The sequence below is a fragment of the Triticum urartu genome, chromosome 7A (assembly GCF_056163025.1).
Source record: "Triticum urartu cultivar PI428250 chromosome 7A, HENAU_Tu73, whole genome shotgun sequence".
NCBI lineage: Eukaryota > Viridiplantae > Streptophyta > Magnoliopsida > Poales > Poaceae > Triticum > Triticum urartu.
Genome location: NC_141879.1, coordinates 708,791,941 through 708,852,888, shown reverse-complemented (window position 1 = coordinate 708,852,888; position 60,948 = coordinate 708,791,941). Strand labels below are relative to the sequence as shown.

At 45.7% G+C, this 60,948-nt stretch overlaps 3 protein-coding genes and 4 pseudogenes across 4 annotated transcripts; 1 reads left to right on the top strand and 6 right to left on the bottom strand.

The window, feature by feature from the left end:
• Positions 1-1,182: 1,182 nt before the first annotated feature.
• Positions 1,183-7,229, bottom strand: LOC147961891 (uncharacterized; annotated as a pseudogene). The gene is made up of 2 exons (XR_015610792.1): positions 5,903-7,229; positions 1,183-1,287 (listed from the first exon to the last, which is right to left on the bottom strand). The product of XR_015610792.1 is annotated as an uncharacterized LOC147961891 (transcript).
• Positions 7,230-12,134: 4,905 nt separating this feature from the next.
• On the bottom strand, positions 12,135-13,619 carry LOC125519963 (uncharacterized). The gene has a single exon (XM_048684745.2). It carries the CDS (start codon positions 13,408-13,410, stop codon positions 12,205-12,207), a length of 1,206 nt encoding a protein of 401 aa, XP_048540702.1. The 5' UTR covers positions 13,411-13,619; the 3' UTR covers positions 12,135-12,204.
• A 3,997-nt stretch (positions 13,620-17,616) lies between these two features.
• LOC125523285 (uncharacterized) lies at positions 17,617-28,404 on the top strand (annotated as a pseudogene).
• LOC147961890 (uncharacterized) lies at positions 21,248-26,783 on the bottom strand. The gene has a single exon (XM_087537043.1). The coding sequence runs from the start codon at positions 24,572-24,574 to the stop codon at positions 22,784-22,786; it is 1,791 nt and encodes a 596-aa protein (XP_087393169.1). The 5' UTR covers positions 24,575-26,783; the 3' UTR covers positions 21,248-22,783.
• On the bottom strand, positions 27,908-28,395 carry LOC147961889 (AAA-ATPase At3g28540 pseudogene; annotated as a pseudogene).
• A 190-nt stretch (positions 28,405-28,594) lies between the features above and the next one.
• Positions 28,595-29,696, bottom strand: LOC125528008 (AAA-ATPase At3g28540 pseudogene; annotated as a pseudogene).
• A 7,659-nt stretch (positions 29,697-37,355) lies between these two features.
• On the bottom strand, positions 37,356-38,863 carry LOC147961888 (uncharacterized). Its single transcript, XM_087537044.1, has one exon. The coding sequence runs from the start codon at positions 38,856-38,858 to the stop codon at positions 37,365-37,367; it is 1,494 nt and encodes a 497-aa protein (XP_087393170.1). The 5' UTR covers positions 38,859-38,863; the 3' UTR covers positions 37,356-37,364.
• Between the last annotated feature and the right edge of the window lie 22,085 nt (positions 38,864-60,948).

Sequence of the window (60,948 nt, the reverse complement as noted above, 5' to 3'; positions counted from 1 at the left end):
CACACAATTTAGCTAAGTTAACGTATGAATCAAAAGTAGCAATGTACTGGGACGATGATCCCCCTACTATTTTACTTCCAGACTTTGTTAATGATGTGACCGTCATGTGATGAAATGAAGTGCGCCAAATGGCATTCCCTCAAAAAAAAACTAATCTGTTATCTTAGATAAAAAATAATCTGTTATACCGTCTCTAAAATAAAAAACTAATCTGTTATACCTTCTCAAAAAATAAATAAATGTTATAAATCTTTGTTCTGGCCGGTCAGAACATGAACTAAGACTGACCTAGCATTTGGCACATTGCATTAAGAGGTGGTCAAATGATTTCAGAACCTCATCGCAAAGTAGGTAGATGATCGGCCTTTGATGCCATGACTCGTCGGGCGATCCCTTGTCTAGCAGCTGTTGCGCATCATCAACATCTGAAGAACTTCTCTTGTAAAGGCTCATGAGACTCCCACCACAACCTAGCGTGGTCTGCTTCTTTCAAGCCATAGAAGAAAGCTGAAGGCACAAGCAGCGGAATATATACCATTGTTTGTTAACCATTACCAGAAAGAATCCGGTGAGTTCAATATTAGGGACGCAGATCCATCTGCCATCTCCAAATCTTACTCGATTGCCAGTGCTGACCACACATGGCACCCAAGAGAGATCCTCGAGAACTGCAACCCTAACTTCTAAGACGTTGAGGCATTTATAAAGATATTTTTCTAAAAGAATGTGGATGTTCTTATATATCAGCAGAGGGGCAACTGTCAAGCACAAATATTCCAGGCAGCATTTGTGTATATGTTCTAAGATAAAAGAAAATGATCAATTGCTTGATCTTATGGTCAGGCTACCGCTGAAACAGAAAAATCAATGATATATATAGAAAAAATATCACTGACAAAAAAGATAGAAAAATAAATAATATAGATACAAAAACAAACAATGTGTATATCAGCAAGCTTTACTAGTCCCTTTTTCTGATATCAAGACGACCATTCATTTCAATGTCACTTTCCTAAGCATGATACAAGAACAGCATAGACACCACTGCAAACTGAAGTACTGTAAATTCCGATGTCACTCTCAGGCAGGGAACAACAACCACAACGATGCTACAGTAAAATTAACCCAAACATAGACATGACCAACAGTCCAACACCAGGCGAAGCAATCTCAGTCACTTTGTGTCACATTGTGTCATCCCTGTAGGCAAGGTGATCCGACTCCCCGCTATTGAAATCTCAGTCACTTTGAATTAAGAATGTTGATCTGATTATGCCTCCATCGAATCTGAACAAAAACAAGACAGGAGGTTAGGCACCCTAGAAGAATTTTGGTTTGAATCTGTACACATATTTCAGAGTTTATACAAGCTAAAAGGAACAAGTTATAGCTCTTATATTTGTAAAGATGAATATCACAAGCACAAACAGAATAGCAATTATCCCATCGGTAAGATTGATCTCAGCTGGATCCGAAATATGTGACCAGAAAGACTGACATGCTTTCGTGTGTTTAGCACTGTAATTTGCAATGCAACTCGGTACGCATAGCCAGACAGAGGCATCTTAAGTATAAAAAACAAATAGAAAAGAGAGCCCTGGAAATATTATGTCATGCTAAATTGGCAGTTTCCTGTTGATTGCTTCATATATTTCCTTTCTTATTCGAGGAACAGCTCTGCCTTTTTCATTGAGAAGGAGAATCAACCACTTAATAAGGAAAACTGGCTAAAACTTTTTTAAGAAGGAGAATCAACCAGTTAATAAGGAAAACTAGCCAAAACTGAAACAACAGCAATGCACATACAGACCCGAGGCCACGCAACAAGCGAGCCGTCGACTCCGTCACCTGAGCAACCCAAGCCGACACCCTACAACCCTATTTGAAGCCGCCGCTCCGGCATCCACGCCGGCCCCGAGGCCACGTGTCATGTAAGTCGCCTACTCTGACACTCGAGCAAACAGAGCTAACACCCTACAACTATCTCCGGAGCCGCCGCTCCGACTTACAAATGCAAGCAAAACACATGCCGACTGCGAGGCCACTCACCAGGCGAGTCGCCGACACTGTCATCCAAGCAATCGGAGCCGACACCCTACAACCCTATCTGAAGCCGCCGCTCCGGCATCCACACCGGACCCCAGGCCACACGCCATGTAAGTCACCTGCTCCGTCACCCGAGCAACCGGAGCTAACACCCTACAACCATCTTCGGAGCCGCTGCACCGACTTACAAATGCAAGCACAACACACGCCGACCGCGAGGCCACGCACCAGGTGAGCCGCTGCTGCGTCACCCGAGCAACCAAAGCCAACATCCTACAACCATCTCCGGAGCCGCCGCTTCGACATCCACGCCGACCCCAAGGCCACACACCAGGCTAGCCAACGATACTGTCAACCAAATGAACAGTGTCGACACCCTTCCATGACGACTAGAACCAGAGCCGCCGCTCCAACTTCCATACCAGCCCCGAGGCCGCACACAACACAAGTCGATGGCTCGACCACGCCGTTCGTTACGCATGGCAGCATCACATGGCAGAGGCACACCTGACTAGGGCATGGCCTCCAAAGGTGACACCTCCAAGGAGAAAGTGACGAGGATGCCATCGTCGCCCGCACCGGTAACCGGAAACTCGACCTTCAGCCGGAGGGACCAAAAATGGAGGAGGTAGGAGATGAGCCTGAGCACCCAAGACGACGCCTCGACAAGAGGGGCACCACACCCACGTGTGCCGTTGCCATTGGCACCAACCAAGGCGGAGCGAGGCTTTCACCCGAGGCTCCGGCACTCCCACAACCGCCACCACCGCCCACCTCCGCACGTAGCACCTACCGTGGCACCGCCACACCAACAATCACAAACCTGAGTCCGCCGCCCAGCATCCACGCGCCACCGGCAGCTGCACTACACGCAGAGCCGATTAACACCACAACAACCTCGACCTGAGCACATCCCCGCGCCCTCCAGCGGCCACAGGCTAGCTCTGCCCAAAACCCTGCAGCAATGCGCTGCCGGAGGCGGCAGGACATGAACATGCCAGATCAGGAGTCCCGACGCATATCTACGCGCCCCAGCCAAGGGTGACCCGAAGCAGGCCACTCCCCCCCCCCCCCCTCCGGTCGCCAGGAGCCCACATGCTGCCCGCTGCCGCACCTCAAATGACCGAAGACCGCCAAGCAGCAACTTCCAATCACCTCCAGATCCGCCGAGCAACTGCACACCGGCCCCACAGCCCTCGTTGCATGGCCACCAACCACCCACCGGAGAGGGGATCTACCACCATGGCATGAGGATGCCGCACCATCCTTCGTGTGTCGACGAGTAGGCCGCTGCCGCCCCAGCCGCGACATCAACACTCGGACGCTGCCAGAATCTCCCACGTCACTTTTGGTAGCTGTCCCGCCGCCGCCACGGCTAGGTGTCGCCCCGGGGTGTGATACCGGGGGGTTCTCATTTTTCATATATTCCCTTTTTCTAGTAATAGACTACTATATTAGGTCGGTTTCATTAAAAAAATCTAACTTAGGTCACGGAAGGAAGATACCACTGAGGTGTCTTGGTTAGTCACAATCCACAGATGATAGATGTGAAGTCTACAACTAATCTTATGAGGCTGATTCAATGAAACAGCTTGTGAGCACATGTTGTTCTTGCTATTCAGAGCAGCCGCTCAAACTGTTATTTGCGATCTAGGTTTGGCGTCATTGTAGATGAGCAAAAGCAAAAATAAATAAAAAGTCCAATGAGATTCTGCAATAGTGTTTGTCAAGTGTTGGATTGGTTGCTAGTTCTGTCACAGAAGTCTTGCCATTTATAAGATCTACTTCCTCTGTCCTAAAATAAGTGTTATGGCTTAAGTTCAAATTTGAACTAAAACCACACTTATTTAGGGACAGATGGAGTATTAATTATTAAACAGGATATAAGAAATCCATGGCGTTATTCCACAAAAGAAAAGTTATCTAATGTGTTGCAGTATATTTTTGTGGCCAAGATTCAAAAAATTAATGTACCTAATGTATGCAAACACCTAATATCAGCATATATGTTTGAAACAAAAACGGAAAGCCGATACATGCATGCCTTGACATCTATACATGCTAATGGAAGATGCAAGCAATTAAGATGGACTAACTCGCTAAACTACTGCACCACAGTTCACTGTATGAGTGTGCTCCAACTTCAGATATATTTCTCTTTCGGTCTGGCAGACCAAGGCGTGCACTGCACACTGCTATATGACAGATTGAAAAACACAACATCCATACCTGGAGTTTATTTTCTATCTTATATGTGAAGTTAGGAAAAAATAAATATAGCAATTTGGTTTCCATAGGAACTCCATATGAAGTCCAACTAGAGTGAGTGTGATGGAATGTTTACAGTTAGTACGGATTGATATAGAAAAATGACACCAGAAATTAGAGTAGGATTAAAACATATATAGAAATGACATTCAAGTAAGTGAAAAAAAAATCAACCAATTCAGATTCAGATACAAGTGATAATTGTGTAGGTTTAGCTCTTGGTGAAACAATTAAAAATTTGTTGATTGAAAGGTAGACACCAACGTATGGTGGAGTGGATGGGAGCAAAACATAGATTATTTGGATTGAAGCCTAATCACATTAGTTAACTTTATGCTCAAATTAAATACGGGTCACGTCAAAACCATGCATTGATGTATACTCCTACGTATGCAAGACAAAACAGAGATAAGGCCGGCGGCTAACCAGGTCCTAGTGAACACTGTATACATGCTAAACATAGATGACAAGGCTCACACTGTCATAGAGAAACATCTTCTTAAATTGTAGCCATATGTTGGCACCATAGTCTCACAAATGATGATCACAACTATTAAACTTCAGTCTCACGTACTTAATTAGGCAAGGAGTAGCCACGTGATTAGTTGAAAGGAAGCACAACGAAGACATGAGTCATGAGCACTTTTATGTGCAACATCAAAACTTCACTTTTATGTGTTTAGCAGTGTAATTTGCAATGCAAAGCTGGAATACATAGCCTGACAGAGGCATGTAAACATAAGTAAATGAGTCCGGTAAAACTTAGATCATGCAAAAAAGGTAGATTTGTGTTGCAGCCTTGAAGGGCTCTGTATACTACATAGTAGTCTAACAAACTTTTAACCTAGGTCAATTTCAAAAAAACATTTAAAACTTATGCCTCTGAAAGGAAAAAAAATCAAGAGTTCTTGCCACAACCGACAAATTTTGCATGCTTATATTTGCCGTTCACTAGGAGACTCGGAAAGAGGCACGGGAAATAGTTCAAACTATCTTAAAATGGAAACAAAAAGAAAAACTGGGTGCCCCCGCCCTTATGAGGCTGATTCAGATCAAACAGCTTGTGCAGCACAAGCTATTCCTGCTATACAGAGTAGTGAGTCTCTTATTTGTGACCACAATAGTTATTCAATTGAAGATATTATATATGTGAAGATGCCTCAAAATATAAAAAATCATTTTGCCTCCTTATGGTTATATATAAAAGAAGCAGACAAGATGAGTCGTGCTTGAATGGAATGAATTTGCGTGAGTTGAGTGGAACAATAAAATAAAAATTGGATCTACACCAATATTCCTTCTGTCATTTTTGTGATTTCATGAGGCCTAAATAACAGTGAATGCATAAGCTATGTGAAAAATCTTCTCTTTTCCAATTTTCTCCGGAAAGTGATTAGAACAAATAAAACAACAAATCACAATTAAATTATTGTGATTGATTAGTTTTCCCACAAGCACAAGTTAAATAATCACAACTGAAGCGTATAAACCAGAATGATCAATCACAATAATGAACTATTAAGCATTAGGCAAGCTGTGTGCTAACTATGAAGGGGAGGATATAACTAGGATGCAATAGTAAATTTACCACTTCATATTGTCGGTGCAGACAACAAGGATGGAGGGAAGTTGGTGTATATGCGCGCGCTGGCCAAGCTATACCCGAAAGATACACCACAAACCCTCTGAAGCTGCAATGTCTTGACGTCCATTGAGACATATTCCACCTCCAGAGATGAGCTTATGGACTGCAGGGGTCCAAGCTTTCTTAGGAGCAAGTACCTCTTAGTTGAAGCTTGGATATAGTACTGATAATCATAAGGTAGTGATATTGTCTTCTCGATCTTCCACTGGCCAGAATTCTCACCTCTGTTTCCTCTAATGTAATAACAGAGATCACATTTGCCACCTAAAGTTTCATCATGGATATCCAACATCCCGAGCCTGCCTTCTCCTGCCTCCACAATGGCTAGACCGAACATGTTCGATGTTTCGCATGGGACGTCGAGGATGGAGAACTCCATCCTCCGGGTGTCAAACACAAGCAACTTGTTATTCATTGTGGACTCCAAATAAAAGCAGCCATAAGCGTAATGGCACCCGATCAACTTTCTGTGCATTGATGAGATCATGGTTGACTCTCCCTGGTTGGGGAACAAATCATCCCAACCATTGGATGCAGCGGCTCGCCATTGTCGGGTGCTCGATGAGAAGACAAAGGCAGCCGGACCAGTTTTGAATGTGCTATCATGACCACTATGAATGCCCTTGCCGCCTCTTCCATGGCTGCAGCTGCCTCATTCTCGCCTGCTCCGGGGGAAGCTATTAAAAGCTGGCACCGGTGTACCATATGGACTGGAAACTCCAGCGAAGCAGCTAGGTCATGAGGCACTTGGGGAAGCAGGATGTGCCGCTGGTGCAAGGGGTCGCACACCACGAGCTCCGTGAACACTTGGGGATCAGGGTTGGCGGCGAGGAGGACGCGGCCGTCGCGAACGTCCTGCACGGTCCAGCGGCGGTGGGAGGGGAGGAAGGAGAGGGAGAAGTCGGCGGCGTGTGCGAGCGCGCGGGCGGCTGGCGCGGAGGGGTGAGGCGGGAGGGCGGGATGAAAGCCGTCGCGATCGAGGATGCCGAGGAGGGGCGGGGCATGGAGGAGGCGGAAGCGGCGGCGGAAGGATCCGTCGGCTACGACTCTGCGGAATGTGACGCAGGTGGCAGCTGTGCGGGCGAGATCTTCTGGTTCAGGCAGCCGGACGAAGATCTCCGCCTTGAGGTGGTCGGGGATCGACATCAGCGACGAGGCCATGTCCTTGCCCTTGCCGGCGGCGAGTGAGGCGGAGGAGGGAGGGTGATTGGTGGTAGGGGAATTTGAGGCCGGAGTGGGTGGAAGAGGCGATGGTCGATCGGTGGGTGGAGCCGTGGAGGAGGCGGCCGCCGGAGATGTGCGGGGAACCCTGGTTTTTTTTTTTTTTTTTGAACTGGAGTCAGGAACCCTCGCCGCTGAATTAGGAGTCAGGAACCCTGGTTTTTTCTAGAATGTTCCCTGGTATTTTGGATGGTTTTTATAGAATGGATTTTTTTTTCTGTTTTCCTTTTTCTCCTTCTCCTAATTCGTGAACTTTTCTCAAATATGACTTCTCTGAAATTCATAAACTTTTTTTCAAAGCCTTAAACTTCTTCTTAATCAGCAACTCTTTTTCATCCATGATTTTTTTTAAATCAATGAACCTGTTTTCAAACCTGCGAACTTTTTTTCAAACCCATGAACTTTTCTAAATGCATGAACCTGTTTGCAAACTCACATTTTTTTCATATTCACAAACTTTTTTCAAATTTGTGAACGTTTATAAAACTCATGAACTTTTCCCAAAAAAAATCAACTTTTTCAAATCCGTGAACTTTTTTTCAAGCACACAATTTTTTTCAAATTCATGATTTTTTTTTGAAAATTCAGCAGTCAAGCAAACGATCAAAGGTCGGCATCAACGGTCAATTGATTACAGAATACCCATTGAGCGAGTCAACTAGTTAGCGAAAGAAGCCGTCCTAGCGGGCGAGCTGGTTCGCCTTTGTTGGGTAGTCCTAGGCATGCAAGGCACGTGAGTGTTGGTTCCCTCCTCTCACTAGTTTTGGAAGGTTTTTTTTATAACTGGAAGGTTCTAACACCTTCCCTCATCCTTTTTTGTTCTTTCTTTTGAATTATTCTGTTCTTTTATTTATTTATTAGTTTCTTTTTTCTTCTTTTTCCCATTTAAAAAATCATGAAAGTTTTTCAATTCCCCCTTTTTTCTAAATCATGATCATTTTCAAAATCTGCTTATATTTTCTGAATTCATGATTTTTTTAAAAATCTTTAAACTATTGAATTTCAATTATATTTGTAAAATCCTCTAAACTTTTTGAATTTTTAAAAACAGTCCCGCCGCAGCAGTCTACCACATGGGCTTAGCCCAACGACTTCCTGTCTTGGTGCCTAGGGGCTCACCTAAGGCACCCCTTAAGAGCAATGTGGGTGTGCTTTCCTATTTCAAGTCTCGCTTCATCTATTTTTTTATTTATTGTCTCAAAAAAATCTATTATTTTATTTTTCATGAGAGCCTACATAGGAAAGTAGCATCAATGTTTCCCGCATTAAGTTTGTTTCCCCATTTAACTCTTTACTACCAGTTGCAGCACTTACTAATACGCGTGAGCCTGAGATATTTATCAGCTTTTGTCGTCGAAAAGTGAGTGTGTGGAGAGAGAAGGATGGTTGCACATACTCACGAATTTTCACTCCCATTAGAAAAGGTATCGTTTTATTTAATTGGGATAGTTTATATGATTGATAACTATTCAACTGAAAATACATTTCTTAAATTTGTATATATTTGAATACCTGGTGATAAGACCTTTAGAACAAGACCAAGCTTTCTATACATTTGACTAGTTTTAATTATTTTTATTTCAATCATATTTCTATTCCAGTAAATTCACTAGTGTAATTTCTAGTTCCTAACTTACTTCAAAGCAGTTTCAACTATTTCCTTTTATTTAAGTCAACTTCTAAAATAAGCACTGAAATTGAGTGAAGTAATTGAAACATGTATGAAATTATTTCACTCATATTTTCAATAATTTCACAAAATAGGAATTCAAATGTACGTAAAATACTTAATATTTATTTGAAATGTCTATAAAATTGAAATAATTTGTTAGCTTTCAACAAATTCGATGTTTTTCAGTAGAATTCATAATAAACACTAGAATGAGTGAAATAACATAAACATGTATTTATTTCACTCATATTTCGATTAAACTCATAAATAAGCATTGGAATGTGAGTAAAATACTTGAAAAATATTGTCTATAAAATTGAAAGCATTTTTTAGCTTTCAATAACTTCAGCTTATTCTAGTCAAAGTCATAATAAGCATTGCAAATGAGTGAAATGACATAAATGTAAATGCGATTGTAGGATTGGGGAAATAAAGCTTGGATGTTTACGAAGTATTACTAATCACGTTCCTAAAATGTGCAGTTTGTTTTGAATTTTTCCTAAAATTGGTAACATCTAGCTAAGTTAGTTGATATTTGTGATAGATGCATGTGGAATGTTTTTGTGTAATTGATTAAAATACTTAAATGATTTAAGATATGCGTGAATTTTATGAATAATATTTGAAACTTTAAACTGACTAAAATAATATACGGAAGCACATAAATAGAGTTAATATTTGAAAGGAGAGAAATTGTGTGAAATAATTGATTGAAATATGAATGAAATGTATGTGAAAATACACATGTGGAATGTTTTCTATAGTTGATTGAAATATAACTAAAATAATAACAATACGTGTGAATATATGTGAATGATATTTTAAAACTTGAAATACAGTGAAATAATATTTCAAAGCAAATAAATGGAGTTAATATTCAAAAGCACTAAAATTGTGTGAAATAATTGATTGAAATATCTGTGGATGTATGTGAAATATGCACATGGAATGTTTTTCGTGATTGAATGAGATACAACTTAAATCATTAAGATATGTGTGAATATTTATGAATAATATTTTAAAAAATAAATTGAGTGAAATAATATTTATGGACTTAATATTCGAAAGGGCTGAGATTGTGCGAAATAGTTGTCTGGAATATGTGTGAAATCTAAGTGAAATATTTATGAATTATAGTTTGATTTCTTTTTAAAATGGTAAAAAATGACTAATGTATTTGAATGTGTTAGTGAATTATTGTTTGGTGTTTTGTTTTGACATGTTGAAAAGGAAAGTGAAATTTCACATAAATTTAAATGTTGTTGTTTACAATTAAATCATTTTCATAAATTAGTTAACTCATATTTCACTCGATTCAGAAAATATTTAACATATTTTTCAGTTGATTGAAATAATGAAATTTAAAGTAGCTTAAAATGTATCCAAGATCGGTCTTGTGCTATGTCGTGTTGCAAGAAATTAAAATATATGAAAAAACAAAATAAAACTTCAGTTCAAAAGATATCAACCATCTAAATTATCAAAGGGAAATGAAACGTATGGCTTTTGTTTGGCGAGAGAGAGGAGAAAGAATCGAATGAAATGCAAGCAGTTGCCACTTCAATACCGAACACACTAACTCAGGCTACCAAACACACCAGATTAGTTTGGGGTTGGACCATTAGAGGTTGCTTCTAAGTCTTCTAAGCCATAGGCAACAATAGAGGCAACTTTCTAAAGATAGTGGAGCTTTTAGAAGTTCAGGACTCAGGAGGCAATGGTTATGTATGAGCGGTACGATGCCATGGCCACCATGACAAGCCCAGTTGCTGCTATGCACACGATGGGTTTCAGACGATTTCTGCACGGCAGTGCATATGACAACTACGGTGACAAACTAGAGGGTGCATTGGCCGTCAAAGGAGCAGCGGACTTGGACAAGCAGCAGCCACTCGCTGCCATGTCTGTTCATCCGCATTGGCAGCAGCTGCGTCATAACACAGTCACTATAAATAATAAAAGTGGATTTACTACAGTTCTTGATTGATCAGGACCGTTAATTTAAAATGCAAAATTCTTAGGTATCAAAGGAAGAACACAAGATAGACATGAGCACTGCCACACTCAGACCAAGAAAATCTCCATATTGATGCTATTGTAATTAACCAAAGCATAGACATGACCAGGCAAAGCAATGTGGATAGCGTCATCCTGTAGGCAAAGCTGATGACGTCCACCCAACCATCGTGCTACTGAAATCCCAGTCATCTTGAATTGAGAATGCTGATCTGATTACGGCTCCCTTGAATCTGAACAAACAAGATGAAAGTTTAGACAAACAGACAAGAATTCTGGGTCCAGTTTGTACACATATTCAAGAGCTTACAAGCTAAAACGAACACATTATAGGTACACATGTTGGGCAACTTATAGTACGTAGTACCACAAGCAGCAGAATAGCATTCGTTCAATCAGTAATGCTCAGTGGCTTATGTAGGTTTTTTGTACAGGGGTGCCAAGCTTAATACTCGCGCATTTAAACTCCTGTAGCGCATACAGATTAGTATACAGTAAACTTGCCATGGCACCCACCGTATTTGAAATATACGATGTTTTTGTATGTTTGGCACTGTAATTTGCAATGCAGTTCGGAGCACATTGGCATGTACAGAAAAAGAAATCGAGCACTTGAAATCTTAGGCCATTATAGTGTTGCAGGACTTCGAATATTTAGTACCTAGCTAAGTCACTTAAGGAAATATATCACGGGTTCTAGCCACAATAAAAAAATGAAAGATGTGAAGCCTATAACTGATTTATGAGACTGATCCAAATCACATAGTGGGCGCGCACACTGTTCTTTCGTTATTATACAGAGCAGACACTCAGGCAGTTAATTGTGAACACAGTAATTACAGAGATTTTTCAAAACAACATCATCACAAGAAAAGGAAAAATGAATGTGAAGATGACCAAAAGAAAAACTTCCCTACATCCTTACATTTACAAGAAGAAAGTGGACAAGATGAGTCCTTCTTAACTGTAACTAATTTCTAGAGGTGAAAGTAAACACTCCAAAGGTATACTGGATCTATATTTGGATTACTCTGCATTCGGCCATAAAACTATTCTGCGAACAGATATATTTTGATTTCACGACTCCTAAAATGATAGTGGAAGCTTGAGCTATGTGAAAGATATTTTCTTTTGTACGATTCTCTTAAAACAGCAATTGCAACAAACAGGGCAACAGATCACAAATATGTTCATTTTCCCATGACTGAGCACAAAAACATAACGACTACTAAATCATGTAAACAAGAATGGCCAATTGCAACACTGAACAATCCATGTGAAAACTATGAAGGGAAATGCATAACATAACTGGAAATGCAGTAGAAAGTATACCACTTCATATCGTCGGCGAAGACAGCGATGGCGGGAAGTGGGCATATATGCGCGTCCTGGACAAGGACTTCCCGAAAGGCTTGACACAGACCCTCTCAAGCTGCAACTTCTTGACGTCCACCGAGATATACTCCAACAAGTCTGGCATCTCCATAGACAAGCCGACGAGCCGTGGGGCTTCAGAACATATCAGGAGCACACACCTCTCTGTTGCCGCTTTGAGATAATGCAGGCCCTCAGGACCTAGTGAGAAGGTCTTCACCATCTGCCACTGACCGGAATTCTTGCCTTTGTTGTGCCTAACGCTATAGCAGAGGTCATGTTTGCTGCCACCTGCAGTTCCATCACGGATCCCAAACAGCCCAAGCCTGCCTTGCCCTGCCTCCACAATGGCCACGCCTAGCGTGCCCCAACCAGAGGATGGGAGCTCGGCGATGGAGAACTCCATCCTCTGGATGTTAAGCACGAGCAACTCTTTCCTCTTGATATTGGTGGAGTCCCAGTAGAAGCAGCCATATGCGTGGTGCCGCCTGAGATAAGCAGGATCCATCGGCGACACTGGCATGGCCGACCAAAGCATGGGTGCCGCCGCTCGCCACTGCCCGGTGCTCGAAGAGAATACAAAGGGGGCCAGCTTAGTCTCGCAATGCACCATTGAGATCACCGTGAATGCCGTTGCCGTCCCTTCACCGTTCTCGCCAAGGGGAAGGAGGAGAGGCTCGTCCGAGGGCCTGCGTAGAACGGGGGGTGGGCGCTCCGCCGAGGCGACGAGGGCGTCGGGCACCGGAGGGAGCAGGACGTAGCGGCGGTGCAGGGGATCGCACACTGCGAGCTCCCTGCAGATCGGGGGCCGCGCGTCCTTCCCGTGGTCCCGGCCGAGGAGGACGCGGCCGTCGCGGATGTCCATCGGGATCCAGCGGCAGTGGGAGGGGAGGAAGGAGAAGGAGAAGTCAGCGGCGCTGGCAAGCGCGCGGGCGGCGGGCGCGGCGGGGTGGGGCGGGAGCGCGGGCTGGAAGCCGTCGAGGTCGATGAAGGCGAGAAACCGCGGGGCGTGGAGGCGGCGGAAGCGGCGCAGGAAGGAGGCGTCGGTGGCGAGGCGGCGGAAGGCGGGGCAGGCGGCCGAGGCGCGGGCGAGGTCCTCCGGCTCGGGCAGCCGGAGGAGGATTTCAGTGAGGAGGCTGCCCGGGAGCTCCATCAGCGTCGGGGCCATCTCCTTGCCGGCCACCGGCGGTGTCGAGGAGGGGAAGTGGTCGCCGACGACGGGAGCGGAAGGCCGGTAAAATCGGACGAGATGGTGGGGTGGAAGGGGAAGAGGCGGCGGCGGCTGTGTGTGGGTGGGGTGCTGCTGCAGTCTTGGCCGAGTACTTGTATTCCCTGGCCTGAAGAGGGTTACAAAATGAAATTCTAAAATCAAACTACTGTAAAGTAGATACAATTTGTAGACTCCTTGGCTTCTCCCAGCCATTGTAACTTCACCGGCTGCTACATTGCTCATGAGAATAATTACTATGCGCACACACACGCGCTCACCTAAGTATTGACAAGGGGTTCTTTTCTTGAGGGTTTTTTTAAGGGAGAAACCCTAACTGCCACTATTGTCTGCATCCTCCTCTCCCCACCCCGATCGCTGTCGTCGGGCTTATGGGCTTATGGCCCGACGACATGACACGTAGTGCATCTCATTCGTGACAACGGTCTCATGTGGCTTCTCGGCAAAACCCTCACCTACTCTCGTGGTAAGGGATGTCACGATGACGGATATGGTCGTCGGGTCATATAGGTTGTACTGTTGATGCAACTATATATCCGAAATAAGGAACTAGTCTTTTGTAGATTATATTATAAGTACTTAGTATGTAATTGTCGTGATACTACTACAGACAAGGTGAGGTTTATCTTTACCAATTTATTGATTTTGGTATGCGATTCTCAGAGCCGGTGTGTGTGTTTTCAAGATGTTTTCAAATTGATTTGTTGTCAATCAACTAGACAGGCTTTTCAGTCCCTTTTTCCAAACTATTAAGGACAGTATAACCGCACTTAATCCCTACCCTCACAGCGATTTGGGTTTTCGGCCGTCCGTTTTATTGATCCGCGAGTTCCTGGACATCAGATTTTGTGTCAAGGCAACATGTTCCGCGATCTATTTAAACTGGCCCAGCTGTCTGTGGGCTGCTGTTCCACGGGCCGAAACGGACGCCTCTGGTGCACTGGGCCGTCGGCCAGCCCATTCTGCTGCGTGGGCTTCGAGGAATCCATCGAAGGATCGACCGACTCGGCGGTCTTCCTCCATCCAGTGGCTCCAGCCTAGGCGAGCCTCGCGAGGGATTCCGACGCGGCTGGGGATCAATCCGAGGCGAGGCTTGCCAGTGATCCGGCGACGGAGGGATCGATCCGAGGTGAGGCATCCGGCCTCCATCCAAGGCAATGTGCGCGAGGATCCGACGATCGACAGGATCCCGCCACGTAGCAGATGGGCGACGTTTCCTCTTTGCCGTCACCGTTGCTCCTTGCCGCAGCCACTCGTGCCCATGGCGGCCAGGGTTCACCTCCAACCTCGGCGCGTCCCGTCCTCCCGCTCGCCTCGCCCCCCCCCCCCCCCCCCCCCCCCCCCAGCAACGAGGAGGAGGAGCCGGTGCCCCCGCCCCCGAGTTCACCGACGACGCCGTCCTCTGGCCCAAGCTTGTTGCTACTGCTCCTCCTCTCCTCTGTCCATGGCTTCCCCAAGCAGTAAGGTAATATCACCTCTCATCTCCTGTCCTCTGTGATCTGCATTCCTGATTCCTCTGATGATTTGATGGTATCTCACCAGTATGTGATTTTGATGATCCAACACATTAAGATTTGAGTAAAGAAATAAGGAATACTTTAATGTTGGATTGTTATTAAAGTTTGAAATTTGTTTCAATCAATCAACGGTTCTTTGCTTACTGTAAATTAAAACTGCTAGCTGGTCATATCATGTAGCTTCTGCATCCTGAATACAATCTCACGAAGTATATTATTTGATACCTTTTGTTTTTTCACTAGATTTCAGTAAGAGCAGAGACCTAGTCCAACAGGCCTCTTGATGAACGGAGAGGGGCTGCAGGGGAAGAGCCAGGCAATTTCAAATCTTGGGAGCTAAGGTTTGTTCAATTGCACAAGTTAATGTTCTTTGTGCAATCTGCTCACAAGTTAATGTTCTTTTATTATGGTCAATCAACTATACCTTTTATTATGCAGATTGCACAAGTTAATGTTCTTTGTGATTGGACGCGTACATACATACGGTTATTTAGTTTCAGAGATAAATTGCATCTTGCTCAGATTCTTTGATTGCATATACACACCAAAATAAGTTTGCCATTTTAAAGGATGGAGTTCGAGCAATTTTTTTACCTATCTGGGCATTTTTTTTCTTCAGAATTTTACTACAAACATTGCTTTATTTGTAGAAGTGGCGAGCACACTGACATCGATTGGTACGTTTGGGGAGGGTCTTAGAGGTCACAAACCTTAATGTGATATTGTCTTTTGAAATTGTTATCTTGCCTAATTTGTCTTTTGTCATCCATTAGTTGCCGTACTATACTATATCTTCCTACCACTTTGTTCTATAGAAGTATAGAACCCAACTTTTCAAGCCTTTGACTTGTTTTCACTCTGCAATCCATCGATTATGTTCACTCTGTAGTTTAGAGTGTATTCTAGACAAAATGTTGACATTTTCTATTCGGCTCTCTATTCAACCATCCTTATATTGTGATGCCGTGCTATATAGAGTTACCTGATATTAAGCTTTTCATTGTGTATACCCATGCTAGAAACAAGTATGTACTTTTAAGGGTTGATAGGCTATCAATTATTATGATTTACATTCTACATTTCTTTAGTATACGTATTCATCCATGTGATTCTTTATGCGAATTTTGAGGCTGCCAGGCTAGATATCGAGAAAATAGTGGTTTGAGAGTGACAAGATGCACTGTTGAGTAGTTGGACTTCGCCCATGATATTGTCTTCTCGATTGCTAACAAAGGAGAACAATACAAGTTAATGGAGAGGAATACTATTTTATTATGATGTTTTTTAAAGTGCACAACTGATAATGTATTGAAGTGGTACACATGGAAGATAAATCTCAATATGCGGCAATGTTCGTATATATTAAAAATGAAATTTTGCTAGCCGGAGGAAATTCTTCTCATTGAATATGATATATACATAGTTTAGTTGCTATAATTTTGTGCTGGTTGTTACATCTTGGAAGGCAATTGTCCAATTGCAGGCTGATTAAGTTGTAGCTTGACTAAGGGTGCATTGGCTCTCCATGTTGTTTGGCACAAATTATTGTGGAACATCACCTTGGTCATGCAAAGCTGAACTGGTGATATGAGGAGAGAAATTCAATGTAGCTGAACTACAACTTTTTCTATTGCCTATTAGCCTCGTCTCCTACAGGAAAAGCTGAATTGCCTGTGCCTACACTCATGTATTACATTAACAGTCTCCTACGTACGCCTACTTTGTGTTTTTGTATAACTACCAAATCATAAAGAACACTATTGCTATTACTATAGTATATATACAGCCCCTCTATAGGCCTGAATTATCCAAAGTTATGGCAATGCATTGCCCGCTGTTATCTTGTGTATGTGTTGCGCTTTCAATGATGCAACTTCTTACACTATTAGGGGAAATCATCTATGATGCTGCCTTGATAATGATCAATTACAAAAAGGAATATCCAGCAATGTTCAAACTCCCGATCCAATCCCCTCACATGAGAGACATAAAGTTGAACCAAATTCAAGTTAAGACCCAAGTTTAACAAACTCAGTCCTTTCATACCACTGCACTACTTGAATCTTTTATAGTCGTTCAATATATAGGCACTTCATACAAATATAACTTGAATGTTTTTCTGCCACTATGTTTTATGACAATATATTTATAGAAATTTTATCATTCCATTGGAAAAATAGACGGGCACGGCAACGCGTGCCATCGATGATCTAGTTCTCTCTATTACTCTTTTAAAACTCTTCTTTTTAACTCGGTATGGGGCATATATTTCCAATGTTAGGGGATCAACCACCCCTTGGTAGACAGTGTGCCGCGACACTAGTAGTCCGCCGTCAATCCATGCTTTATTATTAGGGAAAGATATATATAAAAAATAGGAAAACCGTCGTCGGGTTCACCGTCGTTTTTTTACATCTGGCCCACGTGGTTGTGTGTGTGCGTATTTGAATAAAAAATAGGAAAATAAAGTTGGGATGGGAAAACTAGGGTTCAAACCCTGGTTTGCTATGAAGATGCCAACGTAGCACACCAGTCAAGCTAGACTCGTGGACGTGCCAATGTCGGTGTCCGGCTCCTTAATATAAAGAATAGAAAGCAAGTGTACTCGGCCAAGGGAGTTGGGCGCTTGATGGGCACGGTATGCTGGGCTGAGACGGGCGTTGCGGCCCACGGGACGGACAAGGTGCAGGTTGGAGGCTTCTTCATATTTGTTTACTTTATTAAATAGTCCCATCTTGTTATTTTACATTAATTTTTTGCAATTTATATACGTTCTTAGGTTGTCAGGCATCGAGCTGCTTCGGAAATTAACAAAGAATAAGGCGTGAATATTGCATGAGAGATAAAAGAAGGAAGGCCAAAGGGAAGGGAGAGAAAGGAAATAGAGGGTAATTATGTGGTAATTAACCGGCTGGCAAATGAGATTCATGACATGCTTGATATAAGGAAAGAAGGAGAAAAGAAATACACACTAATTGTATGAGATTCATGCTTTAATGAAGGGTATGGCACTGGCTATTGAGCATTCGGATATGTCTATCATTGTCCAGTCAGATTCTACAAATGCTTTGGCCGACACTTAGCTGCGAAGATTAAAGCTCTTATGATTGATAGAGAGTTCGTCTCACTGAAAGTTAGTAGAGATCAAAATAGAGTAGCACATCAGCTGACTCTTTATAGTTGTACCAATGCTTGTACTGCAGTATGGCTGAATTCAAGCCCACCTATCTGTGAGGACTTGTTATCTTGTGATTGTAACCCGATCATTATGGAATAAAACTCTTTTTAACCTTGTAAAAAAAGAAGAAAAGAGAAAGGAAAGAGAGAGGAAGGAAATATACGATAACTACAGGAGGATCGAGGGAGGACCCTACCAAATGGATAGGACATGCGGGATTTGTGGGCGCCATATTTGGTTGGCAGGCATACTGGCCTCATCCATATCTTATATGAATAAAAAAATGACGTGGCATTTTTTCCTACATACAATCCTCACTAAATTCACATTGTTTTTTCTTCAGTTGCAGTGGACCCACTTATGATCCTTACTAAATTTTCGCCAACTTTATAACACGTTGAATGTTATGTTTGTGCATACAATCCTCACTAAATTTATATCACTTTTTTACCCGTTGTAACCCACGGGCATATACGTTATTTTTTATATAAATGGAGGTATAATATTATTTGGCCTCTCATTTGGTATGTCCATAGCGTTCCTCCATACTTAGCTAGGCTATTCTACAGATCGTCTGTGCTGGGCCGCCGGGCCTATGCCCCGTTCGTCTGTATTACGTTCCATGAATAAAAAAACAATACCCTCCCAACCTGTCTATGCGACCCGGCCCAACAAATCAAACCCACCAGCCCGTTTAGGAGATGAGACAAAAATAGTTGACCGTGACATGAATCAAACTCGCAACCTCCCCTGTTCTTTGGTGTTGATCATTTTACCCCGCAAAAAAGGTGTTGATCATTTTAAACTAAAGTTAAATTTGGAGATTTTTTGTGTTCTTTACGGACTGGTACTGAACTACTACAATATAAAATATGGATAGCACAAACACAAGGCGCAAGTTAGATTGTGCGGATGTGGCCGGGATCTCAAACGCGACCGTTCATTGGTCTGTGTATGTAGACGATTCTTTATTGACTCGAAGCTTAGGTGGAATGTTCGTCGTGTAGTGGACATCGTGACCGACAATGAGGACAAAGAAAATAAGTGGTGACAAGGATGGGGCGCTAAGTGTGATAATTTGTTTCTCGCGTTGCAACGCACGGACACTTTTACCAGTCCAATTTATACACATAATAGGCACACACTATGGAGTGACTTTTTAATTGACATATTGACATATGATTGGAATTCCCTGTTATTTATGATTCCAACAAGCGTAGGGAATATTTTAGCCACATCATAGGGAACATAATTGGAAAGAGAGTGTTGTGATGAACCTGATTATCATGATGCGAATTTGATTCGTTTAATTTGAACTTGCCTATCATTGTTTTTACTGTCCTTTGTAAATGTTTGTTTGACACTACTATGTAAAATTTATGTTTATTTATTTTAATGTGGGCCATGTTTGTAAGATCCAGTAGATTGTCCGGTGAACCCAAAACATCATATTTTCCCATGAGACTATTTTTGTTGGGCTGAAAATTGTTCGGCTCTCGTACCAACGCACGGGCAATTACCTAGTCATGTAATAAAAATCCCTGAACAATTCGGACAACGCTATATATAGGTTCATTTTCACAAAAGAAATCAATCATTTGTTTTTGCCATCATGTTCAAATTTTCTACAAATACGGTTATTGTTTTAGTGTGCTGGTCTTGTGGGGCATTAGTAAGATCACTTTTCGATTGCCTACTACAACAAGTTTGGTATGGCTCCGGTGAGAGATAGGTGATAACTGCGGCAAGCCGTCGGCTCGCTCGGGTATTTGTAGTCGTCTCTAAATGGTCTGTAATCATAGATGCATGTTTTTTATTTTTGTATTTTTAACTGCCATGATATGATGAATAGATCAGAGCCAAAAAAAATTAAAAGTTTTATTAAAAAAATGCTCAAATTTTCTATTTTAACAAATGCAGTGGTTTCCTCTCAGTTGGCCCATACCGTCAACGACGCGGGCGGCTATTGCGTGTCGCATAGCAGCTTACGTGTCAACATAAAAAAGGCCCCACATCATAGGAGCCCTTTCTTTTTTTGGTTCATAGGATAGGATTATCATAGGAATAGGAATTTTGTAGGAAATGAGGCCTCCTTTGGTTTAGAGGAATTTCATAGGAATTCTAGAGGATAGGATTTTTATAGGATTTTTTCCTTTAGAGCCATTTGGTTCATAGGAATGGATTCCTATTCCTACATAGGATTGGTTCCTATCCTCCACATTTCATAGGAAAATAAAAAAGAGCCTAGACTCAATGAAAAATTTCCTTTGGTGTCAACCAAATGACATCTTGTTTCCTATTCCTACTCATAGGATTTGAGATACATGTCATCTCATTTCCTACAAGATTCCTTTTCGTATGATAATCCTATCCTATGAACCAAAAGAGGCCTGAGATGGCATGTATCTCAAATCCTATGAGTAGGAATAGGAAATGAGATGTCATTTGGTTGACACCAAAGGAATTTTTTCATTGAGTCTATGCTCATTTTTATTTTCCTATGAAATGTGAAGGATAGGAACCAATCCTATGTAGGAATAGAAATCTATTCTTATGAATCAAAGGGCTCTAAAGGAAAAAATCCTATAAAAATCCTATCCTATGAAATTCCTTCAAACCAAAGGAGTTGAAGCAGATACATCAGGAGCCGCACAAAAAAAAAAAGCTTTGTTTTTCCTCGTCTGTTCCGGCGGGGGGAGGCGGCGATGGCCGCGTGGGCCGATGGTCGGCGCTCGCGGCGAGCGCACTAATCCACAGCTTCGCGGGGGCCAGCTACTGATCCGGTGTATACTCGCCGGCGATCAAGGACGTGGGCGCCAACGCCGGCTTCCTCTCCGCGTAGGCGCCCGTGGGCCACTGAATCCCTTGCATCGCTCTGTGCCGCCGGGTACCTCCCCATGTGGCTCGCCGGCCCCGATCCCGCTCGTCTGCCTCGAGCCCTCGACATGCTGCTCGCCGCGCAGGCGCGGACCTTCCTATATACGGCCGATGTCGTCACCGCCGTCGAGAACTTCCCCGGCCACCGCGGCACCGTCAACGGCATCCTGAAGGTACTGCCGTCCTGATCCCCCCCCCCCTCGCTGGCTTTCTTTCTATATACTGTACTGCTAATTATGCAGTATTCAGTCTCTCCTCTGCGTCAGTACCTAAATGATGTGATTAATTAGACCTATTGCGATTCATGCTACAATACAACCCTGTGTAGATGATGTATATGCTGAAATAAAAAACAAAGTATACAGATGAAATCAGAAGTATCAAAAAATCCATGTGAAATCAAAACGGCCACATCCTCTGCTGTGACTGAGGAATCAAAAATCAGAAGAACCATGTGTTTTGTTTGCTTTCAGTTCCTTTCTTTCTTATGTGCTGTGACTGTGAGGAATCTGTTCTGGTGGCATAGCTGATACGAACCTAGATACAAATTACTCAATGGATAATGGATACAAGGAATTCAGTCACAGATACTCCCTCCGTTCCCTTATACAAGGCCACTATGAAAAATACATTTTGCATCTATACAAGGCCACTACCAGTAACCGAAGCAAAATTTAATGATGTTTTCTCATACTAGCAACTTGTTTAAAATACTTGCATGTATGTAGTCATAATGACACTATGCTACTTCCTTCTCATTCCTTCCTTGCATGCATACGGGCATATTAATGATCCCAGTTAACAAGAAGAAAAGTTGGCTTGCAAAGTAGTCATTAAATTTTACCTAGGTACATGTAATTTGAGTTTGTGGCCTTGTATAAGGGAATGGAGGGAGTACAAGTTTCTATCAGCAAGAAAGGGGATCTGGGAAGCTAGAGCCGGGAGGTGGGAGAGGGAAAACGCCCAACAGCGGCCAGTTCGGGTTCCAGTTCTTCCATCCTTCCCTGAATCGATGTGTTCCTCTATATATCAGGTCAAGCCTCCTCGGGTTGGGCTTTGCAGTCTGTTTGGGCCTCGTGGGCCGGCATTGAGCCTCTTTGGTTGTGGTTGATGAAGTAGTTCCCGTGACATTCCTCCCTTCTTGAAACTCGGCTTGACCCCAAGCCGACACCGAAGAATTTATGCCCGGGTCCCATGGAACTGCCAGAGCGGTGGTGATATCCTTCACGGTAGTAGCCATGTTCGAGGTAGACTTGATCAAGTTCAAAGACGCTAGCGTCGTTGAGGTAGTAGTCGTTGTTGGCACGGACTTGGTTGATGTCAAAGTAGTTCTCGTGGCTGATGTAGACTTGATCGAGGAAGATGTCCATAAGCATAAGACTCCTCCGTCCTTCAAATTTTGCTTGCCGCTCAGGGAGATACACTTGAGAGCACTTGGTTGACCCATCACATGCCAACCATTCAGTCTTGTAAAGACTGCACACTGGGAGTTGTATGCAACAATAGTACACACAGAACCAAGCACCCAAGCAATCTTCCAAACCATCAAGGGACTGAATTCAAACCTCAAATGTACCGAGCAATTGATATAGAACTCTGTGGCATGAGCCTCTGAGAGTTTGCAGCTCACCAACTCAGTAGCAGAGCACTCGAGCATTATTTTTGGAGAAGTGTTTGCAAGAACAAGGCATCCATAGGAGCTCTTCAACATCAGCTGGTCCACACTTGGCATTGGATGTTTCTAGGAGCTAAGTTCAGTGCAAGGTAACACGTTAATTTGAACCGTTGAGACATCTGGCCATGTTAACAGAAACCCAAGATTCAGACAACCAAGCCTACTATGATAGTCCAAAATAATTTTGCTGTGGGGGTACACTCCTTGCCTGTCAGAGCACTCAACCCCAATAGCAATAGTGTTGGGATTGCCACATGAGCAATTGCAGAATAAGGAGTACACTCCTTGATTCTCACAAACTGCAGCTTGTATGTGTGCTGGCTTGGTACTTGCAGGAAATGACAATCGCTGCTCGACCATTTGATGAATGGGGTTATTCCTTTGAGAGGTTCGCTCTACTGCGCTGATGCTCACAAACAAGGAATGCAGTCCAATTTTCGTCATATAAGAATTAACCTCAGTGTACTGCTCCGCCATATAGGAAATCCTGTTGTTAAACTCCAACTTTCCGCTCTTGCATAATGTAAGTTCAGGTGCAATAGAGAAGTTGTGACTTGGACAAACTAGATATTCCTCCAAACATAGGTGATTGACGGGAGTACATACCATTGAGGACTTGGTGATGTTGGATACAGCAATAGTCTTGCCCTGAACTACAAATTTCATCCAATGCACAGTAAGCTGCGGCTCAATCTCATCGAACATAATTACTCGCAAATAGTTATCAGTGCAATGTAGAATACTCGACAAGGCCTCCAGACATTTAAACTCATCAGAACCGACTGGCCGAGTTGTGACAATCTCTTTACTCTTCAGCTGGTTGTCAACTACTGTAAGTTCTCCATAAGAATTATGGGTGTAGAGCCACTCGACATCAATTGCGCCCATGAACCTGTGATAAGGGCTCGCAAGGCATGCTTCAATGATATGTTGCCCAGGCCAGAAAGAATCTTCTAAAATTGTATTGGCCAACAGCAAACCTTGAATATCTGACCGCCAATATTCCGCAATCCTCCATAGCTCCTGATCCACCAAAGGCAGCTGTACAGAAAAATATCCCTTGTCTTTATGAGCTCCCTGAGAGGTCCAAATGAATAAAATGCTCCCAGTTCTGACTTGCGTGTATACCAGGCTACCATCAGGGAATACCAGTTTGTGTAACCATATGGTGTGAGTGACTATAACTGAGATTAACACACCACAGCATTCAGTCATATGAAGGGCAACAACGAGAGATTGAATGCTCACTGCCTTGTTGCAGCACACAATTGCGTGCAGATTTGGTGAGAATGTCACGGCCGATAAGAACCATCCTCCAGAGGGCCAAGTGTTGAGCTTCACCATAACATTCTGCAACTTTCCAACCTGAAGAAATAAGTAACAACTGGACCAGGGGAAATTTACTTGAGCATTCTCACTGGGATGAACCTGTAGGCCGCTACTTATGAACTCAGCCTTCACAATAGTCATCAAGGCGGCTATCTCAAGTTCCAGCCAACCCATGTGATTCGTCATTGGATTTTTGTGAACACCGGGACCCCATGGTGATGTGACACACAGGACTCTTTGGGCAACATGTGGCACACTAAAATTTTCATCAAATGAGAAGTAGTCCCAAAGAAGCCAATGCATCTGTCCTATTAATGCCACCATGAAACCCACCATTTTCTCTTCCTGTAAGGCCTCATTCTTGAAATTTGTTTGAAGTGATGGAGTCCACGGCTGCAGCAACTTATATTGCAAATACTCCCAGGAGGAAATTGACTGTGGCTCTACAGGACAACCCAATACTAGCTCATCTCCAGTAAGAAATTCAACTGAGTGTTGTCTGGGCATACCAGCTGAAGAAATCTTCATGAGGCTCCTAAATTCATCCAACTGCAACACGGTACATACATGGCTGCACACAATGAATGGCCATGGTACCTGCCGGAGCACCTTTGATGACAAAGTAGCAACGATTTTTTCTAAGAATCCTTCCTGAGAGTACTACTTGAAGAGCGTCGTGTTCCCAGGACTCGAAAACCGTCTGTCATTGTTTCCTCCAGTTTGCCTGAGTGGCACAAAGACATTAGTCTTTGAATTTATTCGAGAGCCGAAGAGTGGCTTCCATTTGTACTCTGCTTCATTAGTGGCAGCGCTCTCACCATGTGCAGCTTGGTCACCGATGAAGGAAGGCCATGGCCTTGGTCGTAGCCCTTGTCTCGGTCGCATGATACTCGGGATCACATATACGATGGACATGTACATGAACAACCCGGTGTGGTTGATGAGGCACGTTGTCGAACACCTTGAGGACGACTTGGTGTCCAGCACGAGGAGAACAGACAACCAGCACAGCTGGGCTGGCCAGAGCCCCGGAGACTCAGTGAAGGATGCAGACACACTCCACGGAGTCAGGGGCAGCATTCCTAGGCCACTTCCGTTGTGGCTACTGTCGAGGGTTCCGCCGCTTGCCGCAGGTGCAGCAAGCAAGGGGACGACGACGACCGTGGCCGTGAGCGACGTAGGTGTTGCGGCTGGGGTGAACACAGAAGCCAATGTGGCACCCTTCTGGCTTGGGTATTCTGTTGAACACATGGCATGCAACAAGGAGCATGAGCTGCTGGTAGCAGAAAGGACGACCTCAGCGGCCTCCTCGATGATGATGGTTGGTGGTGAGATGACATGAGGCACGGCCTCGTCAACGCCAACGTCGAGGCTGGCATCGGGGATACTCACCGCAGGTGCAAGACCGGCAATGACGTTGTCGTGGTCAACCGCAATCTCCTCAGTCATTGGCTCTTGCACGGGAGACTTGATGATTTCAGAATCTGTGCCGACCAACTCCATCAACTCGCGCACAGCGTCCCGGATCCGATCGAATTGCTCAGCTAGGCTGCTCATGGTGACGATGGTGGGGAAATTTTGTAGGTGGGAGGTGGTGGATTGGCTTTGAATACCAAATGATACGAACCTAGATACAAATTACTCAATGGATAATGGATACAAGGAATTCAGTCACAGATACAAGTTTCTATCAGCAAGAAAGGGGATCTGGGAAGCTAGAGCCGGGAGGTGGGAGAGGGAAAACGCCCAACGGCGGCCAGTTCGGCTTCCAGTTCTTCCATCCCCTTCTCTGAAGCGATGTGTTCCTCTATATATCAGGTCAAGCCTCCTCGGGTTGGGCTTTGCAGTCTGTTTGGGCCTCGTGGGCCGGCATTGAGCCTCTTTGGTTGTGGTTGATGAAGTAGTTCCCGTGATATTCCTCCCTCCTTAAAACTCGGCTTGACCCCAAGCCGACACCGAAGAATTTATGCCCGGATCCCATGGAACTGCCAGAGCGGTGGTGATATCCTTCACAATAGTAGCCATGTTCGAGGTAGACTTGATCAAGTTCAAAGACGCTAGCGTCGTTGAGGTAGTAGTCGTTGTTGTCACGGACTTGGTTGATGTCGAAGTAGTTCTCGTGGCTGATGTAGACTTGATCGAGGAAAAGTACAGTATGCAGATCCTGTACATGCTGAAATTAGCAGAAAAATACATACGAACTATTCTGGAAAAGTACAGTAATGTGATTTATTAGAATTATTATAGTATAATTCATACATACAGTATAACCATGGTAGGAATTCTTGCTCCTTTGGGAGGCAGCATCACTGGTTCTAGAAGAAGAGTACAATTGTGTAGGCGCAGTCACTGTTTCATTATAATTTGCTCTGCCCAAAGACATCAGAGAGGCAATAATGCAGCCTTCTTTTGCTGGTCTCATCCTTTCAGCACCATGTTTGTTTTCTGAAATCCTGTATCTACTCCTGACACTGGGTGGAGCTATCATTTGCGTTAATTGCACGAACTTTCAGTGTTATTGTCTTGAGTTTTCAGCTAACTATATTCCTAACTCGGACGATGCAAACGTGTGTCGATCCAACATTGCACACATTTTGCTGAATAATCCTAACCTGCACTCTGTTTCTCGACGACGTACCAAACTAGCAATCGTAAGGCACATTTATTAGGCAGTGTATCATGTTTTTTCTTGTTACACAAGTACATATATGCCCTACTCCTTTATTATGGTATTAAATGATCTATGCATTTTCCGAACAGGGTTTTCTGGGCTTTGGGTGGAGCAATACTTATGCTAGCGATATTACCCACAGGCCACACGATATTACCCACAGGCCACAGTCGTCGCATTGCTGCTCATGTATTTTGTCGATGTCCACAGTGCTCATCGGTGGTACAACAAGAAGTTCCTTGATGCCTTCGCTCTTATGGCCGTTTCTGTTGCCGGGTACCTGATGGTTGTCATAATCTGTGACCAAGTATTCGTGATAAGTTCAGCTGGACAGAGTGTTTGCTTCGCGATACTCCTGCTGTTGATCATGTCTCCAACAGTTATTGTTATAACAGCTCACAAGATGGAATCGAAACAATGAGAAGAGCCAGCTCTAGCACTGCGCTTGTGGGATCTGGTCAGGACATGTCGTCGCACAAAGAAAACATGAATGTGGTGCAGGCCATGTGTAAACTGACTTCTGACTGCTCTTCCTTGCGATGGCCTGTGGAATGGGATCGGGGCTAGCCAGGGTGAACAACATCAGCCAGATCAGGGGCTCTCTTTGAGTAAACGAGCAGAGAGACCAGCACCCTGGTGTCGCTCTGGAGCATCTGGAACTTCTCGGGGAGGTTCACGAGGAGTAGGCTGGCCTTTTTCATAGCAGCGACGCTTCTGGTCATGGGTGTAGGCCATGCTATCATCTCCTCCGGTTTCCACGCATAGCTCTACGTCGGCTCTGGTTTCCAAAGGCGCTTCTATGGCAAGGAGTCGCCACAAGGTGAGTTTGCCTGCGCCGGTAAGCACTGCTTCGCACTCCCCTTCCTGATTATGGCATGTGTTTGTGTTTCGGATCTGCCGTAGCATTTGTATTGTTCATCAGAACAAAGAAGTTTTGTAGGTGAGTTATATACGCCAGACTGCTGTCTTTTGTAGAGAATAAACTTATATATATGCAAACGACACTCAGTCATGTTAGCATTTGGTATTATAGCATTATGTACTAGTATATAGCAACATTATAATGGCTAATTCCTTTCTGAATTAATAGTCGAGAAGATGAGTGATACATATTTTATTTAGACAACCACTGCATCTGTTTGTGTTTGTAAGAGAGCACTAACAAGCTCACTCTACTCCTATATATCACTTCACTCGTCACCTTGTTTGATTCCTCCTTTAGCTTCCTCTGGTGTTACGCCCTTCCCGTTGTCTTTCTCCTTTTCTTTCTTCTCCTTTGCTCCTCTTTCTCCTCAGCTTTCTCCACTTCTGCCTCATCTTCCTCATTCACCTTCGCCTTTGCTGCTGCCGCGTCTTCCTTGGCCTGCTTGAGCGCCTCAATGAGGCCTGATGAACACTAATTAGGGTCCCTCTTCTTCTTCGTCGACATTGGCATCAGGTTGTCTGCCACATCGGTGGGCAACATGTCGGTCTCCTCGAGCAGCCGTTGAATCTCCCCAAACAGACCATGCTCCACGACATCCAGGTAGTTCTTGGCAAGCACCTTGAAGCCCTCGAAGAGGCAATAGGACATCTCGATTTGCTTGTCCATCCTGCCCTCTCGGATCAGTGCCGGGTCCATTTTCTCCTTTTGGTTCGTCGTGAAGATGATGATTCGCTCACGGACGGATGCTGACATAGCCCGTCGATGAAGTTAAGCAAGCATGAGAGCATCACCTTGCTTTCGTTGTCCTTCAGTGGGTCTTGTTAGCATTTTGTATTGTTGCACGCTTTATATGTAGCAGCATTACAAGTGAGATCACTGCATTTTTCTTTTGCAAGGAAGCAATAGTGAAGAAGCGCACTCGTTTTCCTTGGCTTCCTGGCTTGAGATCACTTCACTCGTTGATATTTCCATTGGCTTCCTCCGGTGCTTTGTCCTTCCCTTTGTCTTCCTCCTTGGCTTTCTTCACCTCTGCCTCCTCTTTCTCCTTGGCTTTCTTTGTTGCGGCCTCCTTGGCCTCCTCTGCCTCCTTCACCTTGGTTGCCGCCGCATCCTCCATGGCCTGCTTGAGCACCTCAATGAGGCCTGTCAAGCACTCGTCGGGCTCCCTCTTTTGCTTCTTCCACATGGGCATAAGGTTCCCTGCAACGTCGGCAGGCGACATGTCTGTCTCCTCGAGCAGCCGCTAAATTTCCCCAAAGAGCTTGTGCTCGATGACATCTAGGTAGTTTATGGCGAGCACCTTGAATCCCTCGAAGCGGTAGTAGGACATCTCGATTTGCTTGTCCACTCCGCCCCTCCGGATCAACACCTAGTCCAGCTTCTCCTTGTGGTTGGTGGAGAAGATGATGATCCCCTCACCTCCGCAAGCAGACCACAGCCCGTCGATGAAGTTAAGCAGGCCTGAGAGCGTCACCTTGGTGACATCATCCTTCTCCGGCTCTACCGGTACCTTGGGCTTGTCATCATTGTTGGAGTCCTTGTCGCTTGCGGTCTTCTTGTCCTTGCTGCGTTTTCCGGTGAGGTTGACGAAGCGGTCAATGTCCTCTATGACGATGATGGACTTGCCTGTGGTCTCGATGAAGAGCTTCCGCAACTCGCAGTTGTTCTTGACCGTCGTGAGCTTGAGCTCATAGACGCCGTCGTCGAGGAAGTTGGCCATGGTGGCGATCATGGTGGACTTGCCGGTGTCGGGCGGTCCGTAAAGGAGGTACCCACGCTTCCATGCCTTGCCGATCTTGGCGTAGTATTCCTTGCTCTCCTGGAATGCCATGCATGAGGTCGTTGATGACGGCCTCATTCTCATCAGAGATCATGGCGAGTGTGTCAACGGTGGCGGGGTGCTCGAAGTGGACGTGGCTCCAGACGCTTTTGCCCCAGTAGGGGTTCGAGCTGCCGCTGGCATTGTTGGTGAAGAGGCGGCGTGGGATGTTCTTGACGGTGACAGCGCGACCCTCGCCGAGGATGAAAGGAAGGTAGGAGTCCCAGAGAAGTCGTCAAGGACATCCTCATGGTGGTCCCAGGGAAGTCGTCAATGACCTTCTCGTGGTCGTCAACAGAGACCCTGAGGTTCTTGTTGTCCTTGCCGAGCTCGGCCTTGAGCTTGGGCACGCGGTGGGCGCAGGCATCACTGAGGTAGGCTTTGACAGAGGGGAAGAAGTCAGCCGAGGAAGATGTTGGTCGCCACCACCGATGCAAGCCCCGCCCATCTCTCCACCATCGCCGTCATTACCGGACCTGAAGCTCCTCTTCATATCGTGTCTTGATAGAAAGCCGTAGTGACCTGGATTGGACTGTATGCGTGTACGTGTTGCTTATATAATGCTGAAGAGGAGGTGGTCGGAAGAGGAGGTGGCCCAGCGAGCGTTTAGCTGCTGCTACGCGGGAACGAGCACACCGCTCAGTTCGCCGTGTCCCGTGTGCGTTTTAGTACCACACCGCGCGTAAACAAAAATTAGTACCACACCGCTCGCTTTGGAGCGTACTTCGCAGTCTAAATAGTCTGGCAGCGACGCACATTTGGCCGATGACGCAAAGCATATACACCAGCTTGTTGGTTCAGGGTCTGTCGAGGCAAAAAGCAGTCATCACATACTTCTGGCCGGGCCAGCCCTTAAGTTGCTGTTAAGTCGTGCATGAGGCAGTGGCGGAGCCAGCGAATTGCCAAAGTCCGGGCATCTCGTAAGCTAAAATTTACTTTGGTCTATCAAACACGATAAGTATCATATATTTGAATAAATGTCATGTGCAATATATGCACTGATGTTTTTATAGATCAAAGAAGTAAATAAAAACTTGAATACAATACCAAATCAAATAACTCACCTAGTTACCACTTGCCTTTAGCCTTAATTGTTGGCGCTCTGCTACTGGATTTCTCTTGGTCATGCCCTTCAACGGGTTGAGCGCTCGCTGTCGGCCTGCCGCTGCTCATGTGGTTAGTGTCGACGCTGACGACCCAACGTCCGATCGAGCCAGAGTTGAATTCTCACTGGTGGTACAGGAGGATTCGCCGTTGTGGCGCCCGCGCTTGTGCTTCCGATCTTGACCGTCGCCCGCCGGATTCATAGCCGAGGCCTGGCCGCGTGTTATCTCTGATCTCTTTTGCAATCTTGCCGGCCGATATTAATCTGGCTGCCGGGTTCCGTCAGGCGACGGTCTGCATCGCGCCCTCACCGCGTCGGAGGCGCAGCCGCGCAGCAGATGGTAAGGTCGCGACTCCGATCTCGCGTTCCTGCGCACGAAAACGAACAGGCATCGATCGATTCTGCTTCAGTCCATTCATGGATCGATCGAGCAAACAAGGCCTACTGGTTGTTGTGGTCCATGTGATTGCTTAGCCAAACTGTAGAAAAATGCTCAGACTGGCCCAGTTAGAGAAGTTTACGTACTTTTCATCGTATTATGATGCCTAGGAAGGTTCGCTATAGTTTAAAAAATTGACAGGATGGAGCCCGGGCACGTGCCTAGGGTGCCCGTACGGTAAATTCGCCCCTGGCATGAGGGGGGCCAAAAGTATGGATTGGCCCTCAGTCTTTTTTTCCTAAGCCTTCACTTTTATTTTTTTCAAAGTACCAAGATCTATTATAAAAATGACCGATGCTAGGTGCCGGCTGGCCAAATTTTTTGGCGGGTTGAAGCGAAAAAATTTGTCAGTCCAGCAAAAGAAGAAGCCAACTCCAGCAAAATTGCATCACCGTTGCCGGCCACAACAAAAAAAACTCATTGGTTCTAGCTAAAGGAAACGCCAGTTGTAGCTCAAAATCGTGCCTGTTGTAGCATGTCGACTCCACGCCACCAAAAACGCACCTCGCTCTAGCGCGGGCTGCTGCCATTTGCAGCTCCTATGACCACCATCTCCAGCAACGACGGCTGTCGGGGTTGCAGCACGCAGCACTGCGTCGGGGGCGTAGCTCGTAAGTTGTGGCCTCGAGCTCGTCGGTGTTTGTTGTGCTCGTGACAAGACCGGGGAGTACGCGGCAGGCGCGGGGCTGGTTGCAGCAAATCCGGCGACGGTGGCAGCTCCATGGATGCGACGCTGGAGAGCAAAGGTAGGGCCATCGACACGGGGGAGCTGGAGGTGGGCGGCCGTCGACGCGGGGGAGAAGGAGGTTGGCGGTCGTCAGCGCAGGGAAGATAGAGATGCATGTGAGAGAGATGACGCAGATCAGCCGAGGAGATAAGGTACTAGTTGTGACATGCACGATTAGTTCGAATTGAGCGACACGAGCGGCTGGCGCAAAGTTGGGCCGGTCGGCCGTATACAAATGTTTCCCGATAAAAATTCGCTGGAAGTAGAAAGTATCTTAAACATAATAAATATTACATCAAGGTCTTTGGACCATCAAATGACCAACCGTCGGCAGAGCAACCCACTGAAACGCCAACTTCCCCTCTCTTATGTAAGTCTTTCCTTCTCTTTCAAATGGTTGAACTTCTGGTTCCTAATCACATTAGCTTGTGCACGTTGATGATGCTTCCATATGTCAGCCTTTTCTCGCAGCTTGGTGTCTCCTCCTCTTTCTCTCCCAGCTCTCCCTTCAAGTTGCCCACTGAATTGTCCAGCAAGCCATCTTCTCCTATTCATTGGACCTCTTAAACTGCTGGTAGTTGAACTCCATGGCCATCTGTTCCTGGGCATCCAAGAGGCAGTTGACATCGACAACTAACTTCTGATAGTTCTCCTCTAGTTTGCTTTTCTCCCGATTCAGATTGTTTTTTTTTTGAGAGTACGCCAAGAGCGTACCTAAGCTTTATAGAAGGGAGAAATAATTACAAGAGGCTTGTTTTGGCCATCACCACAAGTCGGCAAGGCCAACTAGACTCCCACTCCTATCCTACCAACACGACTACTCACACAAGTGTTGAACACTCCTTGCTCCTGCCGCTAGCCAAAGTTGCAGCTCTTGATGAATCTTCATGGAGAGATCCGCTTCCTTGCAAATGCCATGTCCACCAAAAACTCTCCCATTCCTTTGCTTCCAAATGTTCCAACAAATCAAAAGCACCAGCGAATCAAATCCCTTTCGATACGCCTTGGTGATCCGCTTCCGGACAGTTGGCCACCAATCCTGTAGTATATCCGTCGGCGAGGGCATCATCCGCATGTCGATCTTAGCCCACCTGAGGCATTGGAACCACACCTGCCTCGAGTAAACACATTGGAGCATTATATGCTCCACCGAGTCCTCCTCTTGATCACATAGAAAACAAACAAATGTAGCATCCTGAAGTCCATGCCGGAATCTACGATCGGAGGTCCAAAGTCTTTGCTGCAGCGCCAACCACATGAACAGTCTGCAGCCCAGTGGAGCCCAGCATTTCCACAGTCCTTTTGCGCAACCCAATCTGATAGACCCCTCGTTCATGATCCGGTAAGCCGAAGAAGCCGAGTACTGTCCCGAAGCCGACCACTTCCAAATCGCTTGATCCTCCCGTGAGGGGTCAAGCTCCACAGCATCTAATCTCTCCCACAGTTGGATGAACTGGACAAGCCCGTCCGTTGACAGCTCACCTTTGATGTCATTAATCCAATTGCTTGAGGTCAACCCATCCTTTGCCAACCGCCGGTTCACCGTTTGGGTTCGAACATGCGCTACCACCAGTGGTGCAATTTCCAAAATGCGAAGACCATGAAGCCATCTATCCTTCCAGAAGAGGATTTGACTACCATTGCCCAGAGTCCAATGCACCAAGCTAGTGAAGGCGGCTTGCATCTCCTTGTCTGCCGACATAGCCAGCCCTTGCCAAGGTTTGGAGCTGTCAGTACGTCTGAGCCATTCCCATCTGAGCCGGAGTGCAATCCCTTGTGTGTGCAAGTTCAACACGCCCAGCCCGCCAAGCTCCTTGGGTCGGCAAACCCTGCTCCAGGCCACTAGGCACTGTCCACCGTGAATCTCCTCTGAACCGGCCCAGAAAAACGCCTTACACCCTCTGTCAATGCTATCCAAGGCCCACTTCGGAGCGTTGGCCACGATAAGATGATGGATAGGCCTCGCTCTAACTATGCTGTTGATCAAAACCAATCTGCCAGGCCTAGTTATCAGACCTCTCGACCATCCTGGCAGGAAATTGAGCACCGCATCCACCATAGGCTGCCACTGGTTGCGAGTTAGTTGCTTGATCGAGAGTTGGAGGCCAAGGTATTTACACGGGAAAGTTTGAATCCTCCACGGTAGCGCTGCAGCAACTCTTTCGGTGTCTCCCGCACCCGGCCTGATCATGATTGCCGAAGACTTTTGATAGTTAATCTTCAGTCCCGACGCCTCTCCAAATATGTGCATAACTTCCTTAACAAAAGCCAGATCCATGAGAGTCGGCCTGATGAAGAGAACCACATCATCCGCATAAATCGATAGCCGTTAGACCGGAGAACATCCTGGCATCGGGCTTAGAACTCCAGCAACTTGTGCCTGAACTATGAGGGTCGACAGGGCATCCATCGCAATGACAAAAAGGAGAGGAGAGATTGGATCGCCCTGCCTCAAGCCACAAGCATGCAAGATCTTATCTCCAACGCTGCCATTCACAATCACTCTCGAACTAGCCGATGATAAAAGCGTGGCAATGAGCGATCTCCATTTCTCCGGGAACCCTTTCGCACGAAGCACTTCAAAAAGGAATGGCCAGGACAACGAATCAAAAGCTCTCGAGATGTCCATCTTAACCAGAACTCCCTTGGCTTTCCGTTTGTGTAGGTTCCTCGCCACTTGACGTACCAGCATGAAGTTGTCATGAAGATTTCTGCCCTTGATAAAGGCAGATTGATTAGGGTGAATCATTTCCTCCATACGCCCACACACTTTGATAGCTAAGAGCTTTGCGCAGATTTTAGGGATGCTATGCAGCAAGCTGATCGGTCTAAAGTCACCAATCTCTGAGGCATCCGGCTTTTTAGGGATTAGGGTAATCAGCGCCTTGTTAAATCTGCCAAAACCTCGACCATTGTCCAGCATGAACTTCTGAATCACAGCGATCACATCCCCCTTGATAACAGGCCAGGCTTTGTGGAAGAAAAGCCCAATGAATCCGTCCGGCCCAGGCGCTCTGTCAGCAGGCATGCCTTTAATGACCTCCCAGATTTCCTCCTCAGAGAAGATGGCATCCTGATCAGATAAGTTGATAGGCTCCATGTTCAGATATTGCAGGTCGATAGTAAAATCCCTCGCCTTCGCAGAGCTCAGAATCTCCTTATACGCCTGATGGAAAGCAGACTCCTTGCCATGTTGATCGGTGATGATCTGCCCTCTGACCGAGATCGCCGGGATGTAATTATGAGCCTTCCTCCCATTCGCAAACAGCTGGAAGAATTTTGAGTTTGCATCGCCCTCCCGAAGCCATTTAATCCTAGAACGCTGCCTGGCAATCGTTCTTTCCAGCGAAGCCAGGCCAAGCAGGGTTTTTTTCAATGTCCCACAAAGCCATCTCTCCTTAGCAGTCAGGCTTCTATCCTCCATGGCCTTATCAAACAGCTTGATGACCAATCTCGCGGTTGCCATTTGGATTTTGACATTGCCAATCTTTTTCTGCCCCCAAGCCATGAGGAATTTAGCGGTGTTCCTAAAGAGCTCATCCAGCCGCTTATACGGATCCGAGATGCCCGGCTCGCAGACCCAGGCCTCCTTGACTGCCTCCTCAAATCCATCTATCTTGGTCCAGAATACTTCAAACCTGAAGCGCCTGGGGGTGAGAGTGTGTTCCTCCAACGCAAGGTGCAGGGGGCAATGGTCAGAGACATTCGTTGACAGAGCTTGGAGCACGCAGCTTGGATATTCCAGTTCCCAATCAACCGAGACGAGAGCGCGGTCGATCTTGGTGAGGGTGGCAAGCTCTCGCTCATTGCTCCAAGTGAATTTGCGCCCATGTAGGAATAATTCTTTAAGCTCCATGTTATCAATAAAACGCCTAAATCGTCCCATCATTCTCCGGTCAATATTGGCATTGCTCTTGTCAGCAGCACAAAGGATGAGATTGAAATCTCCAATGACCATCCAAGGTCCCGGGCAAAGAGCACGCCTTTCCACCAACTCATCAAGAAAGGAAATTTTCTCCACGTCCTCCCGTGGCCCATACACTACCGATAGCCACCAGGGCGATCCCACCAGGGGGGTAACATAGCCCGTGATGAAGTGAGAGTCATTGACAAGGTTAGAGATGTGGACAAGGTTAGATTTCCACGCTAACAGTATGCCTCCACGAGTCTCATTGGCCGGGAGATAAGCAAAGCCATCATAAGCTGGACCAATACATTGCATAATAGTAAACCTGTCCACAACAGCCAATTTTGTCTCCTTGATACATATGATAGCCGCAGTGATAGAATCTACAAATTCTCTAAGGGCCTTCTTCTTGGCCGGACTATTAAGCCCTCTCACGTTCCAACACACCAACTCCACATTGGTGCCAGACATCTAGACGTCTAGCATCCAATAAGCACAAGCGGGACTGACTCACGCAGTGCCCACCATTGCCCCTCATCCAGCCTCTCCAAGTCCATGGGAATAGTCTTGCCAAAGATTGCTGCTATCGCTCTAAGCTGCCGCTCTTGAATAGGCGAATCAAACATTTCTTTTAGCAACCCTAAAGCACCATCCTGGACCGCAAGATCATCCTCTGCAACACCCAGGGTCTTGAGAAGCATCGCTTCAGCTACAGAGGTCTTTTGCTTCCTAGGCGCTGCAATGCTCACCGAGCGGGTGGTGCGTCTAGGAGTGCACATCTCCTGTCCCAACTGCACCCCTTTGACAGCTTCAATCTCCTTCAGAAGTGGAGGTGCTAGCTTCTTGAGAAAACCCGCACAAAAGGATTTAAGCTTTCCCATCGCCACTCGTTCTTTGTCCGTCAGGCAATGAACCAACTGATCTCCACCAACCGTACCCGGCAGCACGTTGTGAGCCAAGGGAGGCGTGGTTGCCATCACAGTCACGTTGCATGGGCACGTCACATCCTGCATGCCCGCTAGCGATAGGTTGCATGGCGGGGTCACGTCCATCAGTGGGGGAATCTCCTGGGGCCCGCCCACATGCACCAAAGCGGAAGAGGCCGACAAGATCTCATCCACCGGGGCCCAGCCCGCAGCGGGGGGGGGGGGGGGAGGGGGCAGCATCATCTCGGGTACTGGCCTCACCCCCACCCCCATCCTGCGACACCCAACCAATCCGCATCTCCTATGGCGTGCCAACCATTATTTTTGTCCCCAACGCGTCGTCGCACTCCACCCCCCGCGTCTCAGGCTCGGCAATGATTGCCCCAATCTGCGTGCCCGATGAACCCCCCACTTCCGCCTCGGGATCCTGAGGGCCACCGGCACAACCTCCTTCCAGACCCACCTCACCTTTGTCGGCTGCCACGGAGGGCACGACTACCTCTTGATTGGCCAACGACAAATGGATAGAGGGAATCCCCGGCACAACGGGCTCCACCACCGCAGCCGTCTCGGGTCCCACGCCTACTGGAGGCGTCACCCATGCCAGCACAGCTGTCTCCGGCACAGGATCCACAGTCACCAGCTGTCGTGGGGGCGTCGCTGTGGCCGGCGCCTCGGCCGCCACCGGACGGCCCCCAGAATCCAGAGCGCCAGCCGGGGAAGCTGGCACCACCAACGCCTGTCTCGAAGCACGGGGCTCATCGGGATTGTTGATCCGGCATGCCGGCGCTCCAGCCATCTACGTGCTGCCAGAACTAATCGCCGGCAGCCGCCAGTTGGATTCACCCAACCTGCCCATCAGAACTTGCCTGAAGGATCTGCCTATAGCTCCAACTCCGGACGCTCCAGCCGCACCACCACGGTCATCCCTCTGCTCGCGCGTCCAAGGCAGCACCTGGCGCTCCCCACCTCTAGAGAAGCCGCCAGATTCATCTGGTAACCCACTCTGACCGCTACTGCCGGAGCTCTCCAACCGACGCCAGTTCTCCGAGGCATTGAAGTCCCACATCCTGCCAATGTGAATGAGCGTCGAATATTCCAAGAATTGGCGAGACGAAGCACGCCACTGCCGTGCATCTTCCAACTCCGGCTCAGGGATCCACAACCGCTTGTCCACCGGAATATCATCCGGCTGCACACACCAGGCCCGCACCTTGAACAACGACAAATCCGATCTGTCCGCTGTCTCCGGCGCCAAGCTGTCAATTTTGCAAGCACTTCCTAGAAGCTCAGCAGCCGTATCACGAGACCACGCATGCGAGGGGATTCCTTCAATCATGAGGTCTACCCGCACCCTCATTGCCTTGGCCGTAGCTTGTGCCTGCCGCAACCAGGGCTTAAAGAACAGCTTGAAGTATCCATTGTCAACCGGGATGGAACGGAGGGCGATGTTGCGGAGCTCCGAGGTGGCAAAGACAATCAGGAAGTCCTCCGGCTGGAAGCGATGAACAGAGAAGCGGTGACGTGGGATCTTCAGTTGTGCCGAAATGGCCTCCGCCGCCTCCACCGACGGCCTCACACCTCCAATGTAAGCCACCACTGCCAGACGAAGCCGCCGTTCCATGTCCTCCATCTCCGGGGAGCGTTGGAGCACGCAGATGCCCCCCGAAGCAGCCTGGGCTGGTGGCCAAGCAGAGGACAAAGGCTCAGCCGCCGCCGGCGAGGGAGGCACCACAGGTACCTCCTGCCTGGGCGCCGGTGAGGTCTGTCTCCCAGCGCCAGCCAACACCACAGATGGATCCAGACGGCCCATCTTGGCCAGGACCGACCGGATCAGATCCCTCTCCGAGGCCGGGCTCCAAGGATGCTTGCATTGGAACGATTCATGGCCTTCTACACCACAGCGGTAGCACATGGGGCGGTTTGGGCAATCCTGCTTCTTGTGGTCGTCCCCAAAGCACTTAAAGCAGAGACCTTGCAGCTCGATCGGGAACTCCCTCCGCTCCCACGACGAGGACGGCGAGGGCGGCGCCCTACGAACAGACGGGCCAGCCTCCTGCTGACGCCGCAGAGCACGCCGACGGCGCCACATCGCCTTGCGGGTGGGCCTGGGGTGGCGGAACCCATCCACCGGCACCGCTGGAGGGACAGCCACCTGCTGGCTTGCCCCGCCAGAGGACGCCGCGCGACTGGATCCAGGGGACCCCGAGAGGCCCAGGCCGGAAACCACCGGCTGCGGCCTAGGGAACGCCGAAGAGACCGAGGGCGGGCTGGAGGAGCCAGCCGCCATCATCGGAGGAGGAGGCCGCCGCAACCAAGGTGGTCAGCGGCAGGGAGAGGTGGACGCCACGGCCGGAGTGGCCGGCGGCGGGAGCGGGGGCGAGAGAGAGGGGCGAGGGAGCGGCTCGGACGACCCTTTCTGATTGGATCAAAGGATCGATTCCTTTCCCCGATTCAGATTGTGAACTTGAAATGAACTCCCCAGATCGTCCCTTATCCTATATATCTTGCTCTCTTAAAGGGGCCAGTGCCTTCTCCATTGAGTCTGGCCACTCTAAACCAATCCACTAAATTACTCCATAATTATTCCTTCCTGCAAAATTATGAAAAAAAACATGGCAATAAGCTAAATGACTTAGATATGTTATAGTAAACTTAATTATAACTATTGACCAGGGCAATTATTTGAAACATGGTTAATTAAGCACTCCTAAACAATGAGCATTGAAATTCAGCAAAGAACAATGATCAATATACAATAATTGAAACATGGTTAATTAAGCACCGCCAAACAATGAGCATTGAAATTCAGCAAAAAACAATGATCAATATATAATCAACACTAAAGAATTAACACAATACAATCTCAATGAGCAACGAACAATTAACAAAGACCACTTTACAGTCAGACACCTTATTAAACTAATGAACTATCTAAACAACAAAACACTGAAAGTCAAACACTAAGCATGTAAACAATTAGCAAAGTATAAATCTCAATTAATTAATAACCACATGATTGCAAACATGCAACAAATTAACAGTACAATACAGATACCAACTAATTAAAATAAGACCACACTTACCAAATTTCTAAGCACACTTAACAAATCTAAATGAGCTTGAATTAGCACACCTTCTCAGCAAATGTGAGAATCCCTTCAAATGCAATGCATCTCTCCGAGGGCTTGCCTTGGTCACACAAGACACTCAGATATGGGTCACTGCCGGTGAAATCCACATCATGCATGGTAGTAGGGATCTATACGAGCAAACAACATGCAAAGATAGGAAGTAACAGTTGAGATAGAGCTCCTAGTGAAAATCCCCGGAATCAGAAAACCCTAGCCGTAGCAAACTAACCTTGAGGATGTAGTCGTGGGAGGAGGAAACATGCTAGATGGAACCCTCATTGGTTTTTTTTCTTTTCAAGTCATTCAAAGACAATATGACGCGGCATGGCATCGGCTGGCGGTCGGGCGACGACAGTGCGAAGAACAGAAAGAGAGTTCACGAGAGGAGAGGGCTCGAGCTAGAAGAGGGGGGGGGGGAGTGAGTAGGGGTTTGACCCTATAACGATTCATCCGGTTTTGACAAAAACGTTTCGGCCTGTCACCTTATAATGGAGCCTGCGCGTGAATAGTTATGCTACGTCACCATTTGCAGGTCCCAACTGTCATAGTCACGCTCAAAATGGTCTAAGCCACCAACCAGTTTTTTCTAGAAAAAAAATAGGTGCAGAATTTGAATTTTGGCACAAAAATGTAAACATGTGTTTCCTGCAAACCAAGCATTCTTTGTAGATGGTTTTTGCTATTCACTCCCCTGGTAGGGGTTCCAACTTTCATTGGCATTGTTGGTGAAGAGGCGGCGTTGGCGGTTCTTGACGGTGATAGAGCGGCCCTTGCCGAGGACGAAAGGAAAGTAGGAGTCCCAGAGAAGTCGTCAATGACCTCCACATGGTGGTCCCAGATAAGTCGTCAATGATCTCCACATGATGGTCCCAGAGAAGTCGTCAATGACCTCCTCGTAGTCGTCAACATGGTCATCAACAAAGATCCGAAGGTTCTTCTGTCTTTGCCGAGCTCGGCCTTGAGCTTGTGCATGGCGCGGGCGCAGGCATCGCTGAGTTAGGCTTCAACGGCAGGGAAGAAGTCGCTACGCTGGAAGCGCTCAGTGTCGTACTCGGAGATGGCGATCTGGAGGTAGGGGTTGAAGCAGGCGGCGAGCTTGGCGGCCCAGCTGGTGAGGTAGAGGCGGAAGATTGGGGGGCACGTAGTTCTGCACCATGGACCAGAGGAAGATGACGGTCGCCACTGCCGATCCGAGCCACGCCCACCTCTCGACCACTGCCGCCACCCTGGCCGTTCCTGGAGCTCCTCTTGATATCGTGTGTTGATGGAAAGCCGTAGTCACCTGGACTGGACATGCGTGTACGTGTTGCGTTCCAGTGACTATCATTCGTGTGGTGATTTGCTTCGGTTGAAGCTTAGCTAAGCATCGTGTAGTCGTCGTCGTTGGCGCCGGAGCAAGTGAGGAGGAGCACGTGTCGTCGTCGTTGGCGTCGTTGGTGCCGGAGCACGTGTAGTCCTCGTCGGAGGTGAGGTAAACCGGCGAGCATTGATCCAACAGTCCATGGAAATGAGATTACTTAATGGGAGATTACTTAATGGATGCAGAGTTGGCTAGCTCAGTTTGTAGGCAGCCAGATGCGTCAGGATTCCGATTGTTAATTGCATCTTGTCATTTTATTTAGACGATTGATTGCATCTTGTCACAACAGGTAGTATAATTAATTTGCATGTGTATAATACTACAATAGTGTAGTTTTGAAAGTGATATGCATGGTGCTCAGTCGTCGGCGAGACGAAGCATGCAATATTTTTCTTCGTGTAGCTGCTGCTGGGCCGGGAACTAGCACACATCGGTTCGCCGTATGTCGCCGTATATCGCCATATGCTTTTAGTACCACGTCGCTGGCGTTGGAGCCTACTTCACGGTCTAAATAGTCTGGCAGCGACGCACGTTTCGCCGATGACGCAAAGCATATAAACCAGCTTGCTGGTCCAGAGTCTGTCGAGGCAAAAAGCAGTCATCACATACTTCTAGCCGGGCCAGGCCGTGGGCCTGTCACCTTAAGTTGCTGTTAAGTCGTGCATGAGAGGGGCCAGAAGTATGGATTGGCGTCAGTCTTTTTTTTCCTTTTGTGTGCTTTCAAAATACCAAGATCTGTTATAAAAATGGCCAATGCCCCTTTCCCATGCCGCATCTCGCCCAGTACCGCAGATCCCGTCACCCTCGACAGCGGAACAACGCCATGCTGGTCCAAAGCACCGCGCCTCGCCGGCGCCACCACTCTCGGTTGCAACATCCATGGATCCCGTCGTACCGGTGCTCGCAGCCTACACTTGCACTAGTTCTAGTAATGGCCTGAGTGGTTGCAACATCTCACGCAGGCCTCGCCGTGGTGACACTGTAGCTCGTCGCCGCAACGGTTCCAGCAAAGCCAATTCATGGTTGCAGCACCTCGCTGCCATGGTTCCAGCTCGCCGTGGTGACCTAACGCAGCTCGCCATAGTAACGATTCTGCTCCGTCGCGCCTGCCGGTCGAGGTAGTAACAAAAATAGTAGCCGGTTGCAGAAAAAAAAACAATTCCAGCAAAAATTGCCCCGCTGTCGTCGGGCTAAAGCAAAAAATTCCACCGGCATTGCCGGTTTGAGGCAAAAGGTTTCGTCGGTTCGAGCAAAAAAAAGCCAATTCCAACAAAATTGTCTCGCCGCCGTCGGCCACAACAAAAAAAAACTCGTCAGTTCCAGCAAAAGGAAAAGCCGATTGTAGCTCAAAGTCATGCCGGTTGTAGCATGTCGACTCTACGCCACCAGAAACGCACCTCGCTCCAGCGTCGGCTGTTGCCGGTTGCAGCTCCTGTGACCGCCATCACCAGCAATGGCGGCTGCCGGGGTTGCAGCATGCAGCACCGCGCCGGGGGCGTAGCTAGTAACTTGTGGCCTCGAGCTCATTGGCGTTTGTTGTGTTCGCGACAAGGCCGGGGGAGCACGTTGCGAGCGTGGGGCTGGTCGCAACAAATCCAGCGCGTGGTGGCGGCTCCATGGGTGTGACTCAGGGGAGCAGGAGGTGAGGCCATCGACACGGGGGAGGAGGAGGTTGGCTGCCGTATACGCCGGGGAGCAGGTGGGCGGTCGTCAGCGCGGGGAAGAGTCAGCGCGGGGAAGAGTCAGCGTGGGGAAGAGGGAGATGCAGGTGAGAGAGATGACACTGATCGGCTGCGGAGATAAGGTAGTAGTTGTGAGACGCACGATTAGTTCGGATCGAGCAGCCGGTATAAAGTTGGGCCGGTTGGCCATATACAAATGCTTTCCTATAAAAATTCATAGAAAGTATAAAGTATCTCAAACGTAATAAATATTACATCAAGGTCTTTGGAACACCGAATGACCAAACGTGGCCAGACCGACCCACAGAGATGCCAAGTTCCCCTCTCTCATGTAAACCTTTTCTTCTTTTTCAAATGGTTGAACTTCAAGTTCCTAATGACATTAGCTTGAGCACATTGATGATGATTCTATATGCCAGCCTTATTGACATGCGTGTACGTGTTGCGTATATAATGCTAATGGTTGGTGTGGTGATTTTGCTGAGGTTGATGTGAAACAAGAGGCTGGAAGCGCATGCCGAGGCAGGGGCGCATTGCGTGTTTATATAGGCTAGACATGCGGCTAAGATTACAAGGAGGTTAGGAATAGGTTAGGTGTGGATTGATCTCCAAGCTAAGCTAACTACCAAGATCTAATCACAACAACCTAACCTATCCTAACTACAACACGCACGCCACATATCTAGCCGGCATGGTTTATAACATACCGTGGCAAGGCATACAATGATGTTTAACACTCCCCCTCAATCACAACTATCTAAGTTGAGATTGCGTCGAAAGACCTCCAGCTGCCGCAGTGATAATGGTTTAGTAAAGCCATCTGCTACTTGATCACCAGTAGGTACAAATTGAATATTCAAAAGCTTGTTAGCAACTCTTTCACGGACAAAATGATAATCAATCTCAATGTGCTTTGTTCTAGCATGAAAGACAAGATTGGCAGAGAGATAAGTAGCTCCAAGATTGTCACACCACAATGAGGCGGTAGGCAAATGACGAATACCCAATTCTGTCAGCATATTTTGAACCCAAATAATCTCAGCAGTGGCATTTGCTAAGGCCTTGTACTCAGCTTCTGTGCTTGACCTGGACACAATGGCTTGCTTACGTGCACTCCAAGAAACCAGATTGCCACCAAAGAATACTGCAAAACCTCCAGTAGACCGCCGATCATCAAGACAATCTGCCCAGTCTGCATCTGAAAATGCACTAACAAGTGTAGAGTCTGACTTGGCAAGTTTGAGACCATGACTCTTGGTTGCCTGAAGGTACCGAAAAATTCTTTTTGCTGCTGTCCAATGAGTGCTAGTGGGTGCATGGAGAAACTGGTAGACTTTGTTGACTGAAAAACATATATCTGGCCTGGTTAAAGTCAAATATTGCAAAGCTCCTACCACACTTCTGTACCTGGTGGAGTCCTCGGCTCCAAGTGCCTCTCCATCATAAAGAGACAACTTCTCTGAAGTGGACAACGGGGTTGGAGAGGGTTTGCAACCTTTCATGCCTACTCGCTCAAGGATATCTTGTACATATTTTTCTTGGGACAGAATGATTCCATGAGCCACATGCTTCACCTCGATGCCAAGAAAAAAAAAGAAGATTACCCAAATCCTTGAGAGCAAAATCCATGCGCAGATCGTGAAGAAGAGCATCAACTGCCCTAACGGAGGAGCTGGTGACAATAATATCATCAACATAGATAAGCATAAAAATGGTCACTCCATGCCGATGATAAAAAACAGTGAGGTATCCCCCTTGGAAGCAGCAGAACCAAGAGACTGTAACTTGGAGTACAGGCGATAATACCAGGCTCTGGATGCTTGTTTCAAACCATAGATTGCTTTGTCAAGCTTGCAGACATGTCGTGGTAAAGCTGAATTTTCATACCCAGGAGGCTGCCTCATAAACACCTCTTCTTCCAGAACACCGTGCAAAAACGCGTTCTTTACATCTTCAGGGGGAGCCTTTGCCACTTATGAAGACAATACCTAAATCCTTTACATTTCACATACTTTTATCCCCGTTGAAAACTTCAACCAGTTTGTCATCAATCACCAAAAAGGGGAAGATTGTAAGTGCATCTAGTGCCACCCCTAGCTGGTTTTGGAGTATTGACGACAAACCTGGTTGAGGGACTAATGTGTTTGGGAGAATTACAGGATAACACAGGTAGTAGTCCCTCATTGATTCGGTTTATCTACCGGAGATGACCCCTAAAAATGTATGAAGACATTGAAGACAATGGTGGTATGTGAAGATATTCACATTGAAGACTATGACAAGAGAAGACATTGCGTGAAGACTATGGGGCGCGAAGACTTAGTTGTTTCGTTGTCTCCTTTTCTTCTTTGTTGAGTCATAGGAACCACCGTACTGTTAAGTGGGGTCCAAGTGAACAAAGTCAGAGTGACTGAAGTGATGCTCAACCAAAATCATATGTCTTCGAGCGAAGACAATGAGAGCAAATCTTATCCAGAGCTGGATGAGTCAGCTTTGCTTGTAGCCCAAGTAAAGTTGCCCCGTGTGTTTGAAATCTGACCGTTGGAACATGTGTCAGTTCCTTAGTGACCCAGGGTCATTTCGGACAAATCAGGTCGGGTTGCCTAGTGGCTATAAATAGCCCACCCCCTACAACCATAAATGGTTGGCTGCTTAGAGTTAGTGTACGGCTTTTGTCGTTTGAGAGCAACCCACTGCGAAGCCTTTGAGAGAGAATTCCTTGCGAGGATAAAGCCCTAACCACCCAGAGCCAAAGAGTGTTAGGCATCACTGAAGTCTTCCTGTCTGTGTGATCTAAAGACTTATTACACTTGAGGACTGTGAATCCTCCAGCCGGTTAGGCGTCGCGTTCTGAGCATCCAAGAGTCATTGTGAATCGCCGGTGAACAAAGTCTGTGAAGGTTTGGGAGTCTACCTTGAAGACTTACCAGAGTGATTGGGCGAGGACTGGGTGTCCTTAGCTCAAGGGGAATACGATGAAGACGCAGTCTTCTAAGTTGAATCTCAGCCTCCCTAACCAGACGTACAGTTGTCACAGCAACTGGAATTGGTCCAACAAATCATTGTCTTCAACGAGTCACTGGTTTTGTCCTTCCCATTCCTTTACTTACTGTTGGCCCTGGTGAAGTCATTGTATGATTGCATTATCTTTTGTCTTCACTGAGTAACTGATTGTTCTGATTGGCTTCACACTATCTTCCTACCTGATCTATACTGCCTAGCTGCTATTAGTCATTGTGCTTTCACTTCATTGAATACTTGACTATGGCTTGCTTAGTGTAGTCTACCTTCTGCTGCATGGTAATAGGTTTATTTCTATCGTTTGTCTTCGAAATCTCCATGTTTTGAAGACTTCCATAAAAATCGCCTATTCACCCCCCCCTCTAGTCGATCACTAGCACTTTCAATTGGTATCAGAGCAAGGTACTCCCTTGTTCTGTGTGATTCGGTTTAACCACCTGAAGTTTTAGCTATGTCGACTGCATGGATAATTAAAGTCTCCGCTGTGTGCCCCATCTTCGATGGAACTGAATATCCCTACTAGAAGAATAAGATGCGCATGCATCTTGAAGCCATTGATGTCGACCTCTAGTATGTCGTCAAGAATGGCGTTCCCAAGGCTGGTGAAGGTGTCACCGCTGCTGATGTCAAGAAGTTCGTTCAACTGGATTCCACTGCCAAGAACATCATCTGTGGTCATCTGACCAAAGGACAGTATGGCCGTGTGAGTGCTCTGGAAACATCCAAGCAAGTCTGGGACTGGCTCTCCAAGGTCAACGAAGGCGTCTCAACCCAGAGAGATCAAAGAATCAGTGTCCTTCGCAACCTCTTCAACCGCTTCAAGAGAAACGACAATGAGAATGTCCAGCTCACGTTTGACCGCCTCACTGACATCACAAATGAGCTTCGAGCTCTCGGCGCTACTGAGATCACCAAGCATGAAATCGTCAAGACACTCCTGAGATCACTTGACACCTCGTTTGACACCCTAGCCCTGATGATTCAAGAACGTCCTGACTTCAAGACACTCGATTCGTCTGACATACTTGAAAGGCTCAACACACATGAGTTTCAGCTTTCTGAGAAAAGAGACATCTACGGTCCCAACTATGGGCGAACTCGCGCCTTGAAGGCAAAAGCTGTTTCCTTATTTGATGAAGAATCTGACTGCGGTTCTGATGATCCTGAAGACAATGGAAGGGAGCTTGCTATGCTTGTGAAGAAGTTCCACAGATTCACCAAGAAGAAAGACTTCAGAAAGTCTTCACGATCCAGCTCAAGAAATGATGAAGCTTCTGCTCATGACTACAAGAAGAGAACATGCCACGAGTGCAAGAAACCTAGTCACTACATCTCTGAGTGTCCGCAGTGGGACAATGAGAACAAGAAGAAGAAGAAGAAGAAGAAGAAGAAGAAGAAGAAGAAGAAGAGCAAGGAGTATGATTCTGGCGACAAGAAGAAGAAGAAATACTCAAAGTCTTCTTCCAAGTCTTCCTCAAAGTCTTCATCACACAAGAAGAGCTCATCTGGCAAGGCCCGCGCGTTTGTCGGCAAGGAAATGGATTCAGAGGAGGAGTCTGCTTATGAGGAGGCAGAGGTGGAGTCTGAGGAGGTGTCCGATTCTGGCGTTGCAAGTCTGGCTACAGCCTACGTTGCCAAGTCCATCTTCAACACTGAAGACAATGACTCCGTCACCAACGCCGATGCTAATGACAAGGACAACTCCACTCCCACCTACTGCTTCATGGCACGCGGTGCCAAGGTAAAATCACGCGCCACTCACTATCGAACATCAAGTGAAGATGACTCTGATTGTGGTTCCAAACCCAGCTACAAAACACTTGCTAAAATTGCAACTGAACAACAGAAAGCTATGGAACATGTTCAAAAACTATTAGACAAAAGCGATGACTTGTTAGACGCTGAAATGACTCGATCTCAGTCCTTAATTGAAGACATAAAAAATCTTCATGTTAAGTATGAGGAACTTGAAAGTCGTCATGAAACGCTCTCAACAACTCATGAAAAGCTTTCCTATGATTATCTTCAAAGGAAGCAAGATCTTGAGAAATTGAGAGCGGCTCATGAAGATCTTCAAAAGGAAAACGAGTCACTTAGTGCCAAACAGATCAGTTCCGCCCAGGAAGGATTTGAACCACCATGTCTTAAATGCATTGAGCGTGATAACGCTACTTCTGTTGCTGAATGTTCTACTGTTGTTACTATTGCAATATCTTCAACTGCTGATGTGGTAACTAACCCCTCTGCTGAGGATGCCACTGCTATTCTGATGAGAATGCTAGGTTGAAGACATTGCTTGAAACAGGGATGTTCAAAAGTCTCAAAGGGCATCAGACACTATGTGATGTCCTCAAAAGGCAGATCCTGAACCGAAACCCTAGGAAAGAGGGTGTTGGGTTCGAAAGGAAAATGAATACTGATGGCTCTTACTGGAAACCTGAGCAGTACCCCAAAACCACATGGGTTGCTGCAAAGGAACCTTCAGCGGATCCATCCACCCTATCTTGCTTCACTTGTGCTAATCCCATTGTTATTGATGAATCCTTTGATGCAAACTATAAACTCTTTAAGAATCAGAATGGTGAAGTGTTTGCCAGGTATATTGGTACTAACTGCAGAAATGGGCCGCCTATGAAGAAAGTCTGGGTGCCGAAAAGATGTTTGGAGAATCTTCCTGTGAATGTCGTCATGACACCACACATGAAGAAGACAAACCCCAGACCACAGGCTTCATACGGTCCAAAGGATTCATACAAACAGAGGACTCACCTGAGTCGCACTAACGCATATGTTTTGCAGGGAAACCTTACTCGGGCCTATGAATATGAGCGCGTTTCATCAAACCGCCATGTTCATAAGACCAAGAACTACTCTGTTTATTCTTATGAGTACTATTGTCCACCTGCAAGACTTTTTGCTAGGGCTCCAAAGCCAAAGTTCTCAGATGCTGCACTTAGACTCATTGCTTCGAAGCCAGCCTTGAAGATGTGGGTGGCTAAGAAAGCTTAACTCTCTTTTGCAGGGAAAGGTCTCCAGCCGAAAACCAAAATCGTCTGAAGCTATTGCTGGGGACCTTAAACATCTTGTAGGGCGCAAGATCAAATGCCCAAATGGTCTTATTATGTATTTTGTTCCTGAGTCGCTTGCTACTTGCCCTATCAGTCCTAACCTTGATCTAAGCTTTCATAATCCACTTGCTGTCAAATGTTTATGCTTCACAATTCTCTTCGTGAAGCCTATCCCCCTAACTGCACTGTAGGGTATGACACCAGCTGCTTCAGAATGGATTATTGATAGTGGGTGTACTAATCACATGACCGGCAAGCGAAGTCTTCTTATGGACTCAACCTTACGTCCATCTAACAAAAATCACATCACATTTGCTGACACTGGTAAATGCAAGATATTGGGTCTAGGTAGAGTTGCAATCTCAAGGGATCAACACATAGATAAAGTCATGCTTGTTGAATCCCTTGGTTTCAACCTAATGTCTGTCTCAATGCTTTGCGATTTAAACATGATTGTGATGTTTGGAAAATATTGTTGCCTTGTTCTAATGGAATCTGACAAGTCTTCTAGTTTTTGAAGGGTATCGGAAAGATGATTTGTACGTGGTAGATTTCTCAGCAGGACCACAACTTGCCGTATGTCTTCTAGCAAAAGCTTCAGAAGGCTGGCTCTGGCATCGGAGGCTAGGGCATGCTGGCATGAGGAACTTGCACACTCTTGCTAGAAAGAAGCATGTCATAGGCATCGAGGGTGTCAAGTTCAAGAAGGATCACTTATGCGGTGCCTGTGAAGCAGGAAAGATGACGAGGGCCAAGCATCCCTCGAAGACAATCATGACAACGACTCAACCCTTTGAACTGCTCCACATGGACCTTTTCGGTCCCACTCATTACTCAACTCTTACTACTACTGCTTGTCTCTATGGCTTTGTCATTGTTGATGATTATTCAAGATATACTTGGGTGCATATAATCCTCTACAAGACTGAAGTGCAGGATGTCTTCAGACGCTTCGCCAATCGAGCCATGAACAACTATGGCGTCAAGATAAAGCACATCAGAAGTGACAATGGCACTGAATTCAAGAACACTGGCCTAGATACTTATCTTGATACTTTGGACATCACGCATGAATTCTCAGCTCCGTATACGCCGCAGTAGAATGGTGTCGTGGAACGCAAGAACAGAACACTTATTGAGATGGCCCGGACGATGCTTGATGAATACAAGACTCCAAGAAAATTCTGGCCTGAAACCATTGATACTGCATGCCATATCATCAACCGTGTTTATCTTCACAAGCTTCTCAACAAGACATCCTATGAGCTCCTTACTGGCAAGAAGCCAAATGTCAGTTACTTCAGAGTATTTGGTGCCAGGTGCTGGATCAAGGATCCACATCACACTTCAAAATTTGCACCGAAAGCACATGAAGGTTTTATGCTTGGATATGGAAATGATTCGCACTCCTACAGAGTCTTCAACCTCTTTCACTATAAAGTGGTTGAAACTGTGGATGTGCAGTTCGATGAGACTAACGGCTCGCAAAGAGAGCACCTGCCAAATGTGTTAGATGAAGTTCCATCCAGTGAATCAATCAAACTTATGGGAACTGGAGAAATCATACCATCTGAAGCTCAGCCTGAATAGGAACTTATCATCTCTGCACCTGATCAACCTGAAGACAATGCTCAGCCTAAAGACAATCCTTCTAACAACGACAATGATCAGCAAGAGCAAAATCTTCGTCTTGTACATCCTCGTGTTGCAAATGAAGTACAGATTGAGAGAATAATTGATAGCATCAATGCACCAGGTCCACTCGTTCAAGGGCAACACAGCTAGAAAATTTCTGTGGGCACTTCGCATTCGTCACAATATCTGAACCCAAGAGAGTTGATGAAGCCTTCATGGAACCTGAATGGATTCAAGCTATGCAAGAAGAGCTTCAACAGTTTGAGCTGAATAATGTATGGGAACTGGTTAAGCGTCCTGATCCTCGTAAGCACAATATAATAGGCACTAAATGGATATATCGCAACAAGCAAGATGAGCATGGTCAAGTTGTCAGAAACAAAGCTCGTCTCGTTGCTCAAGGATACACTCAAGTTGAAGGGATTGACTTCGATGAAACATTTGCTCCTATGGCTAGGCTTGAAGCCATACGCATACTGCTGGCCTATGCAAATCATCATAACATTCTTCTGTATCAAATGGATGTGAAGAGCGCTTTTCTCAATGGCAAGATTGAAGAAGTGTATGTTGCACAACCGCCTGGCTTTGAAGATCCAAAACATCCTGACATGGTGTACAAGCTCAACAAGGCACTGTATGGCCTCAAACAAGCCCCTTGGGCTTGGTATGACACACTCAAAGACTTCCTGGAGAGCAAAGGCTTCAAACCTGGTTCCCTCGACCCCACTCTCTTCACAAAGACATATGATGGTGAACTGTTTGTGTGCCAAATATATGTGGATGACATTATCTTCGGCTGCACCAATCAGAAATACAGTGAAGAGTTTGGATATATGATGCAAGAGCAATATCAGATGTCCATGACGGGTGAGCTGAAGTTCTTCCTTGGTCTTCAAATACGTCAGCAACGCAACAACATCTTTATATCTCAAGAGAAATACCTCAAAGATTGCCTGAAGAAATTTGGGATGCAAGATTGCAAAGGCTTCACGACGCCAATGCCAGCCAAACATCATCTGGGTCCCGATGACAATGGTAAAGAGTTCGATCAAAAGGTATACCACTCCATGATTGGTCCTTGCTTTATTTATGTGCATCTAGGCCAGATATCATGCTTAGTGTTTGCATGTGTGCCCGGTTCCAAGCGGCACCAAAGGAATCACATCAATTAGCTGTGAAGCGAGTTCTTAGATATTTGGCTCACACCCCAACACTAGGATTATGGTATCCAAAGGGCTCAGAGTTTGATCTAGTTGGATTCTCGGATGCTGATTATGCTGGTGACAAGGTGGATCGCAAGTCTACATCAGGCACATGTCATTTTCTGGGACGATCACTTGTATGTTGGTCTTCAAAGAAGCAGAACTGTGTATCTCTCTCCACTGCTGAATCTGAATACATTGCTGCTGGATCTTGCTGCGCTCAGCTTCTATGGATGAAGCAAACACTCAAAGACTATGGCATTCATCTGAAGCAAGTGCCACTCTATTGCGACAACGAAAGCGCCATCAAGATTGCCAACAACCCAGTTCAGCACTCAAAGACAAAGCACATTGAAATTCGTCATCACTTTCTCAGAGATCGTGTTATGAAGGAAGATATTGATATCATACACGTCAACACTGAAGAGCAATTGACAGATATCTTCACCAAGCCCTTGGATGAGAAGAGGTTTTGCAAGTTACGGTGTGAGCTAAATATCTTGGAATCCTCAAATATCCTGTGATCAGGCGCACATCCTAACACTTAAGCATGTTGATGACACAGATGTGCAACACACAAAGTAAAGTATATCTTCAATCAATGAAGACTTACATTCTGAGTGTGAATACATTAACGTGGAATTTGACTTCGGAGCGCCACGATAATTATGCGCCGTGTCTGGGTCTAATACTTCCTATACGGTGGGTAACGCCACCACCAAATTCTTCTGTTTGAAGTGTTTTACTCATGGCGTTACATTTGCTATGTCTTCACATTTGGTTTGTCTTCAATTTCAACTTGTCTTCATGATTATCTTCACTATGTTGATTTGATTGTCTTCTGATATATACATATTAGTGTTCTGTCCTCTACAACATTCACTTATAGCTACGTCTTCCTTGTTGAATCTTTCGAACTAAGTGAATGTGATCAGACCCTAATCTCTCTATGCTTTCTATCTCAAACTCTATCTGTCCAAATCATATGCATTCTATAGAAACTGTCGAATGTGTTCTCTGCGTCCTTGTCAGCAGAAGATACAGAGACAAACATTAAGTCTGTTTTAAATGCTCTATCCTTATTGCCTTGAAAGTGCGTTATATCGACTAGAGGGGGGGTGAATAGGCGATTTTTATGAAAGTCTTCAAAATGTGGAAATTTCAAAGACAAACGATAGAAATAAACCTATTACCATGCAGCGGAAGGTAGACTACACTAGGCAAACCATAGTCAAGTATTCAATGGAGTGAGAGCACAATGACTAATAGCAGCAATGTAGTAAGGATCAGGTAGGAAGATATTATGAAGCCAAACAGAATACTCAGTCACTCAGTGAAGACAAAAGATAGTGCAAACATACAATGACTTCACAAGGAGTAACAGTAAGTAAAGGGAAGGGAAGGATGAAACCAGTGACTCGTTGAAGACAATGATTTGTTGGACCAGTTCCAGTTGCTGTGACAACTGTACGTCTGGTTAGGGCGGCTAGGTATTTAAACCTGAGGACACACAGTCCCGGACACCCAGTCCTGAACACGCAACTGAGGACACCCAGTCCTCACCGTATTCCCCTTGAGCTAAGGTCACACAGACCTCGCCCAATCACTCTGGTAAGTCTTCAAGGTAGACTCCCAAACCTTCACAGACTTCATTCATCGGCGATCCACAATGTCTTTTGGATGCTCAGAACGTGACGCCTAACCGGCTGGAGGATTCACAGTCCTCAAGTGTAATAAGTCTTCAGATCACACAGACAAGAAGACTTAAGTTATGCCTAATTCTCTTTGGCTCTTGGTGGTTTGGGCTTTATCCTCGCAAGGAATTCTCTCTCAAAGGCTTCGAGGTGGGTTGCTCTCAAACGACAAAAGTCGTACTCTGAATCTGAGCAGCCAACCCTTTATGGTTGTAGGGGGTGGGCTATTTATAGCCACTAGGCAACCCGACCTGATTTGTCCGAAATGACCCTGGGTGACTAAGGAACTGACACGTGTTCCAACGGTCAGATTTCAAACTCACATGGCAACTTTACTTGGGCTACAAGCAAAGCTGACTTGTCCGACTCTGGACAAGATTCGCTCTCATAGTCTTCACTTGAAGACATAGGTTTTGGTTAGGCATCACTTCAGTCATTCTGACTGGTTCTCTTGGACCCCACTTAATAGTACGGTGATTCCTATGACTCAACGAAGAAGAAAAAGAACTACAAAAGATCTAAGTCTTCGAGCTCCATAGGCTTCATGCGATGTCTTCTCTTGTCATAGTCTTCAATGTGAATATCCTCATATACCACCTTTTGACATCAATGTCTTCATACATTTTTAGGGGTCATCTCTGGTAGGAAAACTGAATCAATGAGGGACTTCTACCTGTGTTATCCTGCAATTCTCACAAACACATTAGTCCCTCAACTAGGTTTGTCGTCAATACTCCAAAACCAACTAGGGGTGGCACTAGATGCACTTACAATCTCCCCCTTTTTGGTGATTGATGACAAACTAGTTGAAGTTTTCAACGGGGAATATAATATGTGAAATTGCAAAGGATAAGGAATTGTCTTCATAAGTTGCAAGGGCTCCCCCTGAAGATGTGAAGGAAATATGCCCTGGAGGCAATAATAAAGTTATTATTTATTTCCTTATTTCATGACGAATGTTTACTATTCATGCTAGAATTGTATTAACTGGAAACATAATACATGTGTGAATACATAGACAACCAGAGTGTCACTAGTATGCCTCTACTTGACTAGCTCGTTAATCAAAGATGGTTATGTTTCCTAACCATGAACAAAGAGTTGTTATTTGATTAACGAGGTCACATCATTAGTTGAATGATCTGATTGACATGACCCATTCCATTAGCTTAGCACCCGATCGTTTAGTATGTTGCTATTGCTTTCTTCATGACTTATACATGTTCCTATGACTATGAGATTATGCAACTCCCGTTTGTCGGAGGAACACTTTGGGTGCTACCAAACGTCACAACGTAACTGGGTGATTATAAAGGAGCATTACAGGTGTCTCCAAAGGTAGATGTTGGGTTGGCGTATTTCGATATTAGGATTTGTCACTCCGATTGTCGGAGAGGTATCTCTAGGCCCTCTCGGTAATGCACATCACTTAAGCCTTGCAAGCATTGCAACTAAATGAGTTAGTTGCGGGATGATGCATTACAGAACGAGTAAAGAGACTTGCCAGTAACGAGATTGAACTAGGTATTGGAATACCGACGATCGAATCTCGGGCAAGTAACATACCGATGACAAAGGGAACAACATATGTTGTTATGCGGTCTGACCGATAAAGATCTTCGTAGAATATGTAGGAGCCAATATGGGCACCCAGGTCCCGCTATTGGTTATTGACCAGAGACGTGTCTCAGTCATGTCTACATCGTTCTCGAACCCGTAGGGTCCGCATGCTTAAGGTTACGATGACAGTTATATTATGAGTTTATGCATTTTGATGTACGGACATGACGAGGAGTCTTGAAATGGTCGAGACATAAAGATTGATATATTGGAAGCCTATGTTTGGATATCGGAAGTGTTCCGGGTGAAATCGGGATTTTACCGGAGTACCGGGAGGTTACCGGAACCCCCCGGGAACCATATGGGCCTTGATGGGCCTTAGTGGAAAGGAGAAAGGGGCAGCCCAAGGTGGCCGCGCGCCTCTCCCCTTCCCCTAGTCCTATTAGGACTAGGAGAGGTGGCCGGCCCCCTCTCTCTCTTTCCCCCCTCAAGGAATCCTATTCCAACTAGGATTGGGGGGGAATCCTACTCCCAGAGGGAGTAGGACTCCCCTGGCGCGCCATACCTTGGCCGGCCAGCCTCCCCCCTCTAGTCCTTTATATACTGAGGCAGAGGCACCCTAGAACACATAAGTTGATCCACGTGATCTATTCCTTAGCCGTGTGCGGTGCCCCCAGCCACCATAGTCCTCGATAATACTATAGCAGAGTTTAGGCGAAGCCCTGCTACTGTAGTGCATCAAGATCGTCACCACGCCGTCGTGCTGACGGAACTCTTCCCCGACACTTTGCTGGATCGGAGTCCGGGGATCGTCATCGAGCTGAACGTGTGTTCGAACTCGGAGGTGCCGTAGTTTCGGTGCTTGATCGGTTGGATCGTGAAGACGTACGACTACTTCCTCTATGTTGTGTCATCGCTTCCGCAGTCGGTCTGCATGGGTACGTAGACAACACTCTTCCCCCTCGTTGCTATGCATCACATGATCTTGCGTGTGCGTAGGAAAAATTTTGAAATTACTACGAAACCCAACAGTGGCATCTGAGCCTAGGTTATTTATGTTGATGTTATATGCACGAGTAGAACACAAGTGAGTTGTGGGCGATATAAGTCATACTGCGTACCAGCATGTCATACTTTGGTTCAGCGGCATTGTTGGACGAGACGACCCGGACCAACCTTACGCGTACGCTTACGCGAGACCGGTTCCCCCGACATGCTTTGCACATAGGTGGCTTGCGGGCGACTGTCTCTCCAACTTTAGTTGAACCGAGTATGGCTACACCCGGTCCTTGCAAAGGTTAAAACGGAGTCTATTTGACAAACTATCGTTGTGGTTTTGATGCGTAGGTGAGATTGGTTCTTACTTAAGCCCGTAGCAGCCACGTAAAACTTGCAACAACAAAGTAGAGGACGTCTAACTTGTTTTTGCAGGGCATGTTGTGATGTGATATGGTCAAGACATGATGCTGAATTTTATTGTATGAGATGATCATGTTTTGTAACCGAGTTATCGGCAACTGGCAGGAGCCACATTGTTGTCGCTTTATTGTATGCAATGAAATCGCGATGTAGTGCTTTACTTTATTACTAAGCGGTAGTGATAGTCATGGAAGCATAAGCTTGGCGAGACGACAACGATGCTACGATGGAGATCAAGGTGTCACGCCGGTGACGATGGTGATCACGACGGTGCTTCGGAGATGGAGATCACAAGCACAAGATGATGATGGCCATATCATATCACTTATATTGATTGCATGTGATGTTTATCCTTTTTATGCATCTTATCTTGCTTTGATTGACGGTAGCATTATAAGATGATCTCTCACTAAATTATCAAGAAGTGTTCTCCCTGAGTATGCACCGTTGTGAAAGTTCTTCGTGCTGAGACACCACGTGATGATCGGGTGTGATAGGTTCTACGTTCAAATACAACGGGTGCAAAATAGTTGCACACGCGGAATACTCAGGTTATAGTTGACGAGCCAAGCATATACAGATATGGCCTCGGAACACGGAGACCGAAAGGTCGAGCGTGAATCATATAGTAGATATGATCAACATAACGATGTTCACCATTGAAAACTACTCCATTTCACGTGATGATCGGTTATGGTTTAGTTGATATGGATCACGTAATCACTTAGAAGATTAGAGGGATGTCTATCTAAGTGGGAGTTCTTAAGTAATATGATTAATTGAACTTAAATTTATCATGAACTTAGTCCTGGTAGTATTTTGCAAATTATGTTGTAGATCAATAGCTTGTGTTGTTGCTTTCATATGTTTATTTTGATATGTTCCTAGAGAAAAATTGTGTTGAAAGATGTAAGTAGCAATGATGCGGATTGGATCCGTGATCTGAGGTTTATCCTCATTGCTGCACAGAAGAATTATGTCCTTGATGCACCGCTAGGTGACAGACCTATTGCAGGAGCAGATACAGACGTTATGAACGTTTGGCTAGCTCAATATGATGACTACTTGATAGTTTAGTGCACCATGCTTAACGGCTTAGAATCGGGACATCAAAGACGTTTTGAACGTCATGGACCATATGAGATGTTCCAGGAATTGAAGTTAATATTTCAAGCAAATACCCGAGTTGAGAGATATGAAGTCTACAACAAGTTATATAGCTAAAAGATGGAGGAGAATCGCTCAACTAGTGAGCATGTGCTTAGATTGTCTGGGTACTACAATCGCTTGAATCAAATGGGAGTTAATCTTCCAGATAAGATAGTGATTGACAGAATTCTCTAGTCACCATCACCAAGTTAGTAGAACTTCGTGATGAACTATAGTATGCAAGGGATGACGAAAACGAATCCCGAGCTTTTCATGATGATGAAATCGATGAAGGTAGAAATCAAGAAAGAGCATCAAGTGTTGATGGTTGACAAGATCACTAGTTTCAAGAAAAGGGCAAAGGGAAGAAGGGGAACCTCAAGAAGAATGGCAAGCAAGTTGCTGCTCAAGTGAAGAAGCCCAAGTATGGTCCTAAGCCTGAGACTAAGTGTTTCTACTGCAAAGGGACTGGTCACTGGAAGCGGAACTACCCCAAGTGATTGGCAGATAAGAAGGATGGCAAAGTGGACATAAATATATTTGATATACATGTCATTGATGTGTACTTTACTAGTGTTTATAGCGACCCCTCAGTATTTGATACTAGTTCAGTTGCTAAGATTAGTAACTCGAAACGAGAGTTGCAGAATAAACAGAGACTAGTTAAAGGTAAAGTGACGATGTGTGTTGGAAGTGGTTCCAAGATTGATATGATCATCATCGCACACTCCCTATACTTTCGGGATTAGTGTTGAATCTGAATAAGTGTTATTTGGTGTTTGCGTTAAGCATGAATATGATTTGATCATGTTTATTGTGATACGGTTATTCATTTAAGTAAGAGAATAAATTGTTGTTCTGTTTACATGAATAAAACCTTATATGGTTACACACCCAATGAAAATAGTTCGTTGGATCTCGATCGTAGTGATACACATAATCATAATATTGAAACCAAAAGATGCAAAGTTAATAATGATAGTGCAACTTATTTGTAGCACTGCTGTTTAGGTCATATTGGTGTAAAGCGCATGAAGAAACTCCATGCTGATGGGATTTTGGAATCACTTGATTATGAATCACTTGATGCTTGCGAACCATGCCTCTTGGGCAAGATGACTAAGACTCCGTTCTCCGGAGCGAGCAACTGACTTATTGGAAATAATACATACTGATGTATGCGGTCCGATGAGTGTTAAAGCTCATGACAAATATCGTTATTTTCTGAACTTCACAGATGATTTGAGCAGATATGGGTATATCTACTCGATGAAACATAAGTCTGAAACATTTGAAAAGTTCAAAGAATTTTAGAGTGAAGTGGAAAATCATCGTGACAAGAAAATAAAAGTTTCTACGATCTGATCGTAGAGAAGAGTATTTGAGTTACGAGTTTGGCCTTCAGTTAAAAACAATGTGAAATAGTTTCACTACTCACGCCACCTGGAACACCACAATGTAATGGTGTGTCCGAACGTCATAACCATACTTTATTAGATATGGTGCGATCTATAATGTCTCTTACCGATCTACCACTATCGTTTTGGGGTTATGCATTAGAGACAGCTGCATTCACGTTAAATAGGGCACCATCAAAATCCGTTGAGGCGACGCCTTATGAACTGTGGTTTGGCAAGAAACCAAAGTTGTCGTTTCTAAAAGTTTGGGGCTGCGATGCTTATGTGAAAAAGCTTCAACCCGATAAGCTCGAACCCAAATCGGAGAAATGTGTCTTCATAGGATATCCAAAGGAAACTATTGGATACACCTTCTATCACAGATCCGAAGGCAAGACTTTTGTTGCTAAATTCGGAAACTTTCTAGAGAAGGAGTTTCTCTCGAAAGAAGTGAGTGGGAGGAAAGTAGAACTTGACGAGGTAACTGTACCTACTCCCTTATTGGAAAGTAGTACATTACAGAAAACTGTTTCTATGACACCTACACCAGTTAGTGAGGAAGCTAATGATGATGATCATGAAACTTCAGAACAAGATACTACTGAACCTCGTAGATCAACCGGAGTAAGATCCGCACCAGAATGGTACGGTAATCCCGTTCTGGAAGTCATGCTACTAGATCATGATGAACCTACGAACTATGAAGAAGCGATGGTGAGCCCAGATTCCGCAAAGTGGCTTGAAGCCATGAAATCTGAGATGGGATCCATGTATGAGAACAAAGTGTGGACTTTGGTTGACTTGCCCGATGATCGGCAAGCAATTGAGAATAAATGGATCTTCAAGAAGAAGACTGACGCTGACGGTAATATTACTGTCTACAAAGCTCGACTTGTCGCGAAAGGTTTTCGGCAAGTTCAAGGGATTGACTACGATGAGACCTTCTCACTCGTAGCGATGCTTAAGTCTGTCCGAATCATGTTAGCAGTTGCCGCATTTTATGATTATGAAATTTGGCAGATGGATGTCAAAACTGCATTCCTGAATGGATTTCTGGAAGAAGAGTTGTATATGATGCAACCCGAAGGTTTTATCGATCCAAAGGGAGCTAACAAAGTGTGCAAGCTCCAGCGATCCATTTATGGACTGGTGCAAGCCTCTCGGAGTTGGAATAAACGCTTTGATAGTGTGATCAAAGCATTTGGTTTTATACAGACTTTCGGAGAAGCCTGTATTTACAAGAAAGTGAGTGGGAGCACTACAGCATTTCTGATAAGTATATGTGAATGACATATTGTTGATCGGAAATAATGTAGAATTATTCTGTAAAGCATAAAGGAGTGTTTGAAAGGAGTTTTTCAAAGAAAGACTTCGGTAAAGCTGCTTACATATTGAGCTTCAAGATCTATAGAGATAGGTCAAGACGCTTGATAAGTTTTTTCAATGAGTACATACCTTGACAAGATTTTGAAGTAGTTCAAAATGGAACAGTCAAAGAAAAAGTTTCTTGCCTGTGTTACAAGGTGTGAAGTTGAGTAAGACTCAAAGCCCGACCATGGCAGAAGATAGAAAGAGAATGAAAGTCATTCCCTATGCCTTGGCCATAGGTTCTATAAAGTATGTCATGCTATATACCAGATCTATTGTATACCCTGCACTGATTTGGCAAGGGAGTACAATAGTGATCTAGGAGTAGATCACTGGACAGCGGTCAAAATTATCCTTAGTGGAATAAGGAAATATTTCTCAATTATGGAGGTGAAAAAAAAGGTTCGTCGTAAAAAGTTACGTCGATGCAAGTTTTGACACAGATCTGGATGACTCTAAGTCTCGATCTAGATACATATGGAAAGTGGGAGCAATAAGCTAGAGTAGCTCCGTGCAGAGCATTGTTGACATAGAAATTCGCAAAATACTTACGGATCTGAATGTGGCAGACCCGTTGACTAAAATTATCTCACAAGCAAAACATGATCACACCTTAGTACTCTTTGGGTGTTAATCACATAGCGATGTGAACTAGATTACCGAATTTAGTAAACCCTTTGGGTGTTGGTCACAT

What these genes read in the sequence shown, in the direction of transcription:
- LOC147961888 (XM_087537044.1), bottom strand. Translation starts at nt 38,858, where the DNA reads ATGATGGCGGCTGGCTCCTCCAGCCCGCCCTCGGTCTCTTCGGCGTTC.
- LOC147961890 (XM_087537043.1), bottom strand. Translation starts at nt 24,574, where the DNA reads ATGAAGATTTCTTCAGCTGGTATGCCCAGACAACACTCAGTTGAATTT.
- LOC125519963 (XM_048684745.2), bottom strand. Translation starts at nt 13,410, where the DNA reads ATGGCCCCGACGCTGATGGAGCTCCCGGGCAGCCTCCTCACTGAAATC.